At 42.2% G+C, this 72,089-nt stretch overlaps 1 protein-coding gene across 1 annotated transcript; it reads left to right on the plus strand.

Moving 5' to 3' along the window:
- Positions 1-25,174: 25,174 nt before the first annotated feature.
- On the plus strand, positions 25,175-57,678 carry LOC148033490 (uncharacterized). Its single transcript, XM_087682317.1, has 7 exons — positions 25,175-25,443; positions 25,518-25,554; positions 25,729-25,870; positions 25,970-26,152; positions 26,267-26,368; positions 57,011-57,166; positions 57,281-57,678. The coding sequence occupies exons 1-7, from the start codon at positions 25,251-25,253 to the stop codon at positions 57,440-57,442; spliced, it is 975 nt and encodes a 324-aa protein (XP_087538443.1). The 5' UTR covers positions 25,175-25,250; the 3' UTR covers positions 57,443-57,678.
- The last annotated feature ends 14,411 nt before the right edge of the window (positions 57,679-72,089 follow it).

The following is a 72,089-nucleotide window of genomic DNA, read 5'->3' on the forward strand; positions in this document are numbered from 1 at the left end:
AGTTTCTCTGATAGCGAATGATCTTGTTGATGTCCCTACAGAGACCTTAGACGCCTAAAATATCGAGGTGTTGGAAGTGTTGGATGGAATGACCATGGTTCCATTTGGGTTGACCAATGGACCACAAAGTATGCAGAATCTACATAAGCAATGGATCAAAGGCATAAAAATTAAGGTCACCAGTGGCTCCTGTCGCCCTGACCATTCATTTTGGAGAAAAGATGATGATGATGCCCCTTGTCAACAGAAGCCAAAACCATCAAAGCCACAAATTCTAGAAGATTGAAGGTCCGTGCTATGTGATATTCCTGGACACATCCTCTGAAGATGAATCCCTAAGTCCAGAAGAAATCGCCACTCACATAGAAGTAAACAAAGCTCTGATACCCTTCTAGCAATCTAAACATACAAATGAGTCATCTGTTCAGAAGGAGGACACTGGTTCTAGTGGAATACCAAACGAGAATACTACTCCCTTGAAAGAGTCAGACCTCTATCTAGAAGCAATCTGTGGGACATTTATCCGCGAAGTGGAAGGTGAAAGACAAGTAACGTTCTTGGATACTGACGGTACTGAACGCCACCTGAAAGTGGGTCTCAATCTTCCAAAAGAAGAACTAGTGGTCCTGCGAGATCTACTAAATGAGAACTTAGACGTGTTTGCTTGGTCATACAAAGACCTAAAAGGGATTGATCCCATAGTATGCCAACATCACATTGACCTAGAGCCTGATGCCAAACCTATAAGGCAAAGAGAAAGGCGTATGAATCCTAATTATTCAGCTCTGGTGAAGGCCGAATTATTGAAGCTTCTTGAAGCTGAGTTCATTTATCCCATGGCTAATAGTGAATTGGTTTCGCCCATTGTGATAGTACCTAAGAAGAACGGAAAACTTTGAATATGTGTGGACTTTCGAAAGCTGCACTCGAAGACGAAGAAGGATCATTTCCCTATCCCTTTTATAGACCAACTGTTGGACACAGTGGCAGGCCATGAGTTGTATTCCCTCTTGGATGGATTCAGTGGATATAACAAAGTCCAAATCGCAGAAGATGACCAATCCAAAACAACCTTCACCACAGAATAGGGGACCTATGCTTACAGAGTTATATCGTTTGGGCTCTGTAATGCTCCTGCTACCTTCCAACGAGTAATGATGGCTGCTTTCCAAAATCATCTACATGATTTCATTGAGGTGTATCTTGATGACTTCTGTGTCTATAGCTTAATCCGTGGGCACTGGGGACACCTAGAGCAATGTTTTGACAGATGCCGAGAGTATGGGATTTCTCTCAACCCCGAGAAATGTGTCTTTGGTGTTTCATCAGGAGTTCTTCTGGGCCATATTGTCTCTGCACAAGGGATTGTAATAGACCCGGCGAAGATTGAGAAGATTGCCGCCTTGGCAACAGCAACAAACCTTAAGCAATTGAGAGGATTTCTTGGCCATGTGGGCTACTACATAAGATTTATTGCACATTTTGCAACCAAGGCAGCCCCTCTGCACAAGCTCCTAAGGAAAGATGTGGATTTCATTTGGACTATGACTGTGAAGAAGCACCTATCTTACAGCCTCCTGATTGGATGAAGGAGTTTCATATGCACACAGATGTATTAGTTCAAGGGCTAGGTGTTGTCCTATGTCAAAAAGGTCCCTCTAAATTAGATCAACCAATATACTATGCAAGTCGAAAGGTCACTGAAAGGGAGTGGGACTACACAGAGACAGAGCTTGAGTACTTGGCAATGGTGTTTGCGCTGGAGAAGTTTCAACACTATCTACTATCAATGCATTTCAAGTTCTATGTGGATCATGAAGCCCTGTCCTTCCTGATGAACAAAGCAAATATCAAAGGACAATTGATGAGATAGTTGCTCCTATTCTGGGAGTTTGATTTTAAAGTGGTCACTAAGCTTGGCCGTTCCCATGTCCTAGCCGATCATCTATCACAAATCCCTCAAACTACAGAAGAGGAACAGGATGATCTAGACCTTCCTGATGCTTCCTTGTTTCTAGTCGAAACAACTACTCCCTGGTATGCAGACATAGCCAACCTCCTGGCAACTCAACAGTATCCTCCTGGCATCTCAAGCCATGAGAAGAAGAAGCTTCTGTTAGAATCAGCCCCCTACACCTTGCTAGGCAGTGCACTGTACAAGAGAGGCAAAGATGAGATATTGCGAAGATGTGTTGCAGGAGATGAAATCCGCATAGTATTGAAAGCATGCCATGACGAACCATGTGGTGGACACTTCGCAGGAGAAGCAAAAGCCAAGAAGGCTCTATTAGCAGGATACTGGTGGCCGACCCTCCACAAGGATGCACATGACTACTGTAAAAGATGTGATGCTTATCAGTGAATGGGAAAACCCAACAAAACAAGTGCCATGCCACTGCAACCTATTCTTCCCCTAAAGCCGTTCGAGAAGTGGGGGATTGATTTTGTGGGTCCCATTGATCCACCCACCAGACAGAAGCAAACAAATACATCTTAGTATGTACGGATTATGTCACAAAGTGGTGTGAAGCTAAAGCTCTGAAGCGGAATGATGGTAACAATGTAGCTCTATTCATATACGAAAATATTATCACCCGTTTTGGCAGTCCCCTCGAGCTTGTAAGTGAAAGAGGTACTCATTTCCTTAACAAAATCATGGAGGAGCTGACAGAGCTGTATAAGATCCGCCATCGCAAGTTCACTCCTTACTATCCTAGAACCAACGGCCAAGTTGAAGTCACCAATCGCATCCTCTGCTTGACCCTAACAAGAACAATTGCCGCACATCGTCGCAACTGAGATGATCAACTTACAGATGCTCTCTAGGCATACAGAATCTCCCATAAGGCAACTACAAGATAAACCCCTTTCCAGTTGGTGTATGGTACAGAAGCCGTCTTTCCTATTGAATTGGAATTGCCCTCTTTGCGAGTGGTAGTTAAAGAACGCTTGGAAGGTGATGAGTCATTGCAACGCCGCCTCCTACACTTGGAATGTTGGATGAGATTCGGCGGATGGCCCTACAATGTATGGAAACCACTCAAGCGCAATGCAAGGCCTATCATGACAGTTTCATCAAGCACAAGGAGTTCAAAGAAGGTGATCTTGTCCTGGCCTATGATTCGAGATTTGGCAAGTTTCCTGGCAAGCTTCAACAATGGTGGATGGTCCCGTACCAGGTACTTGTTGTCAATCCTAATGGCTCTCTTTAGGTGTAGGCCGTTGATGCCTCTGATTATCCTTTTCTGATCAATGGCTATCATCTGAAGAAGCACTTCCCTCCCTGGGGATCGTGGCAATCACAATGGACCTACCCTCTACCTTTTAGGTATTGCACTTCCATTCTCTTCGTGCTTCTGATAGCCCTTATGGTTCTCCTCATGAGGCGGTCTCGTTCTGCTAGCCCCTCATAGATACCTCTCAACCCTACTTTGTTCTCTTCTCGTCTGATCCAACAACAGTGGTGAGGTTGGTCATGACACATGATATTTCTACCATTCTCTTTATTAACGGAAAAAAACAAAAAAAAAAACAAACAAAACTGTTATGGGAGAAAATGAAGAAATTCCCTGTCATAACAAGCCTTGTTCCAAGAAAAGGTGGAAACACCCTTGGGCAGGAAGTTGACTGTGGAAAAGGTGGTAACACCCCACAGTTCAGGATAGCTGACTCACTAGCAGCACCTTTTCAGCAAGTAATTTGAAGCCACCTCCTTTGGTACACTGTCTCTGTAATATAAGTCCGTCAGCCCTTCTTAACAGACGACCTTTCTTACAAACCATTGAAGTACCAAATTTGTTGGCTGCCTCCCTAGATATGCCTCGTCTTCAATATCCTGATGACAACAACAGTCAACATGATCTTCATCACCAACCCCTTGAGTGATGTGATCTTTCATCCTAATAGGATGGGGACGTGAGTATGGGTTGCTGTCTGTATCTATTAGAGAGTTAGACAGAGGGTGGGGTGAGTGACTAGTCTTTCCCTTCAAATCAAATGAGAAGCGAGATGTGTGAATGGAGTGTTGCACGCACGGGATGGGTCTCTCAATGCACAATGCACGATCTATTCCTGTGCAATGCACCATAAGGCTCCCTAGCCTTCCTTCTTGCACTGAATGTCGGCACAGGATGGGATGCATTGTTGCACCATCAAATGCACATAAGGCATACAACCTCTGCACAAAGTGATAGTGAGCATTACATCAATGGGTTTCAAGAATGGGCTACCCTCTGTATCTTTCAACAGAGCGTGAGACAGAAGGTGGGCTGAGTGTGATGGATGTTTCTTCAATCAATTATTGAGAGGTGAGGATTGAGGGACGTTACGACCGTTGGAGTCAAGTACGTTTCTGTTTCCCTATGTACCCAGGGGATGGGTCTCTGCCATTATCACAAGACACACCACTCTGTTCTAGGCACTGCACTACCAGGCTCCCTAGCCTTCCTACTTGCACCTATTCCAGATGGGTTGGATGCACTAATGCACCATCAACTGTACACCCTGGCATACTCCCTCTACCCCACCCCCTTGTCGATTCCTAAACCGGGCATGAGATCTCGGTTTCCATCAATATTACCTCGAGTGATGTAAGTTATGGGGTGAGTGACTGTTCTCTCATCTCATTTGATTGTTGCCAGTGAGCTGAGTGACTATCATTCGTCAATGACACCTACCCCGACGGGCTTCATCAACCAGCTACCTCCTTGGGTGCTGCTGCATGGTCCCTGCCATGTTGGCTGAATGCTAGAGCGAGCTGTGGTACTACCTCCTGCAGTCGACTCCAACCCTTCTGTAGTAGTGACGATTCCTTCGACCATACGCAAAACGGGCCAAGTCTTTCTAACCCTATTCTTATGATTGCAAGTGTACATTATATTTTAAGTGTGGGGACTCCAAAGTCCAGTCGACTGATGAGTCCTAGATTATATTGCTGCATTTAACCCTGTCCGTTAAGATTTTAAGTGTGGGGACGCGTCCATGCGTGTCTATGATGCATGCCCCCTACATATGCCTCACTTTAATCATGTATATATGCCATGATCTGATTTTACCCTGATAGGAACCCTTCCCCACCCACCCGTCCCTGTTCAACCCACCCTTGGGGCCGTTTCTTCTCTTTTTTCCTTTATCCCTTATTGTGATGATTTTCCATGAGAACGCATCCTACGTTCACCGAAACCCACATCCCACCTTAAGACCCTGTTCATCCCTTTGACCTGACTATTTTTCCTTTTTCCCAACCCCTATTCCGGTAGATGGTTTTTGAGTTATTAAAATTTTAAGCATTTTTCGTAAATTGGACAGTTTTTCATGAGAATGCACCTTTATTGCTTCCGAACAACAATCAGATGTAACAGCCCTGTCCTCCATCTTTCCCCTGACATTTTTCCTTTTTTCTCCCTGTCCTTCCGATGCATGGTTCATCTGATATTAATTTTTACGCGTTTTCGGGCCATTTTCGTGCATATTTTAAACATTTTTCCATGTGAACATGCCCTATTTTCATTGAAATTCTAGTTTCATTTGACTGCTATGTCCCACTAGCCTTTTCCCACATTTTTACTTTTTTTCTCCATCCTATTTCGACTGTTGGATTTTCTGTTATTAATTTTTCAATATATTATCGATTCTATTTTTTGTATTTTTTGCATGTGAACCCCTTCTAAGTTCACTGAAAGTGAGTTTTGACATGATAGCCTTGTGCCTCCCCTTTGCGCAGATGTTTTCTCTTTTCACTGCCCTTCATTTTGCTGCTCGCTTCTTTCTGTATTCATCTTTGAGCCCATTTTTTGGTTCGTTTTTTGGGTTTTCTTGCATGTGAACGCGTCCTCTCTTAGTCGAAACCATGTTTTGACATGATCGGTTTGTCGGACATGTTATTTGACATAGTTTTCCTTCTTTCTATTCCACGTTCTGGCGTGCTAATTTTCCAATATTAATCCCCATATGTATTTTTGGCATCGTTTTTCGTGTTTTTCCTAGGGGAACGTCCTGATTCGATCCCCGCCACCCCATTGTACTTTTTCTTAGGCCCAGTTTTCCTTTTTATCGCATTGCGTTCCAACGAACGGTTTACGAGTTATTAATTTTTCTTTGTTTTGCCATGTCCCCGTGCACTTTGCATTGCGCGTGAACGCACATGTTTTTGAATGTATGCGCCTCGACATGCCTCGTTCTCTTCGCGCCCTTTCGTCCCCACATCTTAGCCCTTGTTGTTTCCCATCCCTGCAATTTTTTTTTAAACCCCGCCCCACACATGCATGTGGGATGGGATCAGCTCCCCATTCTTTCATTTTTTTAAATATTTTTTAATTTTAAAAAAAAACAACAAACATTTAAAAATGAAAAAAAAAAACACCACTACAACACAACCCCCCACCTAGACAAACCAAAAAAAAAAACACACAAAAAGAAAAGCACATAAGAAAAAAGACAAAACTTTAAATAACATAAATAAATTAAAAACATTAAAAACAAAAGAGAAAAAACAAAACAAACCCCCCCCCCTGACGGTTTCCCTTCCCTCCCTTCTTCCCTCTCTTCTTCTTTCTCTCTCCCCTTGTCTTTCTCTCTCCCCGTTTTCGTCCCCTCCATTCTTCTTCTTCTCCCTCCTCCCTCCTCCCTCCTCCTTCCTCCCTCTCCCCCTCCTCCATTCTTCTTCTTCTCCCTCCTCGTTCCCCCCACTTTTCCTCCCTTCTCCTCCATTCCCCCCACTTTTCCTCCCTTCTCCTCCATTCTTCCTCTCCTCCTTCCCCCCGCTTTTCCTCCGTCCCTCTCCCCCTCCTCCCTTCTCCTTCTCTCTTCCTCCTCCTCCTCCTCTTCCCTCCCCTTTTCTTCCTCCCCTTCTCCTCCCTGCTGCTGCCCACCACCGCCGCCTCTGCCCCCCTCTCTGCACCTTTTCCTCCCCTCCTCCATTCTTCTTCTTCTCCCTCCTCCCTCCTCCTTCCTCCCTCTCCCCCTTCTCCATTCTTCTTCTTCTCCTTCCTCCTTCCCCCCACTTTTCCTCCCTTCTCCTCCATTCTTCCTCTCCTCCTTCCCCCCGCTTTTCCTCCTTCCTCCCTCTCCCCCTCCTCCCTTCTCCTTCTCTCTTCCTCCTCCTCCTCCACCCTGCCCACCTACCCTTTGCCCCCCTGCCACCCCAACCCCCCCCCCCCCCAATTTCACTCCCCCTCCCCCTAAATTTAACCCCCCACTCCAAATTTAACCCCCTTCCCCCTAAATTTGACCCCCTCCCCACATATACGCCTCCCCTTCTCTCCATTTACCTCACCCCCCCCCATCTAAGCCCCTTGTCTCACCCCCCTATCTCCGCCCTTTACCCCTTCCATCTTGTTCGCCCCCCTTCACACGCTACAATCGATCTTTTAGTGTCGATGGATATTCGCGTGCATTCACACACGAGGACGCGCGTCTGCCTTGTTCGTGCGGTAGGGTCTTGCAACCATTCGTACGCAATCACAATCATCAGCAAACCGTTCATATCTTGAAATCTCTAAAAACACATACAAAATTCAAATATTCATTAAAATTCAATTAAAATTCAAAAAATTTACCAAAAAATTCTTGAAAAATATCCAATATTTTTGTAAATAATTAAAATATTTTTAAACTAGAAATCTCAAAAAAAAATACAAAAATTTTGAAAAATTGAAAATTCTTTTCAAAAATATTAAAAAATTGGCCAAAATTCATTAAAATTTGATTTAAAAATATCAACATAATTTTTTTTAAAAAAATCAAAAAATTCCATAAACTCCCTTGTACATTTTGAGAATATTTGACCAATTGAAAATACTTCCCTAAGTGGCCAAAGTATTATTTGAAGACAAAACCCTATTTTTTATGCCCAAATTCATGCAAAATTCATTTTAAATCTCAAAAAATGAGCTGAACAATGTGAATTAAATCTGATTATCTTTTTGACACCTGATGCTCATGATTGGTTTGCTGAAATTTCATGTTCACATCCTTTTTTTTTAAAACACAAAAACCTATTTTTTTTAAAAAGTAAAAAAATCATAACCATAAATCCCAAATAGTTCAGCATCCCAACATATCCATCTTTTTGTTTTGGTCATACGTATCATTTATTTTATTATTTTTTGTGAATGTGTCAGTTGTTTGTTTCATTTTTCTGTACGACATGACGACTAGTTTTAGTCGACCTTTCGTCCGTTGTGTGGAGTATTTGTGGATTGTGCATTTCCTTCTTTTTTTTTAGGACATGGTATCAGACTTTGCCAACAGCCCCACCCATTGCCAAGTTTTTTCTCTTTTTTCCTCTCTCATGTTGCACCGTAACACACATGTAATTGTAATAAAATCACCCGACTATTGCACCCACCAAATAAACAGAATGTACTTCATTAATTTTTAATTTAAAAGGAACCCGACCGTTAATTGTAAAAGGAACCCCGCCATTGCACGAGCACATGGCACAATCACCCACATAATTTTCTTTAAAAAAATCCACAGTGCACGCGCACACGCGCTATAGACACAATTTAATTGTAATTAAAATGAACCCCCGTCGTCACGCATACATGCGCTTTGCGCCACAAATCACGTAAGTTGTAACAATGAATTGCATTTTAGAGACCCCCAGTCAATCAAGTGAGTCTAAGTAGGGGTTGGGGTTACGGAATCGACTCACTATGCATTAATTGTTAATTAATAACGAACTGCAATCTAATTTGTATATGGTTAAAATGAATTTGATAGTGTTCACCCATCCACGTTCACTGCACCATAGGTTTACGCAATGTGTTTACAGGGATTGGGATTTGTTAAGTCAGAGATGTCGGCCTTATTCATATGTCTTTATTCTATTGGTCCAAGTCTTGGATTCTATTTAAGTCTGGTTATTGCTTGGGGTATGGTGTGTTTGAGTTTTTTTAATTGATTACTTGATTACGCGAGGTCTTGGGTGCCTGCTTGTTGCATAGCATGAAGCTTTCAGTTGCACAAGTGCGTAGGTCATGTCAAAATTTTTCCATAGGATGTGGATTGTTTGGGGAAGTTTGGTCTAGTCTCGTTTGGTCGTCTGTCCTTTGTTTTGATATTCTTCTTTGTGCTGATTTGTCCGGGTTTTGCTGAAAAATTTTCGTTTTTTCATTGGTTGTGTGTGTGGATTTTTTGACGTAGTCTGAATGGCATCTACCTCTATTCCTCCTATTGTAATCCAGCATGTGCCGTTGCCGGTGCATGACTATGCTCTTCTCGTGGAGGCGGATTGCATTCGTTGTGCTGGTCTTCATCCTTTTGTGGCTTTGAAGTTTCCACTAGTGGTGGACAACACGATTTGCTACTCCTTCCTGGCATCCTACAAGAACCAGTCTGGCTTGGTTTATAACCGACGGTTTTGCTTATCCACAGCCAATATCAGTGATGCGTTGTGTTTACCCCTTTCAGTGTCTTTCATCCCTAGTGGAAATCAATTATCACCAAACTGAGGAGATCCTTTCTCTCCTACAGAAAGAAACCTCTACTCGTTTGGTCTCTAGCAAAGTTATCACCAATTCTGGGGTTTCTGTAGCTCACATCTCCTCCCCGGTATGGAAACAACTTTGCCAGTTTCTACAAGACAGGTTCATGTCAGGGAAGCCTGCTTCCAAATGTCTCTCCAAGGAGATGTTCACTGCTTCTGTTAAGATCCTGGAGGGAGCCAAGTTCAATTGGGCAGTATTCATGCTCGCGAAGATGGATCATCATTTTCAGAGAGTTCAGAAAGGTCAGGGCAGTAATGTCTCCTACGGCGTTTTTCTTCAGAAGATTATCTCCCTTGCACCTCCTCCTGGTGGTGTGCCAATTCCTGATCCTGCTCCTCTTCCGAAGCAGCCTCCACCTTTTGTTCCAACTCCTCCTCCATTATAGCCCAATTTTGATTCGGAGGATGAGCCCCTTGCCAGATTCTCTCACAGTAAAAGATTACGTATTAAAGGGCCCCTTAGTCCTGTTTCTATTTCAGTTTCTGATTCTCTTGTACAGGACTCCATTCCTCCTAATTCTGCCAGTTCCCTTCCTTCATTCTTGTCATGTCCTAATCTATTTACAGCACAAAAAGATGGGCAATTGGATAAACTGATCCCTGCTTCCTTACAAACAATGTTAGCTGGACCTTTGTTTCCTCAGCTAGTTTCTGGTGTCCAGGCTACATTGGAGACTTGAATGACGACTTGTCTTCAGTCCATTTACACATGGGTGTATACTTCCTTGCAAGACAAAGTGGAATCCCTGACTAGTCCATTGAGTAAGGCTTTGGAGGATCTAGCATCTGAGAAAGTTGCCCTCATGGATATTCACAAACAAATGACTAAAGCTACTACTCTGATGGATTCCCAGAAGGCCACCATTCAGAAGTTAGAAGCTCAAGTAGTTACCCTAGAAGCAGAGAATGCATCTTTGACTAAAGAGAAGAATTCTGCCCTTGAGGAGATGATTGACTTAGCCAGTGGGCTAGGTACTTGTGAGGGTCAGCTACAATCTTCTCAGGAAACTATTGAGTCACACAAGAAGATGATTGCAGAGCTTAATTAGAAGATTGTTACTCTTTCTATTCCTCCACCTCCTGTGGTTTCTTCTGTAGTATCTTCCAACAAGGAGCTTGACCAATTACAACAAAAGGCGAAGTTGTGTAATGGTTTTTAAGCTAAGGTCAAATGCCTTTAACAACGTATGAACTATGTGCAGGATGATTTTACTAGTTATGCTGAGCTGGTGTCACCTCCACTGTCTTTTTGGATCAAGTATAATCAACATCGTTTTGCCTTGTATATCTCTTTGAGCAATGTGGATTTAGAAGCTCTAGAGGATGGGTGGCAGAATTTGTGGTCTGCAGATTTGCTGAAGTCTGTGTTTGACAAATTTATTGATGAGCTGATTTCGCATGAAGTACAATTGCTGTCTTTCATGTATCTTACGAGGCATTTGCAGATTCCTAATGAGGAGGATTTGAATGTTTATATGGAGGATGTGATTTTACAAGCAGTGATGTATGTGCACTCAGTTGAGCTCCTGCTAGCAGATAGTTTGAAGCATTATTATGAGTAGATGTCTTGGTGTAGAGGACATGCTTGGCATCTACCTTTGGAGGATGTTGCTTTGGAGCCTCATCGTCTCAGGGGTGTATTCCACAAATCTGATATCCAGCCTTTGCAAACTCGACTGTTGCGTCATATTGCTGATCATCCATTATTCACTGATTCTTTTTTCCAAGCTTTTGCTTATCGTTGTTCTTTTTATCCATTAGATCCCACTGATCTTTGTCTTATTCTGTTATGTCCTATCGTTTTCTTTTGTGTATTTCCTTCCTCACTTCCAACCCTGACACTATTCCTTTGTTGTCTTTTACTCCTTCTAATTCCCCTCACATTCTTATTTTTACTTTTTGTCCTTTCATTGCTAATCCGACATTATCGCCTACCCCTTCTGAACCTCCTCCTATAGTTCCTTCTATTCCTTCTGTTTTCTCAGCAGATTCCCTTCATAAGTTTTTACTAAATTTTTAATCTCTTCCAATCTTCCTTATCTCTTCATTTCTCTTCTTTTTATGATCTATCCTATCCTCCTTTACAATGCTCTCCTCTTTCCATTCCCCTCTCCTTTCAATTACATTACCCTTCCTCCTGAATCAGTGCTGGATACACCAGGGTATGATAGTGACATACTTCGTCGACGACAATGGACACTGCATGATTCTGTGACATGACCGATGTTTAACTGGCCTTTCATTATAGGGTCCTGGGATACCTCTGCAACATGTTCGAACTCTTACCTTCATTTTGATCAGGTGCATGCTCATTCTGAGGATACCTTTGTATGTCTTGCGGCTCATTTTTGCTAGAAGATGTTGGACTACAAGCTAGCAGAAGATGCTGCCGATCCAAAGAAAACTCTTATATCCTTTATGATTTTGTGATTGCTAATAATTTTTTTTTTTAAATGGAGATAATATCCAAACGGGTGTTTTTCTTTCGTTGTAGTATTATCAGATATACAGGTCATAAGTTGGAGTCGTGGTGGAGTGATTGTTGAAGATACTAAAGAAGCTTAAATTGAGCTCTTTACTGAACTTACATTCTTCTTTTCCTTAGGTCGCGAGGATGCTTGCTTTCTAAGTGTGGGGATATGTTGAGAGTGGAAAAAGACTGAATTTTTAATTGATTTTTGTTGTTTTTGAGGTCTAAATGGTTGATTTTTTATGGATCTAGAGTGATAAATGGTTATTAATGGAAGTGTTTGAGAGTGTTTTGGATGATATTGATTATGTTTTGGAAGTTCATGATGATTCTTAGTAGAAATATGAGGCTCTATGATGTTCTGAAAGGTTCTATTGAGGTTATGATACCTTCTGCATAGCTTCTGCTTTGTTCTGATTTTTTTTTTGTATGAAGCATGGATTGATGATTGATGAAGGTTGAAATCTTTTGAAAGCTTATTGAATAGTTTTTGATAGTTTGGAATGGTTTTAGTATGAGTTATGAGGATCTATTGTTCTCTGATGACCTTCTATAACCCTCTGTAAACCTTCTGTAGAGCCTCTGTCTCTGTTATGTCTTTGCTCTGTTCCTGTTTTGTTCTGTAGGTCTTTTGTAAGTGTTCTGTAGAATGTATATGTGACTTTGGAAAAGTTTTCTAACTTTTGGAAAGGATGAATCTAAGTTCAAAAGAGCTAAAACAAATGGAAAAAGCAGTTGTTGAAGACTGAAGAGCAGACTGAAGTGATAGAGACAGAAGTGAGCTATGAAGAGACATTGTAGTGGCTCTCATGCCTCTTCGACATAGACAAACCTCTTGGGAGGTGCATCCACGATCTATGAAGGATTATTTTTGAGTCATTATTGAGTATTGTGGTGAGGATATGATGTATTATTGAGAGTGTACGAGTGTGTGAGATATCATATGCGAGAGATAGCCAATTCTATGAAAACTATGTATTTGTATATAAGAGATTGAGAGAGAAAACTATAAAGACATTGAAGATGAATACTATGTGATTGATTTCCGTTCAAAAATGGTGTATTCTTTTATATTCCTTGTTCTATTGATGGATTTTATGAAGATGTTGAAGATTATGGTTGATTCTATCAAATCCGTGGAAGATATTTACTATGATGCTGCGTGTAGATTTGTTGTTTTCCTTGTTTTGGTCATCAAAAGAATGAAATAAAAGCTTGTTGATGTTACAATATAGATTTTATTGCAATAGAAACCCCTTTTCCTTGGTGTCTCTCTTGGGGCTCCAAGCTTATGGGCTTATCTTTGATAATATTATCACAATGTTAGTGATTCAATTTATATATATATATATATATATAAACAATAGTAGTTCTCTATCCTTAGCTTTTTTACATCACTATATTGAGCTTGTCTGATTATATTTTATAATATTATCACAATGTTAGTGACTAAATTACACATACACAAGCGATATCACACTCACACATACATTCACATCGCCCCTCTCTCAATTATTTGCATATATGTGACAATTACACCATAATGTATTAGTATTTCAATTGTGCACACGAGCAAAACCAAATATACTTGCACTTACACATCTCTCTCTCTCTCTCACATATGTTGGGGGACCGACCATCAACATGTCACTTCCCTCAAAAACACCTCTCTCTCTCTCTCTCTCTCTCTCTCTCTCTCTCTCTCTCTCTCTCTCTCTCGTATATGTTGGGGACCCATGATATGCATGTCCCTTTCCTCCTCCTTTTGAATAACAATCTCTCTCTCTCTCTCTCTCTCTCTCTCTCTCTCTCTCTCTCTCTCTAACAATGCATTAGTAGTTCTCTCTCCTTAACTTATTTACATCATTGGATTAAGCTTATGTGCTTATCTTTGATAATATTATCATAATGTTAGTGGTTCAATTATGCATACATAAGCGATATCACACTATATATGCATTTGCATCCCCCCTCTCTTCCTCCTTTTAATATATTTTATAATTACATCCCGATGTGTTAGTACTTCAATTATACACACACGAGCAAACTACAGACACATCCATTTATACTTGCACATTCCTCACTCTCTTTATCTTGCTTTCTCTCTTCCTCATTTGATTAGGCTTACATATGGATTGAAGTTATGCATCCATTTACAGTAGACCCTTGCAAGCAATTGCTTCACAATCTCCATAAAATATAGCTCCATATTGCTTCATTACCTATAACTATTAATCCTTCTAAGAATTATTCATTTTACACTTCAAACTTCAACAATAAAATATTTTAATATATTGATATATTTCACATTATACGACACGAACTTACTAAAAAAATTATGCTAAATCCACAAATGCATTTGCAAGTTAGTGAACTACTATATGCAAAGCAAATGAACATATTTATTGCAAACATTAAATATGAATCTAGCTCCATTTTTGGAGGGTGAAACGGGTGTTCTCAAACAAACTGTTAGACTACCCCGTTAAAACCTGCTAGCTCAGTCAAACAAGGAAGCATGTATTCCAAGAGGATAGTATGCATGGGAATTTCCTCGATAAAAAAGGGAAGCATGTGTTTGAAGAGGATGGTATCCATGGGATTTTTTCAAATGTAGATGGATATATAAAGGAGTGAGGTGAATTACATTCCATCTTCTTAATGCTATCATCTACAAACATTATCATTATAGGGCTAAAGTGTGGCTAATCAATATTATTGAAACATTTTAGAAACTGTGGCTTCGCCTTGATTCCTTCTTGAAAAATGAGTTACGAGAATAAATATACTAGTGGTATCACTTTCCTACAATCATCCATAGTCTTTTTAGAAGAAGACATAAAAGGGTGACATATTCTAAGGAATACATGTGGAATTACTTACTAAGAATCTAGATCCTTATGTCTCTTGCACCTTCTTTTCTTCGAGTATTTTTTGTATAATGCCCTCTCATTGCAGGGAAATTCACTTTAGGTAGTCAAGGAAGATAAGACATATTCGGTACACCTCCTCATTCCACTATTCCTCAATCTATTGATCCTTATACATGAGCTACTCCTCCTTCAAATCCACCTAATCTCTGCATTCCTCTAAGTTTGCAATGCCCCCTTCTTCAATTGCCCATACATGAATCTACCATTCATAGTTCTATTACATATAGAGAACACATCAACAAGATGCCATTGTAAATATGCTTCAATAGAAGGATACCAAGTTATGCATGTAGAGAAGTCTCCATGCTTCTAACTTGCATGACTTTCGAGACTTGATATCATTATTTGATTTGAAATTCTCTTTATCTCCTATGTGAACTAGAAGAACAAATCTTTATCCACTTGAATGTTATAGTTGTTTCCTCGTTAAAAATGAGAGAGAGAATATATATATATATATATATATATATATATATATATATATATATATATATATATATATATATATATATATATATATGAAAATAAAATTTTGATGAGAGAAAATAGAAAATATGAAAGTTTTAAAATAATGTTTGATGAGAAAGGAGATAAAAAATAATTATTAGCTAAGAACATCATGTTATGTGTGTATTTAACATATATTTTAATGTGAAACATAGTTATATGTCTCTCTCTCCTCTCTCTCTTCTCCATTGAGTCCTATTACCCTTCCAATTGAAATTCCTCACATTCAAAGTATCTAGAATATATTTTTGATTTTGAAGACTAAGCAAACCATTGATGAATTACTTAGTCAAGGTGGATTAGAGTTTTTATGAGCAATAATCTTTAAAGCTATGTCCTTAGTTCTTTAATATAAACTAGACAAACCTACCTTGATTGCTCTCTCTATATGTATGTGTGTGTATGCATGCATGTGCATGTGTCTCTCATTAGGAACTTATTTTTATATCTCTCTCTTATTCAAAAACTATTGTCACTAAAAATCTATCTTTTCCCCTCTCTCATTCATACATACATGCATACATACATACATACATACATATACACACACACACACACACACACACTCTCTCTCTCTCTCTCTCTCTCTCTCTCTCTCTCTCTCTCTCTCTCTCTCTCTCTCTCTCTCTCTCTCTCTCTCTCTCTTTTATAATACAAATTAATTTTTGCAAGCAATTCAGATCTAGATTTGTATTATATTGACCTCTGGCAAGTGTACTATTTTTCCACAATTTGAGAGAAAATGATAATAAAAGATTATCATAAATTTGATCACAGCTAGCCAAACGAGGTATATTTGTATTTTCTTAACAAAATAAAATGCATTTTCTCTAAGAATTAGCATAGTCTTTGCTTTTTTTGTCACACTATGGGCATTGGGAAAGTTCTTCTACTTTTAAATATGAGATGTAAGTTCTCTTTGGTAATCATAGGTTGGTGTATAAACATGTTCACATTTGCATCCATTCCAAATACTCACTAAACATTTTTCTTTATACATATTACAAATTATATATGTGTGTGTGTGTGTGTGTGTGTGTGTGTGTATTCTAATACCTTTCATAATACAATATAATACAGATTCTATCAATCTAGAGTACTAGTATGAATTGTTTTTGAGCTACAAAAGAGAGAGACAGAGAGAGGGAGGGGAGAGAGAAAGAGAGAGAACGAGAGGTTGGTATTGGTGATAGTAAGATACGTGGCATAATGAGAGAGAGAGAGAGAGAGAGAGAGAGAGAGAGAGAGAGAGAGAGAGAGAGAGAGAGAGAAGGAATGGGAAGAGAGACAGACAGATAGACAAAGAGAATGAGCTACTTATATGTAGAGAGACAGAGAGAGTGTGTGTGTGGTGGTGAAGATAGAGATGATGGTGGAGCTAGTGGTGTTGGTGGAAGTGGAGGTGAGTACATCTAAGGGTGGAATAAGTGAACTATGTGGAATAAGGATAGAGGGGCTGCCAAAAAAAGCTCGCTCAACTTGCCCTTTCCCCTTATAGTATACTGGTCATCTCTCCTACTCACAACATCATTTCATTGAGCTAATCAAACTTTCTTTGATTAAGGTTAAACTTAATTATTGCTTCACCAATCTCCATGAACTTTGCCTTGTCAAGTTGCCAAAGGTCATTTGACCTTTAGAGGCCTTTCTTATCTATAGAAGTACACTTCTTGAGATTCTTCTTGACCAATTTATCCTTGAAAGTGAAGGGACAAAGCCATATGTCTTGGTTGAGGGAGGTATCTCCAACTCTCTCAATTTCTCTTGGCCACTTAAGAGTCTCTATAGTAGATTTCTAGCTCTTTAGCAATGAGTTAGCTATCAGTAAGCATTGGTTTTTAAAGTTCGTGTAAGCTACAAACACCTTCTCCTATCACAAATCTACCCACTTTGTTTTTGCTAGGATGTCTTCTTTCATCCAATGAGTGATTACATGGGTCCATGATGGTAGGTCCATTTCTAGTCAAAGGGCCAATTTAAAAGCCATCCAAGGTGCTTCATTGCTCAAAGCTTTAGCTCTTAGACCTCCATTAACCCTAGAGTCACATAATAAGCTCCATGATGTTGCATGCCATCTACAGGAGCTTGCGTACCCCCACATGAAGTCACGTGCCTTCCTCTCTAGGAAGTCCCAATAGGCTTTAGGAAAGGAGCTAGCCATTGCCACATAGGCAACTGTTGGGTTAACAACTGCATCAAGGAGAACAATTCTACCACAAAGACCAATAGGAAGGTTTTGATAGATAGCAATCTTGGCCTTCACCTTAACGAGCATTCACCCAAACTTTTGCCTCTTGATGAGAGCAATCCCGATAAGATACTCAAGTATCAAACAATGTCTCAACCTAATGATCTTGAAGCCATAGCTTTTCATCCATTGATCCACCTCTAAGAGAGAGGGAGGAAGCATCTCTATTTTTTGAGTGCTTATTGTTGCAAACCTTGAAACATGGATTGAGCAAAGCATAAACATTTTGTTAAGTTGCGTACAAAACTGCAAACCATTGGGCAAAGGCAGGCCCTTTAAGACACCATGTTTCAATTTATAATCTATCATCATGATTAGTGGTGAGTGATGATTGCGAAGAGTAGGGGAGCAATGCCAAATCTTGTGATGTAGGAATTAAATTTGGATATCAAGTGCATTGACAATAATTTTGTAGGTCACATTAAACATAGTTAAGGGTCTCCATTGCATGATGGCTAGTCAATCATTCGACTTAGGGATTAGTCTGATCAAACCATGGAGGATAGTAGGGGTGAGGAAAAACTAGACTTGTGAAAGGGCAAATGTCTTTTTTGAAGGCCTCCCAAATATGTTAGTAAATTTCAATGGAAATACCATTTAGGCAAGGAGATTTTCCAACTTTCATCTTTCTCACCACATAGTCATGTTCATCAATAGTGAAGGGCCTTGAAATCAAATTGGCTGCCTCTAGGGTTATCTTCCCAATGCATAGGCTATGGAGTTGCCCAACTAAGTCAGCAAACCTAATCATAGTTAAGGGCTTGCTAACCAATAATTGCTGACATGCGCATGTTGAATGCCCTTTGAGAAATCTTGGTGGATCACTCCACGCGCACCTAAAATGGCAATGATGGTCTCTTTCTTCCTTTTAACCTATAGGGCCTAGAAGAAACTAGCATGGTTGGCCTCGCCTTCCACTTGAAATTTGACTTTTGGTTATATTTTAAGGCCATGAATTCAATGCCTTTCTTTTCGAATGTACTTTTCAATATCTTGTAAGAAGCACAACACCAAGTGGAACCATCCATGTGATTCCTCCTAATGTGACACCTAGCTCTACCATATTGCTTGGAGAAGGAGGTTGCAAATACAATGCAATTTGTGTCATCTATCTATAACATTTATCGCCATGTTGAAGTTGGTGAAGATAAACATTGGTCCTATAGAAATCAATTCCTCCAATGCCCTCCATTTGGATGCCCTATCATACGAGGCATTAGGTGCATGTATGAACTCGAGGTCCAATTCTCCCTGCTTTATGTGGATGGTATAGATTCGGGAATTGCCTTCATCATGTTTCCCTCTAAGTTGGGCTTCCATTTTTCCTTGGTAAGAATAAGTGTACCTCCTTTGCCTTGTCTACATGCTACAATGTAGCATAAATACCCTAGTACCAGATCACAAGGATAATCCCCTTCATCTAGCTTAATCTCTTATAAAGACATGTTGTTGAGTTTCCTATGCTTGAGGAGCACCATGCATGCAACTTTGTTGGCAAAGGAGCAAACCTCCCCAATATTCTAGGGGATTAAATTAACTTTAGTTGTGTTATTCATAAAAGAAATTGGTGCGTAGATTGGTCGCAGTATGCTCACGTAGTGAATCCCGGAAGGTCCCCAAGAACAATGAACTCTACCTTTTTGCACAAAAAACAATGTAAAAAGCATGAACGACAAGAGCAAGAGACCAATTGGGTTCAATCTCCCCCCATGCCTTGTGTGAGCGCTTCACAAAGCATGTATTTTATGTATATTTCCATCTTCATGCTCAATAATAGCCCAATTTACAAAAATATGACAAGCTTTTAGCTTTTGAGTTTGCTTTTACAAAAATAGGAAATAAAGCTAATGGACGGTGCCCATAGAGTCTGGCACGCCCAACATAATGTCCCAAATAGAAATAACATATCCGTGCGCATAGGCGCATACAAAATAATAATAAATAATCGATGCCTCAATAGACATAACAAAATATAGGCGTGGCGCCTATCAAAATATAATCCATAGGTCGAATACTCGCTAGACTCCAATGCTTTCCTCCGCCACTGCTGCTATCTCTACACATCAACTGAAGCATTCACAATCGTTAGTAAAATAATACAATTAAACCGACAAAAGTGAATACCTAGCAGTCTTCAGCTACATAAATAAATCAACTGGTTAGAAATAAATCCTAACCTTAATTTATTACGAGTGCGCACTCTAAACTCATAAACGTTTATTAATTTAATATGCATTTTGCGGAATCACCCGCTATGGAATCACCCATGTACACACTAAATTAATGAAACACCCGATCGTTCCAGGAGCTCCGCCTTCGCACGAGATGGGTAGAGATTGGAAGCTCGTGATCTCAGCTCCGCTCTGATACCACTGCTGTGCAGATCGGTCGCAGTATGCTCATGTAGTGAATCCCGGAAGGTCCCCAAGAACAATGAACTCTACCTTTTTGCACAAAAAACAATGTAAAAAGCATGAACGACAAGAGCAAGAGACCAATTGGGTTCAATCTCCCCCCATGCCTTGTGTGAGCGCTTCACAAAGCATGTATTTTATGTATATTTCCATCTTCATGCTCAATAATAGCCCAATTTACAAAAATATGACAAGCTTTTAGCTTTTGAGTTTGCTTTTACAAAAATAGGAAATAAAGCTAATGGACGGTGCCCATAGAGTCTGGCAAGCCCAACATAATGTCCCAAATAGAAATAACATATCCGTGCGCATAGGCGCATACAAAATAATAATAAATAATCGATGCCTCAATAGACATAACAAAATATAGGCGTGGCGCCTATCAAAATATAATCCATAGGTCGAATACTCGCTAGACTCCAATGCTTTCCTCCGCCACTGCTGCTATCTCTACACATCAACTGAAGCATTCACAATCGTTAGTAAAATAATACAATTAAACCGACAAAAGTGAATACCTAGCAGTCTTCAGCTACATAAATAAATCAACTGGTTAGAAATAAATCCTAACCTTAATTTATTACGAGTGCGCACTCTAAACTCATAAACGTTTATTAATTTAATATGCATTTTGCGGAATCACCCGCTATGGAATCACCCATGTACACACTAAATTAATGAAACGCCCGAAAAGGACATGCGTCCCCATCAACTTCTCGCACAAAGAATCCACTTTGTGTATGAGCCCCGGTCATCTAAGTTTACGGAATCCACCGTAAAACCTCACGGAATCCACCGTGGCACGGAGTCCACCGTGGAATATGCCTCCTGGCATCAGAAATATACACCCTCCTCAAAGTCCCCATCCCCATCCCCATCTAGTACTGCGTAAACATTTCAATCCACGAGTGGGAGCTTGGCCATCTGTTTGAGTGATAGCTTCTTCTCATCCTTTAGCCCTCCATGCCTACTCCTAATACTAGGCATCATATTCTCCTTACCTTTGCCTCCATGATAAGTAGTCCTATTCTGAATTTTGGTTTTGATCCTTGCCAACACTATTGCTTTTGTGTTGCAAGTTTTTCAATCTTTGTTTGGCTTTGGGGGAAAGGGGGGGGGGGGGGGTGCCTTCTTCCTATCGAGTTCTTGTTTTTGCAAAGCCATCTCAAAAGGCTTCTCAACCTCTCCTTGAGTTGGTGTGACATCCATCTTCTCCACCTTTGTAACTTTCTAAGGGTAGTCCTTAGTGAAATGCCTTGTCTCATGGTAGTAGCGAGGTGAGATCAAGGAAGCAAGCAAGCTTAACATCAATGGTATCGTCAAGCCCATGTGGACCATAAACTTCCACATACTCAAGAGTGCTCAAACGATGATCCCAAAGAATGTATGCATATTTCTTAGCCCGCAAGATACCACAAGGAGGAGAAGGAATATGCAAGACTTGCCCAAGCGATTCAATTAGTGTTGAGTCTCACTGTCCATCTATTTTAGGAGTTTGGGGAAGGAGATCTAGATAGAACACTTGTATGCCAGGGTGTTGAATGGAGAAAAGCAAGGAGACCAATGTAAGACTATGCGGTGCCCGGCCCATCGGCTATCCATGCATGCTTTTAGCGGTCTATCAAGAAACGAATATAAGCATTGCTACCTGGCACTCCCAGAGAATGTTCCAAGTTTTGTCGCCCAGGGTTTCTTGAATCCGCCTCACAACGGAACGTTCACGGCCAAACCCACTAGGATCGACCTGAAATTTGGGCTCCTAGTGGCCAAGGTCTCTTAACAGCATTCTAACGTCGGATCTTGGACATCCTACTTTACGCAGAGATACCCAAGCCGAAGCAGACCCATGCCGCACTTGGTTCAAAGAGAATGGGAAACGAGAGGGATGCACTTCTCAACCTCTCTGCTTGTAGGGCATAGTTCCATTCCGATCCACTAAAACGACATGAATCAGGGTTCTAATCTAACAATTCCTAAGGGTTGTTGGATATCCGTAAAACCTTGTGAGAAGCCTCCTAGTTCTCTGGGACCACCCTGCCGTAGGACGGACCTGTCGGGGGTTTCGCCCACCCACTTCACTTAATAGCTTTAGTTTTCCAATTAGGTCCTACCACATTTATGTGTGACATTTAAAGTCAGCTTCATTAATTAAGCCTTTTAGGGAATAGGGTTCGTTCCATGACTTATAGCACATACATGAAAACATAGCAAGTAATGTATTGACAAACAAGTTCAAAAAAGTTCCTTAACTTATCTTCAAGTTAATCTTTGTCTCCCGCCTATACAAGAGAAATTATGTATTGCTTCTGTCCAACAAAAGTATCCCTTCTGCCCTGCAGAAGTAACTGGTCTAAATTTCATGGCACCATAAATTCAATCCTTTATCTAGAATAGGATCTCCCAACATGCCCAAATGTTGGGGGCCACGGAGGTCTTCAACTCCATTCTAGACCTCACAAGGGGTGTCCAGAGCTCCAACTGGCCCACAAGCTGTCTACGAGCGAAACATCATTCTTGTGGTTGGCCTTTTCACCACTCGACCTTCAGCCCATGAATCGAGCAGTGCCCTCTCGGGATAATTCCGCGGTGCAATCATGGAGGTGATCCACCCATGCAATATATCATTTCTTAATTAAATCCTTTAAAAATCCAGCACAACAAGGCATTCAGCCCTAATATCATTTTCTAAGAAAGCATTCCTTTATACCCATGGCAACTTGTCATCACAAATCCTAGCCATGCATTTAGCATAAATTACAAGCACTTGGAACAATCATCCAAAAGCATTTAGGACGTTGTTAGATCAACCAACAAAAACCAATTGTATTCTTGCCAAACAATGCAAGAATAGTCGTGATAACATTTCCATCGCATATTTGCTCTTCCCCTTGGGATCAAAGAGCGATTCTATGTAAAATTTACTTAACTCTTGTATACACAAATTTTAATGTCATGATTATGCCATTCATAACCCTTGACCAAATCCTCCTTGTAATTGCTCTATCAACGAATAAGCCATATGCAACTAGGTGCAATTAACTTTCCTTAGTACATACACTTTGCAAGCTCGATCTTTTGAATATGTGAGATAAAATTTATCCCTTTCGATGACCTATACTCGTGCATCATAGTATGGGGACTAACGTATCTCATACGAGAATCAAAACAAGCATCTATCAAATTGGAAATACATTACGTACGATCGGTACCGCAATTGGATTGGTGGTGATGCCTTCATCTGAAGCTTTGTTGTTGGTTATGGGATTGCCATCCGCACGTAACATTCTTCACTTGGGAGCCATCGTCCGCAAGTAGACTCAAGAGATTAAGAAGGCGAAATAGATTTGAGATGGGAGCATGTAAGAGAAGATGGGTAAGTCGAGGATCGAGATAGAGGGAATTGTGCAGACTTTCGAGGTAACTACTCTCTCTCTCTCTCTCTCTCTCTTTCAAGCTCTCTCTCACAATCTCTTGGAGGGGTATCCTTCTCTCTACCTCTCTCTCGTAACCTCTCGGGGTCTCCTTATGTACTCTGTCTCTCTGTCTCTCTCTGTCTCTCTCTGTCTCTCTCTCTCAAGCTCTCTCTCACAATCTCTTGGAGGGCTATCCTTTTCTCTACCTCTCTTTCACAGTCTCTCGGGGTCTCCTTATGTCCTCTTGTGCTTCCCCATGCCTCATATTTATAGTAAATTAGAGGAGAAGGCTTGTGGCTGAGAAGTGGAGTTGTTTGTGGAGGGGGATCTTGGAAAGATCAATGATCTGATGCTTAGATCATAAATTTGATGGTTCCATTGGCTCCTAAAGGGGGGTAAAACTTCAAGACACTTGATTAGAAAGCTCTCAGTTCACTCCTTTTTCTTTTCTCTGTTCAAAGTGCTGTCTACTGCGACTAGATTGCGATCGCGGTGCGTGCAATTTTACCAATCACTTTTCTTTATTTTTCTTTTTATAAAATCTCCAAAACTAACTAAAACATCACTTGTTTTTTCTTTTAAATGACATCCAGTTTTAGAAATCTCTATATCTTTTTTTAAAATAATATCTAAAATATATTATTTTTGTTCAAAATCTAATATTTTTGGACCATCCAAACTATACACATTAATACTAGTGATTAATATAGCTCATAAGTCTAGTTCACGTTGTAACTTCTGTGAAGGGTGGCTATGGTCCTTATCAATCCGAGAAAAATATCGGATTTACGACTCTCGATTTTTTAAATAAAATATTTTTCATTAAATAAAAATTATTAGTTATTAATGTTAGTTAGTTTTTACCTTAGTTAGTCTTTAGTTAGTAATCTTACTAACTTATTATTTGACTAAATAACTTTCAAACTAACCAACAAACTTTTATTGCGTGGAAATATTATAAAGACATAGACAAAATTACCTTTGTAGTCGATCACTAAGCCCGTGATCCAATTATATAAAATTAACTTTGTAGTTGACCATTGACCCCATGGTCCAATATTGTTCTTTCTTCGAGGCCACCGATGCAAAGAAAAAGCCTTTTCCAACGAATTGGCATTGTTGTAGTGATGCCCTTGTCGAATATGTCAAAAGAAACTAGCAACCGAACTCATCCTCTAATGAGGTACGTCCCATGAAGAAGAAGAAGAAGAAGCTAGATGTGTTGAAGCCTACATAGTGTTGCTTGAGTCTTTTGCAGGGAGAAGGCAACAAAGGCACGTAAAAATTTATTTGGGCCTTGAATCAAACTCTTCCTCCTCTCTCGAAAGGCCTTGAGCTTGCCACACTTCCTTCTTGGTGTCTTCCATGTTGACACCGTCATTCTTGGCAACAATGAGATAGTCCAACTCCATGGACTCACCATTTCACCAAACCTTTGCCATGTTTGCGAGTGCTTCACCATCTTAGATTGAACGTTTGGAGTCGGAGCCTTGAATGGGCAGAGGCTAGCGACTTGGCTACTCCTCTTAGGTTGTGGCAATAAATGACCTGATAGCAATAAAGGACCTTAACATCCTATCGTATCAAGTGCCCTAGCTAAGTGCGGCCCATGATCGTGTACTATTGTTGTTGTTTTGCTCTTATGTGAAGTTTCTTCTATCAACCTCCAACAATAACCATAGAGATAGAAGTCGATAGGCCTATAGATTAGACGTTTTGCATTTAGCAAAAGACTTTACCCAAGTGAAGGCCAATGGTCAGAGAGAGAGTGCGCCATGGACGCTGCATGGGCTCGGTCGTTCGCATGCCATCGAGCTTCTACCAGCGCCCCCCTCTCACCCTCCCCCGGCTCATCCCGTGCTACTAATTCGTCTCCTCTAGCAGGTTCCTCTGCCACCCCTGCTACAGCTGCTGTGAATCGATTCGCCGGTGGCAGGCCGCAAAACCAGCTTGTACTGATGCGGCATGGCAAGTCACTTTTTATTTTAAATTTTGCGATCTGTGAAGGCTTCTCGATCTGAGCATTTGGTGTTTTTCCGCAGGAGAGAGCATGTGGAACGACCTCAAATTATTCACAGGGTATGCAATGTTCTATCTTTGTTCTTCTAGATAGGCCGTTCTTCTAAACATGCCTGCCATCGAAAGAAATTAATGTTTACACTCATGATTTGCACGTTCCTTCTCCATGATTTGATCATAAATTTTTGAAGTTGCATGCTCTTGTGTAGCCTGATAATAAGGTGCCTGCATCAGGGATGTGGACATACCGCTCACAGAAAAGGGAATTTCAGAGGCCCTGGCCGCAGGGAGAGCTGTGAGCGATATCGATTTTGATATTATATTCACTAGTAGATTAGTCAGAGCCAAGCAAACGGCTCTCATAGCCATGACTCAGGTTTGAACCTGAAGGCTTTACAAACTGGAGTGTCCATTGCCATTGTTATAGTTTGGCAAGTCTTCTGTGGCTTTTGTTCTGATTTTTCTCTGGAAACAGAACAGGTATAAGCGGGTTCCTGTTTTGGTAAGGGGAGGGTTCCACGGTACAGGCAAGACTGGAGATGCAAATCGGTTGAGACTGAGAGATGCTGCAGCTAAGGCTCTAGAGCATGCTTCATGCCTGATGGTTCCGGTTTATGCTGACCCAGCTCTGAATGAAAGATGTTATGGGGATCTCCAGGTGCTTCATGTCATATTGCCTTCCTAGACTAAACACAAGCTTGTATGAACCCGAAAGTCAATTATTGCAAAATGATTTTATCTTTGCTAATTGTTTGAATTGTAGGATGTGTAGGGTTTAAGCAAAGAGGCAGCCATAAAGGAATTTGGAGAGGATGTTGTCAAGCTATGGCGAAGAAGTTACAATACCCGACCGCCATTAGGAGAGAGCTTGCAGGTAGATCTCATAGCTTTATGTTGATTGATTGATTGATTGAGAGAGAGAGAGAGAGAGAGAGAGAGAGAGAAGAGTGCAAGCCCAGTGGGGCAGAGAGAGAGAGAGAGAGAGAGAGAGAGAGAGAGAGAGAGAGAGAGAGAGAGAGAGAGAGAGAGAAAGAGAAGAGTGCAAGCCCAGTGGGGCACAGAGAGAGAGAGAGAGAGAGAGAGAGAAGAGTGCAAGCCCAGTGGGGCACAGAGAGAGAGAGAGAGAGAGAGAGAGAGAGAGAAGAGTGCAAGCCCAGTGGGGCACAGAGAGAGAGAGAGAGAGAGAGAGAGAGAGAGAGGAGTGCAAGCCCAGTGGGGCAGAGAGAGAGAGAGAGAGAGAGAGAGAGAGAGAGAGGAGATGTCGAGAGCGAGCAGCGTGACCGTGACGATGGCAACCCTGCATGCCCCTCCCTGTGTGGCGACTTGATCCCAGCCTCGCGCCCCTGCCTTCGTGTGCAGCATCACGTCTGTGCAGCTCTGCGCGGCCCCTGTGCGCAGGCCTCAGGCGGAACAAGTGACAGAGGCAGAGCGAGAGAGAGACAGGGATTCGAGCTCCTCGCGGTCCTGTTTGCCATCGCCATCGCCATCGCCAGCCTGACGCCTGACGCCCGTTCAACGTCTGCCTGCCCCAGCCGCCTGTCAGAGGCCTGTTCTGTCTGCCGCCTGCCTGCCCCTGTCGCGTGTCCTCTCGCCCGCCCCTGACGATTGCCTGCCCTGTCCTGCCCGTCGACAGCCTGCTCTGTCGCCTGTCCTCTCGCCCGCCCCTGACGATTGCTGCCCTGTCGCCTGTCAGACGCCCTAGTCTGACCACCGCCATCGCCTGCCAGATCTGTCCGCCCTTGCCTGTCGGACGCCACCCTCGCCTGTCGGACACTGCCCTCGCCAGTCAGCCGCCGTGGTCGTTGCCCCCGCGAGAGGCCGTATCCCCTGTTTGTGCCGAAGCCTGCGCCTCTGGGCTCTGCGACCTGCACACGGAGGCAGTGCAGCCTTGTCTTTCCACAGACACCGAGAGAGTGCGAGCGCGCGCGAGAGAGAGAGAGAGAGAGAGAGAGAGAGAGAGAGAGAGAGAGAGAGAGAGAGAGAGAGAGAGAGAGAGAGAGAGAGAGAGAGAGAGAGAGAGAGAGAGAGAGAGAGAGAGAGAGAGCAGTATGGCTGGCCTGGATATGGATTTTCTCGACCGGACGGTGGCAGCCCTTGGCCCTGATTCTGATACAGAGGAGCCGGAGGATATGGTGCCTTGCACGGAGGAGATGCCTCCGGGCTCTGAACTGCCGCCTGCGGGCAAACGCTCCAAGCATACTCCTGATGAGCCAATGGGTCCTCAGGAACGTTCCTATGCGCAGGTTGCCTCTGATCCTGTGGATTTGCAGGAGATAGACTGGGAGCATTTGCTGGACTTTGCCAATACTCTGCTTGGCGATTATGTCCAGCACAACAATGAAACTTTTTCTGATGCGGGAACTGATGATGTGCTGGAAGCCACGGTGGACCCGAAATCAGTCTTGCGGTCCTTCTCAGTGTTTTATGACCGTGTAGTCATACTTTTCTTCACTGGCAGAATCCCCGTGCTCTCACATATTCGCCAGTGGATGCATCATTTATTGCAAGGGGAGTGTGTTGAGGAGATCTTCCTTGGACCTCGCGGCTTTTATGAGGTGCTGTTGAAATCAGAAACACATCGTGCTGAGCTCCTGTCCAAGCTGCCATTATTCTTTGATCGCCGCTTGGTCCATGTTGTACCATGGCGCCCGATGGCCGATTTCCAGCGTCTGCTTCAACGAGAATGCCCGGTATGGGTAGAAGTGGAAAATTGTCTGGCAGTTTATTGGCCATTGTTGAAGGATGCGATGGCTGTTGTGGGCACAGTGCTGGTGCCCCCAAGCCTCAGGGCTATGAATCGCAACCGTTTATGCATGTTATGGGACACAGCCAGGAAAAGGCCTGCGTGGCTTCGCCTCAATTGTTCTGGCATGCATCCCTTGCATTTTCGCTTGAAATGGGGCAATTTTGCAGGCCACTGCTTTTCATGTGGTAAATTGGGGCATTTCATGGCTGAATGCCCTGAAAGGCAACCGTCTTCCGAGGATGCGCAGGTTGTGCTGCCTAAGGATGACATGGTGCTTGATGCCCCGACGCAAGAGGCCCTTCAGCTGCCACATGTCGTGGATAAAGGCAAACAACAGGTCCTGGGTTTGGACTCTCGTAGCACTGATTGGATTGAGGCCCGTCCAAAAAAAGGTAAAAAGTTGGATGTAGGCTTGGCGGATCCTGGGCCTACTACTTCACTGGATTCCGTGCGCACGTATATGCGCAGAAAAGAAATGTTCACTTCACAGCCGGCTGCACGTACTATAGCCCCGTCTGCCCCCCATACTCAGTCTACAAGGAGAGCCTATACAGACGGCCCCAAGGGCCCACCTGCTAAGCTGGCGTTTGATACAAAAGGTAATGTGATTACACCCTGGGATCGGCGTTATCCCCGCCCTGCTCCCAAGGCAGTGGATTTTCCTTCTACCTCTAAAGTAGGTCGCCAGAATTCGTATGCAGTATTGGCTGATTTTCTGGATGAGGGTGTCCTAGATGCTCTCGCGGAAAAGGTGAAATCGAGGCAACAACCGCCTCGTTCCTGACTTCCTTTTTTTGAAGATATATGAAGATAGCCACGTGGAATGTGCGAGGCATTTGCTCTTGCCATAAGCAACATGCCATGTGGACTGTCTTGCATGAGAACCAGTGGGATGTCTTGTGTGCAGTTGAGCACAAAAGTCACGCTGAAGCAGGCAAAATTGTGGATTGTCATGGATTCCGTCTGTTTTATGGAGGGACACAAGCTACGCACTATTCGGGCGTGCTGATGATTGTCCATGAAAAATACCAGCCTGTTCTTATCAAAAATGATGTACAGGGCCGCTTTCTGGTAATCGAAGTCTTATTTGAAGGAGAAATTTTATGGTTGCTGGGCCTCTATGCTCCAAACGATCCTGCGGGTGTGGAATTCCTTTGCTTTGCGCGTGCTTAAGCAAGATCTTTGGTCGTGGCTTCACCCTTCTTTTTCAGGCTTTACTTTTCATTCCGCACAATATGTCACTACTTGGTCGCGCTTGGACCGAATGTATATCATGCAAGGGGATGATTTTCTTCCCGAAATGCTGGAAATGAAGGTCTTGCAGCAATATGCGTTGTTGGACCATTTCCCCCTCCAGTTTGAGATGCGGGCACACTCTATTGCACCTTTTACGCAGTTGCTGGATAGGCTCCCTTTACGTTTCAACTCCTCTTATTTGACGCATCCAATTTTTCAGGGCTATATGCAGCAATTGATTGAGAGATTCTTATTGGACTTCGCCTCTGACGGCCTGGCAGCATTTGCGCGGCTGCTTTCTAATGTGCAGCGGGTTGCTCGGCAGTATGGGATTCATCATGCCTCTCTTTGTCGGCGACGTCGACATGCAGCAGAGGACTTACTGGCTTTGGTCCGTTCCTTGCTCGTGGCTTCCCCAGATGATGATTTTCTGCTGTCACTGGAAAGGCGTTTGGCCCATCTTATTCAAGTATTTCAGTTGAAATCTTATCAGCAGGCCAAGCTGCATAACTTGACTGACACATTGCACGATAGTGCTTGCCAGTCTCATAAGTTCTTTCGCGCCTTGCATGCTTCTCCGGCTCGCGAAAATATGACTAGGCTCCAGGATTTGGAAGGTCGCATGGTCACTGATCCGCAGACCATTGTCACCATGTGCAGAAATTATTTTATGGAACTTCTTGGTTCTTCTCCCTCGCCTTCTAGCCAGGTTACGCATGCCCGCTCGGCCTTCTATCATCTGGTCCGTCAGCAGGTTCCACTTGATATGCAAGCCACCTTGGAGGCGGATATTTGTGAGGAGGAGGTTATGGATGTTTTGTTGCACCTGCCTAAGGATAAAAGTCCTGGTTGGGATGGTCTCACTAATGAATTCTTTGAGCACTCGGCCACGCAGTTGGTGAAGCCATTGGCGGTCATGTGTCAGCAGGTTTGGGAAACAGGGGTCATGCCTTCCTCATGGAAAGAAGGCCTTATCAAATTGATTCCCAAGGTCCCTTCGCCGTCAAAGCTGCAACATTGGAGACCAATTTCTTTGATGGGCTCGATGTATAAAATCTTCTCCAAGGTGCTGGCGAATCGGTTTCACAAGCACCTTCCAGCTATTGTGCATCCTCTCCAATATGGTTTCATCAAGGGCCGCAACATTCTCCATAATATCTTGAATGTGCAAATGGCTATTGACTATGCGCGGCATTCCAGTCAGGAAGTGGTCTTGATTCAACTGGACTTGGAAAAGGCCTTTGACTATGTGGACTGGTCTTTCATTGCAGATCTCATGTTTGCTATGGGCTTTGGCACCCGGATGTCCCGATTGATCTACACCATTAGTGCTGCGGCTTCTTCAAGAGTTATGCTCAATGGTGGGGTTACAGAGCCATTTGTCCTTGCGCGCTCGGTCAGACAGGGTTGCCCTTTGATTCCTCTCTTCTTTGCCCTGGCGACTCACCCGGTCCTTTCAATGTTATCCTCAATGGCGGCTTCGGCTCAGCTGGCTGGATTGTCTCTTTCTTTGGGGCAGCACTTCATTAGCCAATCTTTGGCTGATGACACCTTTATGATTTTGCGGGCAGACATGGACAACATTCGAAAGGCATTAGATGTTTGGACGCTCTTTGGTCAGGCCTCTGGTCTTCGCATCAATGCCTTTAAGTCGCCCATTCTCAGTTGCACGGAGCCTGATTTACAGTCATTAGGCTGGCAGGGTCAGGTGGTTTTCCGTGGATCCATTGTCAGGCATCTTGGATACCCGTTGGGTGTGGATGTACGGCCAAAGGACCTACTGGAGTGGATTTCACAAAAACTGGCGACGAAGTTTATGTATTGGAAGTCGCAAGCGTGGCCATTCCATGTGCGCCTCAAAGTGGCTCAGACCATTATGCTACCAATGCTAACGTATTTCCTGCCATTGCTGCCATGGATGCCTACTACTTTGAAGGCTCTTACTCATCCCATTCGTTTCATGCTATGGAAGAAGGACTCCCTGCAGGCAGGCATTTCATGGATTTCATGGTCGCATACATGTACCCCTAAACGCATGGGTGGTGCCGCTATTTTGGATGCAGAAACTCATATGGTGGCTCTTCGTTGGTCTCTTTTTCGTGCCATGTGTGTGGATCATCACCTGTGGACCATCATAGCCCGTTATTTTCTTGAGGACCGCGGGCTACGCCATGGTAACACACTGCTTCGGGCCTCCTGGTGGCATGTCCTTAATTCTGACTCTCGATTTTCCAGTCCCTCTTCCTTTTTGTTACTGCACTTGGTCGGCTCTTGGAAAGTGGTGCTCCAAAAGGCCCGTTGGCATCCAGTAGGGGACTGCGTGCAGTCTAACTCCTTTCAGCTGGAATTGTTGGCAGTATCCAGATTACTTTCATGGGAAGACAAACATCAGCTCAGACCGAGATTTAACCGCATGGCCCGTTTAGGTCTGACTTCGATTGCGGATGCTACCCTTGCCACTCGCAATGTCCTCGCATCGTTTCGGACTGCTAGGAGACTTTTTAGGATCCCGTGCGGATACCGTGGTTTATGGGAAAAGCTTGTATTGGAGCTTCAGGGTCGGCAACCCTTTCCTGCCCTGGCTGTGGATCGTCCTTGGCAGGACTGGGACCTTGCAGGCAAGTTGAGTCTGGAAAAGGCCTCTACCAATCAGGTGCATCATCTTCTCATTCGAGATCACCACTGGCTGGGTGTGAAAGCTAATACTGTTTGGGGACTGCGGAAATCGCGGACATGGTGGCAGGCAACGCTAATGGAGGGCTGGCGGAATAAGGCACCTTTCAAATGCAAGGTCTTCCTTTGGCGGGTAATGTTTGGTGGTCTTCCTCTTGCCTTGGCCCTTTCCAAGCGTCGAATCTCGAATGGCAATTGTTTCTTCTGTACCACTACCGTGGAATCGGCCCGACATCGTTTTCTTTCTTGCCCGCTCACCAAGAATATCTGGTTACTCTTGTCGCAAATCTGGCAAGCGGTGGTGGGGTCCTCACTAACTCCTTTCGATTGGGTTTTTGTGTGCCCAAAGTACCCCACACCGCCACAGTTACATATGAAGATCTTATTTCACTTTTTCCGATACTGGGGATGCTGGCACATTTGGACCACGCGCAATGCTTTTCTTTTTGATTCGGCCTCTAATGTACCGAGACATATTGCCAGGCTTAAAGGGCTCTTGCATTGGCAGCTAGATCTCATTCGACACTCTGACTTGCTCCCTCGGGAGGATTTGGATCCATGGCATATGGCAATTGCCTCTGGGTCGTTGCCATGATTGGTGTAACCTTTGTAGTGCATTAGTACGGGGATTTCCCACACGTTGGGCTAGGGCCCTCGTGTCTCTTGTAATCATGTCGTCATGTAATCTTGTACCTTTTTCGTAATTAATACAATTACCTTTTACGAAAAGAGAGAGAGAGAGAGAGAGAGAGAGAGAGAGAGAGAGAGAGAGAGAGAAGGGTGCCAAGTTAGAGCAATGGCTAATAACATTGATTATAAGTTAAGCTGCAATCCTTGTTTTCTCTAAAGCTGTATCATACCCTAGAGAAGTAGCATCCGGGTGATATTAGTGAATAACTCAACATTTCGAATAGTTCTTATAAATATAGGCACACAATATTCAAGAGTAAGACACAGCTATACAAAATTTTTGTACAACTAGTTGATTAAACTCGGTTAAAAACCTTGGAGTTTTGAAGGTTTTGTAGGCATGTCATCAATATTGGGATATGTATGGTACAACGATGATTGGCCATAAGTGGGTTGGATTGTTGCACTTTGCAATAGGAAACTAGGAAGGAAGGATCCTAGGGTCCCTCCTTGTTTTCATAGCTAGCTTTTCAACTCTTGGGTAATGCTCACAAAAAGAATTTTGACAACTAATACAAAAACCTTGAATCTGCAAATATTCAGGTTCTAAGGCTTTGAATGGCATTTCACAAACATATAACTAAAGTGGACTTGTCTTTGTCAATTTTAAAACCTCTCTCCAAATCTAAAGGGTTTTTTTTTTTGGGGTAATTTTTGTAATTGCTTAATGGTAAACCTTGGTTTGTTGGGAACATTGGGTGGCATATGGTATTTGTCCATGCTGATCCAATCGAGAGAATTGCCACTATATGAGATGAGTACGTATGTGAGTGGTCCATTCATTGCCATACCATAGAATGACTTGTAATGCCACTAAAATCGTGGTATGCACTAATGAAAAATTGTTGTGCATTAATACCTCTTTTACTCTCCTTAAAGTAGCTCCAAAAAGCAATTAAAAGATGATTATAGAAAATTGAAGGCTTTATCTATGGAAAAATGCTCAAAAATCCTCTATAAATAGAGCAAATTGTGGGCATCTTGTATATCCTTGATCATTCTCTCCCAACTTAGCCCACTCCATGTGCTGGCCACACCTTTTGGAGGTCAATGCCAGTTGGTTTGGAGGCTTGCCCAGCCGGCTATAACCTTCGCACAGCCTTTGCTTGTTGTTTTCATCCATTTTTGAGGTTGTACTTGTTATGGGAGCACTAGAGTGTGCTCGAAAGACTAGACTAGATACAAGATTTGTTACAAGAATTTTGATTGCAAGATAATCCCACGTAGGGGCACAAGATACAATGATAACTTAACAAGATATGGAAAATCCGACAACCCGGGATTGTAGGTGTAGACAACAAGACTTGATAGGATATGAAGGATCCCAAGGCCTATGACCGTAGGTATGGATACAAGATATTAGAATTACAAGATCTCGTACTATGAGATTACAAGGTGACAAGACAACAGGAGTCTAATGGAAGATAAGACAAGACTAGATACCGTGACTGGACAAGAACTAGAACTGGAACTCGAAGTTACATACTTGGAGGTCTTGACTCCTTGAGCTCCCAAGATTGGCATTGGTAAGATTGAGGAGCTCTATTGCGAGTCCCTTCTTTTATAGGTATTGGAGGGCAGCTAAAGATCTTTTAGAATGTTCCATGATGACATCATCAATGATGCAGACGATGACATGGCATATCTTTTAGAAGGTTCTATGATGACATGGCAAGGGCGGGTTCGCATGGTTGGCTCGAGGATGTCCCGTTCAAGGTGCGTTCCATGGGGTGTGGATTCGTATGGCATGAGCAGGAATTAATGTGTACACTTGATCATGGCATGTCCGTGACATCACTTCCTTTAGTGACAAGTTTCATGAGGAGGAGCGACTTGGTGGTTTGGTCCAACTTTTGTTAAATTTCTCTTGTGAAATTCTTTAACTTTGAGAGGTGCTCTTTGGAGATATTTTGTAGGTTTCTAAGTGTGATCATTGATGCCATATTCTTTCCAGTAAACAAGATATTCCAATCGACCTTGGGAGATTCTCAAGTCTAAGATATGCTCGATCTCAAATTTTTCACGATCTTCAATCCGGACAGTTGGTGAGGGATTAGATCTCTCTCCCCTTAGTGGTGAGCTATGGTATGGCTTGAGCAAGGAAACATGGAAGACTGGGTGGATCTTCATGGTGTTGGGGAGTTGGAGTTGATAAGCAACTGGGTTGATCTGGGCTATGATAGTGATGGGCCCAAATCTCTGGTGGTCTAGCTTGGTGGAGAGCCTTGTTGTCTGGAGGTTATGCCTGAATAACCATACTTTATCATCCACTTTGTATGTTGGATGTTGGAGATGATGCTGGTACGCATAGTGCTTGTATTGATTTTGAGCCTTTCGGATTTGTTGCTTGAGTTCTTGGTGTATATCTGCTAGGTGTTTATCTTGGGCGGCAGGATTCTTCACTTGATTGGAGAAATGTACATTCATCCTTGGATGTTGGCCTTAGTTTGCAAAGAAAGGAGTTAGCCTGGTAGATGCATAGATACTATTATTATAAGCAAACTCTACAAAGGGCAAGAGCTCAGACCAATCATTTTGATGGTAGTTGATCGTGCAATGGAGATATTGTTCCAAGACTTGATTTACCCGTTTTGTTTGACCATCAATTTGTGGATGATTGGTTGCGGATAACTTAACTTGGACTTCAAGGAGGTTGTAAAGGCTCTTCCAAAAAGTAGATATGAATTGGGACCCCGATCGCTGATGATGTCGTTTGGGAGTCTACGTAATTTGAAAATGTATTTTAGGAAGAGTCTAGCAACAATTGCACTTGTGATGGTAGGGATAAAATATGCCATTTTTGTGAACCTATCTATCACAACAAAAATAGAGTCATATTTGTTTGATTTGGAAAGATCTGTTATGAAATCCATGGACAGAGAAGATCAAGGTTGCGTTGGAATGGGCAAGGGTTGCAGGAGGCCATGTGGTTTGTGACGAGGTACCTTGGCCTTGTTGCAGGTATCACGTGATTTTACATATTCCTTAACTTCTTTCCATATTTGGGGCCACAAAAAATCTCTTGAAATAAGCTCTAAGGTCTGATCAACTCCAAAGTGTCTTGATGCTGTGGGTGTCATGGCGTTGTTGAGTACCTGGAGTCTCGGTTTCCTGGAGGGATGTAAAGTAGATCCTTATAATATAACAATCCATTAACTCATAAACTTCATTTTCTTTTCCTAGTTGATTTTTTTCTCTTAACATTGTTGGCCAAATCATCATGCAGCAGGGCTTCATGGATTAATTGGATGAAGGTAGAGGCGTCTTGGTGACAAGTGGAGATGATTGCTAGCTGGAGGTGCTCTGGCTTGAGTAGTATTGCTTGTTGTTGATCAAAAGCTTCTTCTCCCTTTTTAGATGCCAAGTAGGATCTTATTGATAAAGCATTTGATTGACATTGTTGGCATCCTAGGCGATAGGTGATGACAAAGTCAAACCTAGATAAGAAGTTACTCCAACGGGATTGTCTTCGATTGAGGATGTGGGTTGTCATAAAGTATTCTAGATTTTTGTGATCTGTATAGACAATAACTTTATGGGGTGCACCCTCTAGATGATGATACTTGAGTTGATATATGATATATCATGTAGATCGGTTTCTGCTGTGTGCATAAAGGCTTTGGCTCCTAGATATACCGACTTTCCTTGATTTTCATAATGTGTGATCTTTTGCTTAATGCAATCAATATCTGGGTTGTGTTTCTTTAGCCAAGGCATCCCAAGGATGATTGGATTTGTGGGACTGGATATGACATTAAAGCATACGAGATTTGTGATCGCCAAGAGTCACCATGAGTGTTCCGGTTTCCTTGGTAATATCTCCAGATGCTAGAGGTCTTCCATCCACAACTTCAGTTGTTACAAGATTGGTTTTTTGGAGTACTGGAATTTGGTATCTATTCACAAAGCCATCGTCAATGAAACATGTGAAGGCCTTGGAGTCGACCACGGCTTTGAGGGAAAGGATCTCTCTCGGCAAGATTATTTGGACTGTGACAAGGAAAGTTTCCATGCGTGTGGCTGGAATCAAGAGGTTCTTTCTTATATCAAGGTCCAGTTGTACGGTCTCATTTACAACCGGACATCCTCGTTTTCTTACTCGAGGATGGTTGCAGCAACACTTGGGGTTCTTGCCCTCTTATTTGGGTAATTTAGGGTGATGTGTCCAGGGTTCCCACAATGTAGGCATAGATGATTCTCTCTTCATCTTTGCTTTTCTTGGGGGCTCAAGGGTTGGAATTTGGTGTTATCTATTTGCATCGATTCAAACTTGGTTTCTTCTCTGGTTGGGTCTCTGATTGGGGCTAGGTTCCATTGGCGAGTCCTTAATTCTTCTCGCTTTTCTTGCTTCCTCTCGAACAATCTATTATCACACTAGATGGCTTGCATGATATAATCGTTGGGTGTTTTTGCCTCAGGCATAGTGAGCATGAGGTCCTTGATGTCATCTCGAAGACCCCATTTGAATTGGCTAATAAAATACTCCTTGTGCCAAGTGAGGTCATAGATTAATTGCCTAAATTCAGATGCATAAGTAGAGGCAGGGCTGTTACCTTATTGTAGCTTCTGAAGTTTTGTTTTTGCTACTCGACCAGTGTTTGCATCTCCAAATATGAAAGTGAGCTTGCAAAGAAATGCCTCATAGTTATGAAGTACTGGCATATTCTTTTTTAAGATTGGAGCGAACCATGATAAAGCTTGACTAAAAAGCAAAGTCCCGATGAATCACACCTTGAAAGTAACATTTCGATACCTATTCGGTTGCATGTGGATATAGAGCTTTACTTGTTGCGAGAATCCCCTAAACTTCGAACGGTCACCATTAAACTTCTTTGGCATGCTGATCTTGGATTCTCTTGTTGGGGGTTGATAAACACATGGAATTGTTTGATCACTTTCTTTGTTGTTGTGGAAGTCTTGGATTTGGTCTTGCATCTCCTGAGTGTAGGTCCTAGATACATAGGGTGTTCTATTTAAAGTTACGCTTGTCGCTTATTCAAGTCTTGAATTTGTTGTTGGAGGTTTTGAAGGGAGGCTGCAATTCTTTCAAGGGTCGCCTCCATGATGCTTAGTAGGACTAGAAAGTAGTCTTGCCAATCTATTCTGGGAGCACTAGACTATACTCAAGAGACTAGACTAGATGCAAGATTTATAACAAGAATTCTAATTACAAGATAATCCCACGTAGGGGCACAAGGTACAATGATAACTTAACAAGATACTGAAAATCCCACAACCGGGGACTGTAGGTATATGATCCCACGATCTGGGACCATAGGTATGGATACAAGCTATTAGAATTACATGATCTCCCTCGATGGGATGAAGAAGATACAAGACAGTACTAGACAAGATCTTGTACTATGAGATTACAGGGTGACAAGACAACAGGAGTCTAATGGAAGACAAGACAAGACTAGATACCATGACTAGACAAGAGCTAGAATTGGAACTCGAAGTTACTTGGAGGTCTTGACTCCTTGAGCTCCCAAGACTTGCATTGGCAAAATTGAGGAGCTCTATAGCGAGCCCCTCATTTTATAGATGTTGGAGAGCAGCTAAAGATCTTCTAGAAGGTTCCATGATGACATCATGGATGATGCAGGTGATGACATGGCATATCTTCTAGAAGGCTCTATGATGACATGGCAACGACGGGTTTGCATGGTTGGCTCGAAGGATGTCCTTTTAAGGATGCGTTCTCATGGGGTATCGATTCATATGGCATGAGCAGGAATTAATCCATACACTTGATCATGGCATGTCCGTGACAGTACTTGCTGTTTCCGTCACCAGCCAGCCTTTATCTTGCTGTTTTCTGCAGTTGCTAGCCCTGTCGTACTTGTGTTTTCATCATCTTGAGGTTGTACAGCTGCTATCCACACCAAATGGCCTGCTGCTCCTTCATTTCTTCATTAACATACTTGGATTTTGAGCTGTTGTTCATAGGCAGCCTGCTGTCATCACCATCTTCTTGGACCTTGCGGTTTGGGAGCTGCCTGCACAGCTAGGATACTTGTGTTTTGCTGCCCGGAGTCATCAAAGACATCTTGCTGCTTAGAGGGCTGTGTTGTGCTCCCTCCATTGCTGCTACGACATCATCTACACTTGGTGGACTACTAATGCTGCATTTCGACATCAATCTCAAGTACGACATACACTTGGAGACGTTCTCAGCATCTTCGACACCACTCTTAGCTCACCTCATCCCTGGTCCTCAAGACATGGGGGTTCAGGGCACTAATTGTATCGTATTCATTCATTCTCATCTAAGCATTCTAGAGACTTTGTTCTAATGTTCTCAATATGTTTTTTTCCCTAGCATCTCTTTACATGGTATTAGAGCTAGGTGCTTATTATTGATATGTGAGCCTTGATAAGAAAGCTTGGCATTCAAGAGCACATGAGAACGCAAGAAGAGATGTTGCTACTAAGCTGCGAAAGTTAAATCAACTTTAATCCCCTTTTTCAGCTCACTAAAATATTCCCAAAACTCAAATATTCAAAGTCCCAAAAGTGTTTGGGTGCCCCCATTCAGTGTATCCAAAGTGTCCAAGTGCCACCCTAGGTGGTTGGCTCATGTGTCTATAAATAGGGATGTGTCTAGCCACTTTGCATGTATCACAACCATCATTCTATAGAAGTTGCAACCTCACCCTTGCTGTCCAGCTACTTCCGGCTGCTCCACCTGTTGCCAAGCCAGGTGTTATCATCTAGACAATTGTGTTCTATTGTCTACCAGCTTTCCTTACTGTCGCCCAATTGCCACCATATCACCCAGATACTGCTCTGCTACCACAACTTGTTTCGGAAATTGACAATTTGTTTCCACGTGATTTTGTGGCTTTTCCAGCATCAGAACAATTGCTTTTGTTTTTGTAGTGATCACCCTAGCTGATGTCATCTTTTGGGAAGTTGATTGCCTGTGTTTTCACCTGTTTGTGTTGCTACTTGCCTCCTAGATCACTTGGACAGCCACATTTTCTCCTCTAGAGGTTGCATTTGTTGCTGCTCAGTTCTTTGGGACCCTTGCAACTCCATTTTCTCTTTTTGTGGCTATAGTAACATCCTTTGATGTATGAGCTTTGGTGGTGTGCTGCTTTTGAATCATCTAGCATTGGAGCTTGAGATGAAGGGTTACACAAGTGAACCTCACTATCTTTTGATATCACTATTTGATACTCCTAAACATTCCTCAAAGCTCCCTCTTCTAATTCTATCAGTTCAGGCTCTTAACGAATTTTTAATCCATCTTAAGCAATGAGCCCGTGGTCTTTGAGTTTTGAATTTAATAGTCTAGTCCAATCAAGTTTGCATGTTTCTTTCACAAATTCCCTCTTTCATCAGTTGATGTGCAGACTAACATAAGTTACTACAAAAATTTTGAGGCACAAAACAATGTGAACAACAATAGGGAAGGTTGTTAGAGATCATAGCCTGATTAGGGGATCAGAGGCAGCAGGGCAGGTGGCAGTCTGCACAGTCGGACTGTGCAGTCGGACTGCCACGTGGCAGTCCGACTGCCTGCAGCCCAGTCGGCTGCATTTAATGCAGCCGACCTGTCCTGGTTGCGCCCTATTTCTGGCGCCCTCTTTTTGCCCCGGTTGTCGGCTATTTATACCCGACGTTCCCAGCAGTCTACACACACTTCTCTGACGCAGATTACAGACCGGTGACGCGCAGATTCTGTCTCTGTTCACAGATTTCAGACAGCAGACAGTGCAGACTGCAGCAGACTTCGAGGTGGACAGCAGGTTGCATCTTCGAGGTGGAGACACACAGTCCAGCGCACTGCGCCCATGTATATCTTTGTATTCAGCATTCTTTATACAGCAGATCTTCATCGTCCACTGTCTCTTTCTCTCCCTTCTCTCTCTCTCAGTCCTACGCTTCCGCACCGCTGCACTCTGACATGGTATCAGAGCAGTGTTTGAGGGTTGATTGAGCGCAGAATCAACTTGAAGAGGAGTTTCCATTGCGACACAAATTTGCGTTTTTTGGGTTTAAGGGCAGACAGGAGGGCTGCACCTTGGAACAAGGCTGAAACGAGTGTGGGCGCACAGGAAAGGAGTACAGGTGGTGGATTTGCTGCTGTTTGACGCGGAGGAAGTTTGAGTTTTCAGCCTACAAGTGCAGGTTTTACTTTTTTATCGCCTCCTGCGGGTGAAGAAGCTTCAGGACGCGGAAGAGCCTTAGCAGGCTGAGTTTTCCCAGTCAGAGGGGGCTGCTTTTGCGTTTGTGAAGGCATTGCAGGTGAAGATGTCTACAGAGATGGACTTGGAGTTCCAGGCGATTATGGACCGGGAGGTGCCTGTCTTACCGGCTCTTCCTATAGATCAGAAGCTCGACGGCGACAACTACCGCATTTGGCGCGTCATGATGTTGGCCATCCTTGAGTCCTATGATTTGGCGGAGTTGGTACAGGAGGAGTTTGACCGGCCCTCGGTAAGAGATGAGTCCAAACTCTCTTCCGATGCTCGTGCGGAGTTGGCCAAGGCCCAGTCTCATCGGAACAAACTGAATGCCAGGATTCGATCCTTTCTCTTTCTATCATGCACTACAGCCGTGATCGCTCACATCGAGCACTTGACGGTGGCTCGGGAGATATGGCTGGAGCTTGATCAAATGTACAATCAGATGACCCTGATGAAGAGGGTTTCTTTGGAGGTACAGATGCGGACCTTGTCCGTAAATAAGTCTTCTTCGCTACGGGAACACATTAACAAGCTAAGGCAGCTATAGATGCAGGTTCAGAATGCGGGGAAGCCGATTTCCTCCAAAGACATGGCGATCACACTATTGTCCCAGTTACCGCCACGATTCGGTACATTTTACTCTGCCCTTATTGCTTCGGGGCGAGAGTCTACTCTTCGGTGGGAAGAGTTGGTTCCTATGGTCTTGGACCAAGAGGAACAGTTAAAGGGACAGAATGCTTCCAAGTCGGAGGTGCCGACAGGTCAAGCCTCTCAGAAGAAGGGGAAGGACCAAAAGAAGAAGAAGGGGGATAACAAGTCCAAGAAGGACAAGGAGAAGGACAAGGACAAGTCTCCACATGTCATATTTGTGGAAAGACTGGCCATTGGAAGAAGGATTGCCTTGACAAAGACACGAAGGACACCAAGAAGAAGGACACCAAGGATTCTGGAGCGGTGGCTGCACCCTCATCAGCTGCATTTCTTCATCTAGCTGTCATTGAGGACGCTTCGCCGAATGCTTCTGATGCTGCGATGATGGCTCCCCAAGCTCGAGAGTGGATTGTTGATAGTGGTGCCTCACGGCACATGACTCCTTCATCAGATGGTGTTGCCCTGCTGCGACCCTCGCGTGGGTAGATTCTCATTGGAGACAGCTCTTCAGTTTCTGTTGCAGGTCGGGGTAAGATGCAGCTTATTCCGGATGGACGAGGTGGTACCCATACCTCAGAGGTTTTGCATGTACCAGGGTTAGGATACCATCTCCTTTCAGTTCATAAGATTTGCTCCCTTGGTCTTTTGGTGGAGTTTGACAGTTCTACGGTGCGAGTCCTTGATCGTGGATCGAGGAAGGTTCTCTCATCTGGATATAAGGAGAACGGCATTTACAAACTGAAGTCTTCCACTGCCCTCTCTACTCTTCTTCTTACCTCACAGTCACAGTTTGAATTATGGCATGCTCGGTTTGGTCACCTGAACTATGACTATCTTCGGAGGGCGTCACGTGGACAGCTTGTTCGAGGGTTGCTGGATATAGTGGTGAGCCAGCAGCCATGTGTCTCCTGCATACGGGGGAAGCAGCATCGGGATGCCATTCCCCACACAGCTTCGCGGCGGTCTACTTCACCGATGGAGCTAGTATCTACGGATCTATGTGGCCCTATGAGAACTGAAGTCTTCCACTGCCCTCTCTACTCTTCTTCTTACCTCACAGTCACAGTTTGAATTATGGCATGCTCGGTTTGGTCACCTGAACTATGACTATCTTCGGAGGGCGTCACGTGGACAGCTTGTTCGAGGGTTGCTGGATATAGTGGTGAGCCAGCAGCCATGTGTCTCCTGCATACGGGGGAAGCAGCATCGGGATGCCATTCCCCACACAGCTTCGCGGCGGTCTACTTCACCGATGGAGCTAGTATCTACGGATCTATGTGGCCCTATGAGGAATGAGTCCCTGCGTGGGAGCTCGTACTTCATGCTGATCGTGGATGACTATAGCAGGATGACATGGGTCTACTTTTTGGCACTAAAGTCAGAAGCTTTCTCGCACTTCAAGGATTGGCTTCTCTTTGAGGAGAACCGATTAGGCCGGAAGTTGAAGACCTTGCGATCCGACAAGGGAGGTGAATTTGTTTCTAATGAGTTTACTCGGTTTTGTGCAGATAGAGGAATTTCCTAGGAGTTTGCCAATACCAATACTCCTCAAGAAAATGGTATTCTAGAACGGAAGAACCGCAGTGTGATCGAGATGGCGCGCACCATGATGGAGCACCGACAGACCCCTCAGGTTCTGTGGGCCGAGGCTGTGGCTACTGCAGTCCATATCCTTAATCGATCCCCTACTTCGGCCGTGGAAGGGATGACTCCATTTGAGGCTTATTTTGGGACGAAGCCAGATGTTTCTTACTTTCGGGTCTTTGGCTGTGATGCCTATGTTCACATTCCCAAGGCTCACTGTGATAAATTTGAAGTGGCTTCCCGAAAACAGGTATTTGTTGGCTACAGCTCCCAGTCCCAAGGTTACCGACTGTATGATCCCGTCAAGCGGGATGTATATACTAGCCGTGATGTGCGGTTTGTGGAGGTTCCGGCTACTTCAACGGGTGAGGAGCATCCCGTTCTTGGAGATCCAGGGGAGAGTTGGGCTCCTTCTACAGTTCCACTGGAGCCCGTGCCTTTTGATTATGATTCTGTTTCTGACACAGAGTCTACAGTTCCATCGGACCCCTCTGAGGAGTTACCACCGGTGGATATTCCAGAGTCTTCTGCTGATGGAGAACGACGAGGGGAGGTTCGGCCTCCTCCTCGTTGGGCCCGTGACACACTCCGTGATTCAGGGATCGAGGGGGTTCCTGAGGAGTGGGGACCGCAGGATGGTCGGCGGCGGTCACGGAGGCACCAGGCACATTCTATGGAGCTTGTTTGCTCCAACTATTGTTTGATGACTCGTGTTATGCAGGATCGAGAGCCCACCTCCGTGAAGGAGGCTTTATAGTCCGCCCCATGGAAGAAAGCTATGGAGGCTGAGTTGGAGGCTTTTGAGCGGAATGGCACTTGGTCACTCGTGCCCCGCCCCCCGAAGAAGAAGGTGATTGGAGTCAAGTGGGCCTTCAAGACCAAATATCTCAGTGATGGTACTTTGGATAAGCACAAGGCTCGCCTTGTTGCTAAAGGTTTTGCACAGCGCCCAGGGATTGACTGTCATGACACTTTTGCCCCCACAGCTCGTATGGCGACCATTAGAGTTGTTCTTGCTTTGGCTGGCCATAGGAGATGGCCTGTTTATCAGTTGGATGTGAAGTCGGCCTTCCTGAATGGTGATTTGAAGGAGGAGATCTATGTTGAGCAGCCTCCTGGCTTTGGTTCTTCAGATGGGAAAGTCTACAGGTTGAAAAAGGCCTTGTATGGCCTCAAGTAGGCTCCGCGTGCATGGAACGAGAAGATTGATTCGTTCCTCCAGTCTCAGTTGGGATATCGGCGGTCCAAGGCCGATCCGCAGCTGTATGTTGACACTTCCGAGGATGGTTGTGTGCTGTTTGTATTATATGTTGATGATTTGATTGTCACAGGTGATGATGCACAGCAGGTCCAGGAGACGAAGTCAGCTTTACATCGGACGTTCGAGATGACGGATTTGGGTCTACTCCATTTCTTTTTAGGCCATGAGATTTATCAGTCTCAGAGGGGGATTTTTATCTCTCAACAGAGATATGTACAGGAGCTCTTGGTGTCTTTTGAGATGGAGGATTGTCGGGCCCTCTCTACTCCTATGGATCCGAATTGGAAGGCCACTTCCCATTCAGCTTCTCCTTTGGCGGATGCGTCCCGCTATCGACAGTTGATTGGGTCCTTGATTTGGCTTCTTGAGATCCAGTACCACTTCATCCGAGAAAAGCTTCTGGATGAGACCATCACTATGGAGTATTGCAAGACGGAGGACAATCTTGCGGATTTGTTTACGAAGGCACTTCCTCAGGCTCTACTTCAGAGACATTCCAGATCCCTCAGGCTTCTGCCCTGCCCAAGCTCTGAGAGGGGGTGTTAGAGATCATAGCCTGATCAGGGGATCAGGGACAGCAGGGCAGGTGGCAGTCTGCACAGTCGGACTGTGCAGTCGGACTGCCACGTGGCAGTCCGACTGCCTGCAGCCCAGTCGGCTGCATTTAATGCAGCCGACCTGTCCTGGTTGCGCCCTATTTCTGGCGCCCTCTTTTTGCCCCGGTTGTCGGCTATTTATACCCGACGTTCCCAGCAGTCTACACACACTTCTCTGACGCAGATTACAGACCGGTGACGCGCAGATTCTGTCTCTGTTCACAGATTTCAGACAGCAGACAGTGCAGACTGCAGCAGACTTCGAGGTGGACAGCAGGTTGCATCTTCGAGGTGGAGACACGCAGTCCAGCGCACTGCGCCCGTGTATATCTTTGTATTCAGCATTCTTTATACAGCAGATCTTCATCGTCCACTGTCTCTTTCTCTCCCTTCTCTCTCTGCGTTCTCTCTCTCTCAGTCCTACGCTTCCGCACCGCTGCACTCTGACAAGGTACTTGTCATAGACCAAATATTTCTCTTGATTCACAAGTACTACTTCCAATGATTCTTGTTGAATGATGCCTCTCATTTTGTACCCACATGGTAGGAAGCAAAGTTACCTCAAAAATTTTGAGGCACAAAACAATTTGAACATCTAATACTCCTAAATATTCTTCAAAGCCCCCTCTTCTGAGTCTATCAGTTCAGGCTCTAAGGGATTCTTAATCCATCTTCAGCAATGAGCCCATGGCCTTTGAGTTTTGAATTTAAGAGTCTAGTCCAATCAAGTTTGCATGTTTCTTTCACAAATTCTCTCTTTCATCAGCTGATGCGTAGACTAACATAAGTTACCACAAAAATTTTGAGGCGCAAAACAATGTGAACAACAATAGGGAAGGTACTTGTCATAGACCAAATATTTCTTTGGATTCACAAGGTACTACTTCCAATGATTCTTGTTGAATGAAGTCTCTCATTTTGTACCCACATGGCAGGAAGCAAAGTTACCACAAAAAATTAGAGGCACAAAACAATGCGAACAAGGATAGGGAAGGTACTTGTCATAGACCAAATATTTCTCTTAATTCGCAAGGTACTACTTCCAATGATTCTTGTTGAATGATGCTCCTCATTTTGCACCCACATGGCAGAAATGCTTGTGCACAGACATAGACTAAGTTTTCTATCCCTCCTTTCCATCTTGTTATCTTGGGATACCCTATTGAGACCATCGGCCACACACACAGAGGGACAACGGTTTTGTTACACGGCTTTGTCCCCGACTCTAACTCTATTGGCCATTTAGTTCCCTTGGGCATGACTGGGAGCCATGTTTTTGGTCTCATTAGGTGGACCCTAGCCCTTGTGGATGTTACTTATGGTTCACTATTGGGTGTTCCAACTTTAGGATTTCCACATTGTGCAAGACCCTAGTTACTGTGCTAAGTGGATTTGGGAGTTTTGTGATGGGGATGATGAAGCTAAATCATCTTAGCCTTCCATCTACCTCTGCTCTAGTTGTTGCTTATGAGTCTATGTTCTTTCACATTCATGAGATGGAGCCGCCTTCTTCTTTGACTGTTTCACATAGAAATAGGGAACGGCCGTTCCGGCCTATAGGAACGGCCTAACGCGTTCCAAACCCTCCAAGGAGGTGAAACGGCCAAGGAACGTTCCTTGCCGTTCCCTGTTTGGAACGGCCTTTCCAGGCCTGTTGACTGAAAATTGACGTTTTTTCCCCTTTTTTTTTTGCTTGGGTCACAGTTCTTCTACCACATATTCACCCATCTCCATTGCCTAATGTGCACACACTAATCTCTCTCTCTCTCTCTCTCTCTCTCTCTCGGGTTGAAGATTCAAAGTGTCAAGACAACCCACAAACTAATTAGGAGTCCATGCAAAGTTCAAATTTGATGCATTATCAACTCTTGCAAATCAGAATCTAATTTCAGCCAATCCTCAATTCCAAGGTATTCATCCATTTATATTGTCTAATTTCAAGGGAAATTGGGATAATTGGGGCAATTCAAGGCAATTTGGAGCTATGGGGGTAATCGAGTCAATTTTGGAACATTTGGGTCAATTTCATGCATTGATGGGTATTGGGGCAATTAGAAGGACATTCTTTGGGGCAATTTGGGTCATGCAGGGCATATTTGGGGCACTTAAGACATGTGCCGTTCCCCCCGTTCCCGTTCCCCGACCTTGGACGTTCCCCTCGTTCCAGGGGGTCCCGTTCCCGTTCCCGTTCCCGTTCCCGTTCCCGTTCCCCATTCCAGGTAACTATGCTGTTTCATCTTTAAAGAGGCCTTGGTATTAGCAGATTAGTCAATCCATATTTGAGTCTGGTTGTGTTTCAATGGGTTATGCATTTCTATTCTAGAGTGGATCAGTGGGCACTCGTTATTTTATGGGTGACTGCAGGTTGTAGAACCAAAATGCAGGGGGAGCAGCTAAACATAGGCAAAAAAGCAGTTGCTTGGTAGTTGGAAACTGCCACCAAGCAGTCTAGAGGGTCACCTAGGCCCACCCGGATGTAGGGAGCAGAAAAGGCAAGTTGTTGCAGCAATCAAAGTATGATGAGACCTGAAAATAGTAGTTAAACATAGCAGGCAGCACCAAAACCAAGAGGCACAGGCTTGATACCATGTCAAGAAAGTGTGGAGCAATGGAAGCAAAGAGACATTGCTGATATAGATTGCAATGAACTCAAAGAATAGAAAAGAGGACAACAAAAACGCAAGAACTCAAATAGAGTAGACTCTAGAAATGGAAATCCAAGGCTCAAGAACAGTACAATGGCAATGGCATGGACAATGAGTCACCGGCAGTATGGACCAATCTCTCTCTTTCCAACTAGAAGTGGTTGTGTTGTAGGATGTGTATTTCAGTGAGTGATTGAGGAGGGAGATTGCCTATAAATACATAGAAATAATGCCAAGAAAATGATCAGTCGGTTAGCCTAAAAAGAGGTGCCAAAATCAGGTTGGTCAGCACAGAAATTCTTTGGCATAAAAATTGAAATGCACATAAATACAAACTTTGTCATCTATGAGATCTACTCTCCTAGCACTAGGAGCCCCAAAGGATGAGAGAGAACAGAATCTGAAGGTATTGTAAGACTTGGAAAGACACTTGTAGTAGCAAAGAGGGCAAGCCCCCCCTTGAGGGTAGAGAATATTGAGTCCAATGGAAGATGAAATCCCATATGTTTGTGTCAGAGTGCAGCGGTGCGGAAGCGTAGGACTGAGAGAGAGAGAACGCAGAGAGAAAAGGGAGAGAAAGAGACAGTGTACAATGAAGATCTGCTGTATAAAGAATGCTGAATACAAAGATATACACGGGCGCAGTGCGCTGGACTGCGTGTCTCCACCTCGACGATGCGACCTGCTGTCCACCTCGAAGTCTGCTGCAGTCTGCACTGTCTGCTGTTTGAAATCTGTGAACAGAGACAGAAATCTGCACGGCACCGGTCTGTAATCTGCGACAGAGAATAGTGGCCAGACTGCTGAAAACGTCAGCAATAAATAGGCGAAAAATCACCTAGAACGGGGCGCCAAAATAGGGCGCAGCTTGGAATAAAATGGCTGCAGGCAGTTGGACTGCCACGTGGCAGTCCGACTGCTGCAGGTCCGACTGCAGCAGTCAAAACATAGATCAACCCTCGTGTTGAGAAGCCAAATCAAGGACCCTATCAATTGTCGATAGCGGGACGCATCCGCCAAAGGAGAAGCTGAATGGGAAGTGGCCTTCCAGTTCGGATCCATAGGAGTAGAGAGGGCCCGACAATCTTTCATCTCAAAAGTCACCAAGAGCTCCTGTACATATCTCTGTTGGGAGAGAAAAATCCCCCTCTGAGACTGATAAATCTCATGTCCTAAAAAGAAATGGAGTAGCCCCAAATCCGTCATCTCGAACGTCCGATGTAAAGCTGACTTTGTCTCCTGGACCTGCTGTGCATCATCACCTGTGACAATCAAATCATCAACATATAATACAAACAGCACACAACCATCCTCGGAAGTGTGAACATACAGCTGCGGATCGGCCTTGGACCACCGCCGATATCCCAACTGAGTCTGGAGGAACGAATCAATCTTCTCGTTCCAAGCTCGCGGGGCCTGCTTGAGACCATACAGGGCCTTCTTCAACTTGTAGACTTTCCCATCTGAAGAACTAAAGCTAGGAGGCTGCTCAACGTAGATCTCCTCCTTCAAATCACCATTCAGGAAGGCCGACTTCACATCCAGCTGATAAACAGGCCATCTCCTATGGCCAGCCAAAGCAAGAACAGCTCTAATGGTTGCCATACGAGCTGTAGGGGCAAAGGTGTCATGACAGTCAATCCCTGGGCGCTGGGCAAAACCCTTAGCAACAAGGCGAGCCTTGTGCTTATCCAAAGTACCATCACTGAGATATTTGGTCTTGAAGACCCACTTGACTCCAATCACCTTCTTCTTCGGGGGGCGTGGCACAAGTGACCAAGTGCCATTCCTCTCAATAGCCTCCAACTCAGCTTCCATAGCTTTCTTCCATGGGGCGGACTGTAAAGCCTCCTTCACGGAGGTGGGCTCTCGATCCTGCATAACTCGAGACATCAAACAATAATTGGAGCAAACAAGCTCCGAAGAATGCGCCTGGTGCCTCCGTGACCGCCGCGGACCATCCTGCGGTCCCCACTCCTCAGGAACCCCCTCGATCCCTGAATCACGGAGTGTGTCACGGGCCCAGCGAGGAGGAGGCCGAACCTCCCCTCGTCGTTCTCCATCAGTAGAAGACTCTGGAATGTCCACCGGTGGTAACTCCTCAGAAGGATCCGGTGGAACAGTAGACTCTGTGTCAGAAACAGAATCATAATCAAACGGCACAGGCTCCAGTGGGACTGTAGAAGGAGCCAAACTCTCCCCTGGATCTCCAAGAACGGGATGCTCCTCACCCGTTGAAGAAGCCGGAACCTCCACAAACCGCACATCACGGCTAGTATATACATCCCGCTTGACGGGATCATACAGTCGGTAGCCTTGGGACTGGGAGCTGTAGCCAACAAATACCTGTTTTCGGAAAGCCGCTTCAAATTTGTCACGGTGAGCCTTGGGAATGTGAACATAGGCATCACACCCAAAGACCCGAAAGTAAGAAACATCTGGCTTCGTCCCAAAATAAGCCTCAAATGGAGTCATCCCTTCCACGGCCGAAGTAGGGGATCGATTAAGGATGTGGACTGCAGTAGCCACAGCCTCGGCCCACAGAACCTGAGGGGTCTGTCGGTGCTCCATCATGGTGCGCGCCATCTCGATCACACTGCGGTTCTTCCGTTCTAGAATACCATTTTCTTGAGGAGTATTGGTATTGGCAAACTCCTGGTGAATTCCTCTATCTGCACAAAACCGAGCAAATTCATTAGACACAAATTCACCTCCCTTGTCGGATCGCAAGGTCTTCAACTTCCGGCCTGATCGGTTCTCCTCAAAGAGAAGCCAATCCTTGAAGTGCGAGAAAGCTTCTGACTTTAGTGTCAAAAAGTAGGCCCATGTCATCCTGCTGTAGTCATCCACGATCAGCATGAAGTACGAGCTCCCACGCAGGGACTCATTCCTCATAGGGCCACATAGATCCGTAGATACTAGCTCCATCGGTGAAGTAGACCGCCGCGAAGCTGTGTGGGGAATGGCATCCCGATGCTGCTTCCCCCGTATGCAGGAGACACATGGTTGCTGGCTCACCACTATATCCGGCAACCCTCGAACAAGCTGTCCACGTGACGCCTTCCGAAGATAGTCATAGTTCAGGTGACCAAACCGAGCATGCCATAACTCAGACTGTGACTGTGAGGTAAGAAGAAGAGAAGAGAGGGCAGTGGAAGACTTCAGTTTGTAAATGCCGTTCTCCTCATATCCAGATGATAGAACCTTCCTCGATTCACGATCAAGGACTCGCACAGTAGAACTGTCAAATTCCACCAAAAGACCAAGGGAGCAAATCTTATGAACTGAAAGGAGATGGTACCCCAATCCTGGTACATGCAAAACCTCTGAGGTATGGGTGCCACCTCGTCCATCCGGAATAAGCTGCATCTTACCCCGACCTGTAATAGAAACTGGAGAGCTGTCTCCAATGAGAACCTGCCCACGCGAAGGTCGCAGCTGGGCAACACCATCTGATGAAGGAGTCATGTGCCGTGAGGCACCACTATCAATAATCCACTCTCGAGATTGGGGAGCCGCCATCGCAGCATCAGAAGCATTCGGTGAAGCGTCCTCAATGACAACTAAATGTAGAAATGCAGCTGATGAGGGTGCAGCCACCACTCCAGAATCCTTGGTTTCTTTCTTCTTGGTGTCCTTCGAGTCTTTGTCAGGGCAATCCTTCTTCCAATGGCCAGTCTTTCCACAAATATGGCATGTGGAGTCTTTGTCCTTGTCCTTCTCCTTGTCCTTCTTGGACTTGTTATCCCCTTTCTTCTTCTTTTTGTCCTTCCCCTTCTTCTGAGAGGCTTGACCTGTCAACGCCTCCGTCTTGGAAGCATTCTGTCCCTTTAGCTGTTCCTCTTGGTCCAAGACCATAGGAACCAACTCTTCCCACCGAAGAGTAGACTCTCGCCCCGAAGCAATAAGGGCAGAGTAAAATGTACCGAATTGTGGCGGCAACTGGGACAAGAGTGTAATCGCCATGTCTTCGGAGGAAATTGGCTTCCCCGCATTCTGAACCTGCATCTGTAGCTGCCTTAGCTTGTTAATGTGTTCCCTTAGCGAAGAAGACTTATTGACGGACAAGGTCTGCATCTGTACCTCCAAAGAAACCCTCTTCATCAGGGTCATCCGATTGTACATTTGATCAAGCTCCAGCCATATCTCACGAGCCACCGTCAAGTGCTCGATGTGAGCGATCACGGCTGTAGTGCATGATAGAAAGAGAAAGGATCGAATCCTGGCATTCAGTTTGTCCCAATGAGACTGGGCCCTGGCCAACTCCGCACGAGCATCGGAAGAGAGTTTGGACTCATCTCTTACCGAAGGCCGGTCAATATCTTCCTGTACCAACTCCGCCAAATCATAGGACTCCAGAATGGCCAACATCATAACGCGCCAAATGCGGTAGTTGTCGCCGTCGAGCTTCTGATCTGTAGGAGGAGCCGGTAGGACAGGCACCTTCCGGTCCATAATCGCCTGGAACTTCAAGTCCATCTCTGTAGACATCTTCACCTGCAATGCCTTCTCAAACGCAAAAGCAGCCCCCTCTGACTGGGTAAACTCAGCCTGCTAAGGCTCTTCCGCGTCCCGAAGCTTCTTCACCCGCCGGAGGCGATGAAAAAGCAAAACCTGCACTTTTAGGTTGAAAACTCAAACTTTCTCCGCATCAAACAGCAGTAAACAGCAGCAAATCCACCACCTGTACTCCTTTCTTGTGCGCCCACACTCGTTTCAGCCTTGTTCCAAGGCGCAGCCCTCCTGTCTGCCCTTAAACGCAAAAAACGCAAATTTGTGTCGCGATGGAAACTCCTCTTCAGGTTGATTCTGCGCTCAGTCAGCCCTCAAACACTGCTCTGATACCATGTCAGAGTGCAGCGGTGCGGAAGCGTAGGACTGAGAGAGAGAGAACGCAGAGAGAAAAGGGAGAGAAAGAGACAGTGTACAATGAAGATCTGCTGTATAAAGAATGCTGAATACAAAGATATACACGGGCGCAGTGCGCTGGACTGCGTGTCTCCACCTCGACGATGCGACCTGCTGTCCACCTCGAAGTCTACTGCAGTCTGCACTGTCTGCTGTTTGAAATCTGTGAACAGAGACAGAAATCTGCACGGCACCGGTCTGTAATCTGCGACAGAGAATAGTGGTCAGACTGCTGAAAACGTCAGCAATAAATAGGCGAAAAATCACCTAGAACGGGGCGCCAAAATAGGGCGCAGCCTGGAATAAAATGGCTGCAGGTAGTCGGACTGCCACGTGGCAGTCCGACTGCTGCAGGTCCGACTGCAGCAGTCCGACTGGACTGCACCTGCCTGGCTGTGATCCTCTCTAACATGTTTGATGGACGTCTAGACTTGACTCCAAGGGTGCTGGCACAAAGGGCCAAGGGTGGGGCACTATAAGTATGGGTGTGCACTATAAGTATGGGTGTTGTGCCAAAGGGTGGGTCAAGAATCTGTAGCTAACTAAACTGACTAACCATCTGTGAGACTTGTAGTGCATTGGGTGAATGAATCAAGAGTCCATGGCTTTGAATGCCCAAGCCAAGGGTATTTCTTTCAACACCTCCTCAGGGTGTGTGCCCTTCCCATAGTGTGGGCATTTATACTTCCCCTCTAAATCTATGTTAAAGCTCGAAGACGATTTTGAGTGCTTAACTTGCTTCTTGTTCTTGTTCTTGGCCTTCTTGTTGTCCCTCTTGTTTCCCCCTCTCGTGCTGCAATAAAAGCTTTAGTAGAGTTGGATCCAATGGCTCAAATCTCCTCGAGCCACTCTTTCTACTCCAAAACAAGGAGGGCTAACCTCTCCCACAAAATGGTGTCTCGAACTCTAGAGGTAAGTAAGCTAGTGTAGAACACATCAAACTTTGGAGATGGGAGATGAGTGATTCTCCAAACTTCGGAGATGGTAGATGAGCGATTCTCCAAACTTCCAAGATGGGAGATGAGCAATGAGAATCAGTGCCATGCCCTCTTAAGAAATCATCTTGCCAAGGGACATGCAAGCTTATCCTATAGTTCCTCCATCTTGTGTGGTCCTTCAAAGGAGAGTCATCAAGAGAAAGCATTGGAAGCTTCTTCTTTGTTGTAATATAGCGAGCAAAGGTCTTTTGCTGATAGAGAGAAGATAGCTTTGTCCAAACCTTTGTTGCAATTTGAAGTCTATGCACATGCATAAGGACATAGTCCTACAAACTCCTGAAAATAGAAGATCGGGCTATAGAGTTGAGTTGGGGATTCTCCATTGGACGAGGTGTTGGGATAGTAACAAATACCCATAGGTCGAATGTATCCAATACATACTTTCACTTTGTAGGACCAAAGGGTGTAGTTGGTGCTTGCAAATCACAAAAATGGAGAGTATGTAGTATGTACACAGACACTACCTAGGGAGTTGATGGAGAATTATAAAGACACATGAAGGTAAAGTACTGTAGGTGGAGATTGCTTGAAATACGAAGTGAGTAGGGTGGTTTACTCAATGAGAGGCATAAATAGATGCTACACAATGCAAATTAGAGTGCTCATGCAACAAGGTGCCACTTGGATAGTGTTCCTAATGGGAAAGTTGTTCACTTGCCCCCGTGTCCTTTTACAAAGATGGTGTGAAGATCATGCAATGCAAAGGGGGAGGATACTATAGTAAAGGGATGTCAATGTCAAGGACAAGAAAGCAAATGCTAAAATTTGTATGTACCAAACGAAAGGTAGAAATTCCCTCTCAATTGTGGATTGTTGGTTTTAAAGGAGCAGCTTGAATGTCAATCTTTGTGTGGTGTCAAAAACTATGTAAAGAAGAATGAAGAAGCACCCTACTTGGAAGAGTTAGGCAAAAGCAACCTTGTTGCGGTAGTGAAAAGAGATGCTTGAAGATCTACCTCGGCAGATGAAGCCTCCATGCTGATAGAAGAACAAGGCTCAAAGGGAGATGAAACCACAAAGGGAATGGCTAATATTTGTGTTTTGAGCTCAACAAGGACCGGTTAAACTTGCTATGTTAGTCCTTAATTGAAATACTAAACCTAGCTTGTAAGTATCAGAAAAGATCGAAATCTACATACTAGTGCTTGATATAGAGATACTTTGGTGCAGTAAAGAAAAACAAAGCAAAGCTAATGTAAGGGTAAGATGCAATAGAAAATGAAAAATGAACAAGTAATAGAGTAAATGGATATGTGCGGCAGAAGATAAATGAAAATCCTAAAGATAAGTATTCTAAGGGACAAGTAACTTATTGGACCTACTCAGTTGCTTAATGAGCTAGAACTAGAAGTAGTATGAGACTAGCCTAAGGATGTACCACCCTAGTGTATCTTAAGGGACCTAGAGGTGCTAGCCTAAGGGTGTGGCTGTGAGCTCACACATCTATTAGTAGGTTTGTACCAAGGAAAATTATGGTGAGGTGAAGAAATGAATCGCATCATGGCTGCATCAAGAGCCCACATAAGAGTGGCTGGATGAGCTTGTGGTGTGAGCAGTTTGTGGCTCCTGAGCAGCTGAGGGTCTGGCATAGCCTCTAGACCAACTACTAGGTCCCAAAGACCTTGAGACTCTAGCATATGTTGCATGAAGTTCAACCTCAACACAATCCTGAGGCAAGCCATGCAACTTGAGACAGCCTGAATGAAGGCATGGGCCATCTCTTAGTGTAACTTGCCCACCACTATCATAATGCCATCATTTTGGAAGTGCCTACTCTTGGAACAAGCTCACCACAAAGTCTTAAGAGAGAGGGTCACTCAAGGTAGCTTTGATTGTGAGAGCTTCTATGGCAGAAGGTGAGTTGTGTAGGCCTCATGCTGGCATGCGTTTTCTGCATTTAGGCATTGTTACTAGATGAAGCTGAAGAAGTGAAGGATGTAGCATACCTAAACTCTCTCAAACAAAGAGACCATGCAACTGGGGAAACACTAGTATGGGGGGAAATTGGACCGAATTGCCAGGTGTTTCAGGTGCTGTGACTGAGTGCCATGTGGCAGCACAATGGATAACGAATAGCAGACTGCCCGATCTAACATTTGGGAGCCAGGTGCAACCTGGTCCATGGGCTGCTGCCTTGGTTAGTTGCAGCTTGACCAGCCTTTAGGCTTGCTGTTTATAAGATTGCTTCCCCCATTTTTTGACACTGTTATTTAGCCTTCCATATTTCAGGGTAACTGTGAAACACTTCTCACTAGCTGTGAAACATTAAATGCTACAAACATTTTACTGAGACGTGAAATGCCTTGGGTGAAATGGCTGACTGAAATGAGAAATGCCCTGTGTTAAACAAGGTTGAATGAGATGTGAAACACGCTGGGTGAATTGTCGACATTAAAGGATGTTTCACCTGGCGTTTCACTTGGCACTCTGCCCATCAGCAAATCATTTCAAGGTGAAACACAACGCTTCAGGGGTGAAATGTTTTGGGGGGTGAAAACACAGTGACCTCTGTTTGAATGACTCTACCCATCTCCTGCAATCATTGATCTGTTTTTGACTTGTTTGACAAGTTAACTGAACTCTGAAAATTCTGGCCATTTTCTTCACATAGTATGATACCCTCAAATAATATCCCTTGAATAGTGTGATGATGATTTTGTGTTGATGGCACTATTATAGTTGTTGCAAAAAGCCAGGAGGATGAAGTTCCCAGTCAAGGAAGTGTGGGCTTAGGCTTGGAGCGGCATCATGATGAGTATTCCACTGATATTCATACTTCAATTCAAACTGCACAAACTTAAGAGGAGGTATCTGGTCAAGAAAATCACACTGGCGTTGGCACTGTGATAAAGTGTGGTGCATGGCATAATGGAATAGTACACGTACAATAAAGACAAACTGAGGCTAACATTGTCACCTTAACACAACGTAATGGATTTATTGCACACAAAGACAATCCAATTGGGCCTAACATTATCACCTTAACCCAAAGTTATATTAACATATGTCTAAATCTCATGTAGAGATGTAATATTGCAATCATAGGTTCCTTGACAATGGATGGAGTAAAATCCAGGTGACTATTGAGGTTTCAAGAACAATAACATGTAAAAAGTGATTTTTGCTCTTTTTGAATGAACACAGTAGTGTGGATTCATTTATACTGCAATTTCAGATTTTGTAACTTGTGTGAGACAATTTCAAGTTTTCTATTTGATAGGCAGGGAAGCCTTGGGTGCTGATGTAGGTACAAAAATATAGAGTCTTAATGCACAATATTTTCGGCTTTTTCATGCATAGATGCCAGTTAACACTTTCATGTTATGTTTGCAGGACACTGCAGAGAGAACAGTCAAATTTTTCAAATCTACTATTGTCCCCAGACTGGATGAAGGTCGTAATGTGCTTGTGGTTGCGCATGGGAACGTACTTCGATGCATCATTGCTTATCTAGCAAATCTCTCAGAAGCAGAAATGCTCCAACTTCAGGTTCAGTCATTTTCTTATTTGTGTACAATAAAACAGCTGAAAGGGTCATGAAAATTGAGCATTGTTTTCAAGAAAAAAGGCTTGCACTGAAAGTGATAGCTCACTATTTTGCAGATAATGACTGGATTGCCTTATGCTTATGCATTTGATGGCGACTTTTTTGCTGAATGTTGTATAATGCCGCCAGTTGATCCATCAACCAATGCTCCCAGGCAAGGAATGCCTCTTGGGATATCTTCAGTGTTTAAAAGAGGTGAAATAGATTCTCTTATTTGATCATGTGCCTGGCTGATATCCGTTTATACTCATCTCTGGGATTCCGTATGTGAATTTAGCTCTCAATTTCATAAGGAAAGTCATTCTCTCCTGTGTTGTTAAAGAAGCAGTAACACTTGAACCTTTGTAACTCATGCTGCTTAAGATAGACGTTCAGAAAGTAATGACAAGGACACATTGGCTGCCAAAGAGGGGTTTATATACTAATGAAGCAAACATTTCACTCACCTGTTTTTAATCGCATGTGTTGGGTCATCCCCCCTTTTATTTGATTTGTTTAACACATTTCGAAGTTCATCAAGCATACTGTGTGAGCACCATAGTGATTGGTTATTGTAAAGGTAAAAACTAGTAATGCAATTTGGTCCTTTTTGTCGTCCACCATGTGACTATCTTTGGTATTGCAATAATGGCATTTACCCTTTAGCTTCTTGTTTCCTCCTCACCTTAGTTTTGGGGTGTGTTGAGAATGCTCCACACCTTGCTTCCATTGCCGCAAGTCTTTGGCATGATCTCCTTTCCAATATGAAGCTAAACTCCAATTTTGGTTTTATCCTCTAGAGGTGTATTTGGGAGGATAGAATGTGGACACACCTCACCAACTTGTTTCTTCTGTCAGTCTTACTATGGTTAGCATGTGATTGTTGAGGGCAATGGTTGTAGCAATGATTTTTAGCATGTGATATTGGAGGGCAATGGTTCTAGCTCATGGGAGCTCTTGTTGTGAACGCCTTTGAATTGGAGCCTAGACTAGTTCTAGAACTCATTGTGGTGCCTTGAGTTGGTACTCCTTTTACTCGAGTAAATGTGTTTGTATATGTCATAAGAGTCCCAACTTCCTATAACTTTTCTTGAGTTGCTGCCCTTTGTGTTTGATACCATTGTTAAATGTTTGTTCATGCACACCATCTCTAAGCCATGTGATTTGTTGTACAAATGTTTAGGGCCTATCATGGTGACCTTGTAACAATAGGGCACCTTTAAGCACGGAATCTAACCATCAATCTTATGGTATAAGTGAGACACTTACATAATTCAGTTAAATCAATGTATCAAATGCACACATTCGACCCAAAACATGTGATTGGTTTGTAGCCATTAACTAGGTGACGGTTTTGGTGGTTTGGTTTAGGTGCTATGGATCATTTTGTCAGTGTAAGCTGGTGTGATGTGATAGGCATTATGGAATTTCTTAGAAGCCCCCATAATAGGAGGAATGAAAGAGTTGAAAAGGGAGTAATAATTGAGTAGGATGAGAAGTGTTACATTAAGACACACATAAAAAAAATTGCCTTTCTTGGGGTTTTATTTTTGGTGTAGAATGTGTGGAGGAGATGTCCAAGAGTGGGTAAGGCATGCTCTTATTGGTTTCTTGGTGTGCACTTACCAATTTATTGTGGTTGGAAATGTCATCTCTTGCCAGTCATTATATTGACACCCGCAAAGAGTGTGCCACTTAAATTGTTTAACCATATTCTTTTGAGCATCCTATGTATATTGTATATGCATATAGATATTAGCATGTTGACATATGTATGCCTTAGCTATCTTGTATCTTCACACTTTTGAGAATGATCCTTTTCTTGTGGCATATCACAAGGTTTATCCTAGCTATGATATTGAATATTTTTATGTTAACATTATTGTTGTTAGCATTTACATATAATTGTTGGCATGTTGACATGTGCATGCTTTGGCCATTGTATACCTTTACACTATTGAGAGCGATAACATTATTTGGTTTTTGGTTATGAGTTAATTGTTACTTTTTGAAGCAACAAAGGTGATTTTTGAGGTGTTAAGAAATGACATTTGCGATGATCAACTACTATGATTTTGCTTAAGGATGTTTTTTGAGAAAATCCCTAACTTTATGTTTATTATAAATAAAACCCACTCTTTTCTTATTCAACTTGAAAATATTCCCATTTGATGATTATGCTTTTGTATATAAGAAAGGTCTTTAAAAAGAAAACTTAAAAATCCATTTATTTAAATTCAAGTGATAGACTTCCATATTAAGAGTAAGCTGGGGGTAGATGTTTTATTATATGTAAACCCTTACTATCATGTGCATTCAAGGTCTAATTTAAAAACACATTATCTTAATATTTATTATGTATAAAGTGCACCCTTTTTTTATTCAGCTTGTAAAATCCCCCTTAAATGATACCCTTTGATATATAAAAAAGATCCAAAAAAGAAATGCAAAAACCCATTCAATTAAATCCACGCGATAAGATGTACATATTAATAAGTGAGTCCCCTCAAGCTTGAATGGTAGTCTATGAATCACTACATACATGCATGTATGTATATACTCCACATATATACATACATCCCTATGTATATGGAAGGATCTCTTAGGAAACTTTTATAGGGTGAGAGACCTAATACTCTATAAAAGATTCACATGTGTCACTACTTTGTGTATGTATGCGTGTGTAGCCTCATTTGTGGCAATACATTATAAAAATCTTCAAAGAGAGTTTCATAGAGAGACATAATACAATATATAGAGACTTGTTTATGTCAATTGGGTGCATAATTGTCACATAGAATGTTTGCAGTTCAACCAAGCTTAAATTTTGCACCATTGGCTACAAGTTCACATTTTGGTTAGACTTAAATTTTGCACCAATTGTGAGGTATAAGCCTTCCAAAAGTACTCATTTTAGGTTAGACTTAAATTTTGCACTGTTTGTGAGATATAAGCCTTCCAAAAGTACTCATTTTACTATTTTTTGTTGTCCTTGGAATTAAATGTAGGATTGTTTGCAATTTAGCATTTGGTTGGGAGTGATTGATGCTTCTAATGAAGATAGAATATAGGTGATGAAATATTTATTTGATATAATCCCCATCCATTTGAAATGTCTCTATGAAGAAGAACATGTTTCCATGTGTGCAGAATTACCTTTATAGGTAGTACCTTGAACTACCTTTACAAGCAATTTTCTAGTACATCGTAAATAGTGCCTAGGTAGTTTCTTTGTGTCCAAAATAGTCTTTTTAGATAGTTTTCTAGGAGGGAAAATAGTACCAAAGTACATTTTAATGTAATTTACCAGTACCTTGTAAATGATATCCTAGATGGATAGTTTTTCAATATCCCCCTTAAGTACAACAATGTATTTGCTTGATACCAAGTTGCTTCTTCAGAATTTTGAGTTAATCAAAGTTGAGGGGTTTGGTAAATATTTTTGTAACTTGCGAATGAGTGAAGCAATATATCAAATCAACTTCTCTATCAGGTGTAACTTCAATGTATTTGGCCCTAGCATGCAAGATTGGATTGTTGGTAAGGTAAATACTGGAGAGGTTATCACAAAACACTTAACTTATTCAATGTTGATTCCTCTACCTTCTTCATGCATTCATATTAACCATATGATTTCACATGTAACATTGGTTGCACCCCTACATTCAACTTCCATATAGAAGACAATGCAATAACGTGTTGCTTCTTATTGGACCAATTGATAAGTCCACTTCCAAGTGAGCAGTAATAGCCTGATGTAGACCTTCTATCTTTTATGTTTCCAATCCAATCATCATCGGTATAAGCAAATAGTCTCCATGAGCAAGTAAGCTCTGTAGGCCAATCCATAAGCTATAGTATCTTTCATGTATTTGAGAATTTTCTTGCCTACCAACCAATGAGAATACCTCAATTCTTGCATGAATTGACTTAAAATACTTGTAGAGAATGAGAGATCTAGTATTGTGATTGTAAGATAGATTAGGAAATCAACCAATTGCCTATATATATTGGCATTAAAGGGATTTGTAACATCAACTTTGACAAGATTCAAATTAGCTTCCATGGTAGTTTGGGTTTGTTTGCAATACTCCATGTTGAGCCTCTTTAAGATATCTTGAACATACTTTTGTTGAGAGAGAGTTGTTTTATTTTCATCCATGATCACTTCAAGACCTAATCAGTAATGAAGTTCTTCAAGATCCTTAATATCATACTCAGCCTTTAAGAGACATTTCATGCTTTTAACGAGGTCTAGATTACTCTATGTGAGAAGTAGATCATATACATAAAAAACAAGGAGTACAGTATCATTACCATTATGCTTGACATAGAGAGATGGATTTGCAAAACTATTATTGAATCCATGGAAGTGAGGAACATATTTATCTTGTGATACCAAGATCTTGGAGCACGTTTCAAGCTATATAGAGAGTTCTTTAGTTTGCATACTTATATCTAGATAACTTTGATCAATATAGCTAGGGGGCGAGGTGGCTGCATATATGCTTCTTCATGTAGATCTCCATTGAGGAAAGCATTTTAAACATCCATTTGATGAAGGGGGCATCCATAATGGGTTGTTATGGTAGTAACTAATATGATTGTGGTTATGTTTGCGATTGGGGTGAAAGTTTTATCATAGTCTTCACCATACTAATCTCACAGAGGTTATGTTTGCAAATGGGGCAAACGTTTTATCATAGTCTTCACCATACTTTTGGGAAAATCATGTAGTGCACATAACTTGGCCATATACTTGTGATTAGATCCATTTCCCTTTAGCTTCACTCTATAAACCCATTTGCATCCTATCGATTTCTTCCCCTTAGGAAGATATTCTAGTTGCCAAGTACCATTCTTTATGAGAGTAGTATGCTCTTCATCCTTTGCTAAAATCCATTCTTGGTATGTCTATGCCTCTTCATATGTCTAATGTTCAATGATAGGTTAAATAATAGCCATAAAAGATGTTGGGAAGCAAAGTTGGAAGAATAAGTGAGTCTTAGAGGTGCAAACTTCAACTATTTGGATGTGAGAGGTGCTACCAAGGTCCCTTCTTGTTTATGAGTTGAATTTATACTCGTTGAGATACCATTGGTTGTAGGTTGATTTTAGACTACTTGAAGGCTGCTTATTGACTATCTTTGGTCTAGTTGTAGGTTGGTTTTTGAATCATTTGAGGGGAAAGAAGAAGTAGAAGCATGTGAGCTAATTTGGAATTTTTAGCCTTATTACCTTCAGTTGTACCTTCATTTGCATGATAGCTTGTTGGGGCTTCTTTGAACACTGTCACAATCATCAAACACGAGATCTTGTACCTACATAAAACTTCTTATAATCTAACATTCTCCTCTTTTGATCTAGAATGTGCATATAAGCAATGCAATGAAATACTTTCAAGTGTGATATATTAGGTTTTATACCTGAATATGTTTCTTCTAGAGTGAAGCATTTGACAGATTGAGCAGATGATTGTTGAATTGTTTTGAATGTGGTGAATTGATTTTAACTATTCTTCACGATATGTCATGCGATTTGTTGCTCTAGAATTTATGTACCAATCTTCCACCTCATTTTGTATATGTGCCATGCAAGAGGTAACAAGAAACATTTATTGAGAAGTAGAGCCTTGAGTTTGGGGTTGAACTGAGTTTGTTGTAGCATAATTTAAGCTTTGCCTAGCTAGTCCATTTGTAATTTGAGATATTACATTTTCTTCTTGCATTCTCTTTCCTAGTGGCCTAGAATGCTACAGTTATCTCAGCTTTATGCTCCTACTTCAAAGATTGTTTAGCACATGGTATTAATTACATGCAGATTGTTGTTGATGCAAAAACATGTGTACTTGTTTCAAAAGGAGTCAATCACATATCTTCAAGATGTTTTGATATTAACAAAGTAAAAGTGGCACTTGTGGATGGATCTTATGAGTTCTTGGACTTATTAAGACTAGACAAGGTCAATATAGAGTCATATAATTCAAATGAAATTGAAATAGTGGTGAATACGGCTAGTAAAGTTAAGATCTATGAATCGAGTGTGAGAATCTACTAGTCTCCAAACTAGTAGAGGATTTTTAAAAATTTTGGAATTAATATATCCCCCACTAATCCTTTCTTTTTTTTGCAAGCAATTGATTATCTCCTTTGTAAAAGAAAGATTTTTATGGTGGGGATTTTGAGTAGATTAGTATGGACTCAACATCCACTGTTATGTCTAGTCAAAGTTAGCTAGATGAAGTGTATCTCCCAAATTTTCATATAAAGGAGAGATTGCCATTCTTGATGGCCAGTTTCAAGGCCCAAAAAAATGAATTTAGATCACTTACTAATGTCTCAGCTTGCATATGTTTCCAATACACATATGTTCCCACTAATATTCTTACTTCTTGCAAAGAAGTACTAAAAAATTCATGTGCAAAGTGAAACATGAAGGTATCCATACTTATTGGTATGAACATATAATCTTTTTGGATTATTGAATTTAACTAAGAGGTATTCATCAACTTCCCTGATATAATTTCCAACATTTATTCAACAAATATCACAAAATACTACGAAAATCCCACATAATTGAGGGAATGAACTCATCACTCTTATTGCCTCTCTTTACCTCTCCTTATCTCCCTCTGTTTATCTTGAAAAACAAGAAACTTAAAAAATCTCTTTATCTCTCTTTATCTTAGAAAATAAAAAACTTAAAAAACAAAGAAATGAAAAGCAATGCCTTTATCTCCCTCTCTTTATCTCTATTTATCTTAGAACATAAGAAACTTAAAAAACAAAGAAATGGAAAGCAATGTCTGGCTCACTCTCTTTATCTCTCTCTCCTCTCTTTGTCTCTACTTTTCTCTCTTTCCCCTCTCTCATTCTCTCATTGTTTCCCTATTTCTCTCTCCCTCCCTCCCTCCCTCTCCCTCTCTTTTTATTTTTTCCTCCATCTCTCTTTTTCTCTCTCTTCCATCTCTCTATATTCCCTCCGCCCCCCCTCTTCTCTTTCCCTCCACGTCTTTATTTGTCTCTCCCTCACTCTCTCTTCCAACAAAGTAATCAATTGACTCAATGGGCACACAAAGCTATTAATTCACAAAATACCCTAATACTCTATTCCAAGAACAAGGTAGACACAACAATGCTCTATATCCAAACTTTAATACAATGAGTAAGAATGGGTTTGAGAAAGTAGCTCACCTATGTAAGCTAGTCGTAGAAGCATTGGCAATGGACACTTGTTATAAAGCTAGATGTGCAAGAATTAAAAGCCATGTTGAGCTAATAAAGTGTGTACCTTGAGACCACAACATGACAAATGGCGACACCAAGGTACCACCCTCCTTGTCTTGGTCTCAAATGGTATAAGATGAAAGGGGTGGTTCACACTAGTTGAAGACAAGGAAGGAATAGCGGTGGTTCACATTAGTTGAAAACAAGGAAGAAAAAAGGGTGTAGATTGTAGGTACACACTCATGCTCCACATAGATTAAAAAAAAGAGGCAAGGCATGCTTTTTCCACTTTGCAAATCACTTAAGCTATCATTCAAACATTTGGATTCTTTCACACCATTTAACATGTATAGCCACAATATTTATTCCATTTAGACATTGATTTACACATGTTGATTGATGATTGGCTAAGTTATACTTGAGTATTGTTCCATCCTTTTGTAAGATCGAACTTTACAAATTTTAATTTACGATTTCTTAGGTTATGCTCTAGTATTGTTTCCCCCCATTTTGAAGCACTCAAACTTTTGGATTTTTAAACACCCTACATTTATCTTCATAGGACAAAAAAAAGCCTCATCTCAATAAAAATTCACACACACACACACACACACACACACACACACACACACACACACACACACACACACACACACACACACACACACACACACACACACACACACACACACACACACACAAATGGATGCACACATATGTTTATCTAATATACGCTTGTTCTAGCAGTTGTTTGAGTTGCTCTTTTACTTCAATGGCCTCGGGAATAGACATTTTGTAAGGCCTTTTTGCGATTGGAGGAACAAGTTTGATCTCATCGACTTCTCTTTTCGGAGGTAACTTAGTTAGCTCTTTAGGAAATACGTCGTCATATTCTTTTAACCAGGATGGTTCTTTTTCTGTCTAACCATCTTGGTTTACCTTGTTAATCTTGATCAGGTAAACATGTAATCCTTTCTTCAGGCCTTTCACAATTCGAGAAGCTTTTGCTAATTGAACCTTAGGTTTCCCTATTTCACCTTGTGTAGTTGCTATTTTACTGTTCAAATCCTGAAATGTGACTTGAACTTTTTCGCAATGGATATGACTCATTGGGAATTAGCCAATCCATTCCCAGTAAACATTCATAAGCTCCTAAGTTCATTACTCTGAACCTCATACTTGAAAGGTTTCCTCCTAGGTTAAACTCTACCTTGGCAGTTTGCTGTGTAGAAAGTACTTCCTTTCCATTTGCTAATTCCACAAGCAGTTTTGATGCCTTTACTGTATCTATTCCTAACTTCTTAGCACACTTGGGTGAAATAAATGAGTGTGTACTTCCACAGTCAATCAAAATGTCAAATGGTTTACCTCGGTGACTAGCTGGTGTCTATATTATCGAATGTTGACGATTTGGACCCTTCTTGTGGAATACATCATGAACAATCACTTTTTTGATTTCTTCTTTCATAGTAGGGTCTTTCTCCTTATTAATCTCTTTAAGGGTAATATTTGATGTTCTTCCTCTTGCCATAGCTATTTGACCGTGGCCTTGGGTAGCTCTGCCTTGGCCTGGACATTGGCCTTGGCAATGGTTTCCACCAAGCTTTGGACAATCTCTCCTGAAATGTCCTGGCTCATTATAGTGAAAGCGCCTAAAACCATCTTTGTTTCCCTGGTTAGGAACAAAATTTCCAACTGCATTGGATTTTGCCTTTTTCTTCTGACCTTGGTGAAATTGACCTTGGGTTCTTTTTGCTTGACCTTTGAATCCTTCTTTTTTTTGGTTATTATAGCTTCAAAACTTATTATTTTTAGGCTTTGATTGTACTTCTCGCACAATAGGAGTAGCTCGAATCAAAGCATCTTGGAGGTCTATTGGGCGCATTGATTCCAAACGAGTTTGTTGAGAAGTATCCATGGAGGGTGTATATTTAAGAAGTGAAACAAACTTGGAGTAATATGACTCCAGGGTCAGTTCCATTTGCTTCAAATTAAGGAACTCATTCATCTTCTGGGTGCGATAAGCTGGAGGTAAATATCTTCCTCTAACAACTTCTTTCAGCAAATCCCAAGTAATGGTATTTTCAAGGACACCTTGATCTCGGTACCACTGCTTCCACTAGAGTCGAGCTTTGCTAATTAATTTTAGCTTAGTTATCATGGCTTGGTTGGTTGGGATAGTTTTAACAACAATAAAATAATCTTCCATGGATTCGATCCAAATTTCTACATTAGCTTCCACATTCTCGCCTATCTTGTTAAATTCTAGAGGTTTGACTTGCTTTAAAAGATTCCTTTTCTCTTGGGCTTCGTTGGGAATTATTGTGGGTGCGAGATTCTGGGAAAATTTCAACAATTTCCAAGTTAAACTTTATGAAATTTATATAGCATTAATTTTAGAGTTTGATACTCAAATTATATCTTACTTAATTTATTGAAACAATTTCAAAGAAAACTCTTTTTCCATTGCTAAAGTTAAACTAAAATTTCAGAGATTCCAAGGGAAAGTAAGGTTCCATTATTTCTTTGATTGATAAAGTATCAATCAATCTTTATTACAATGAATGTATAAGGTAATCAAATGGGAAGAAATACATTATTCAGATAGCTCACAGGTTCATCTTATTTTTTAATAAAAGAATTCCCTACTACAATCTAAGCATGACACTCTGATACATACTTTATGAAGTAATTTGGCTTCCGAGAGTAGATATCTAGGAATCTATATTTTTGAGGGAGTTCAAGAAATCCGTCCTTTTCGTAGTTGTGGCAATTAGAGCGACCTACGACTTTTATTCTGTTGGCTGGAAGGATCTTTGTAACTTTCTCATAGATATATAGGTTTAGTTTGATCTTCTTGCCCCTAGTATACAAGGTTGAGTTTACATTGGCTTCACAAAATAGATAGATCTTGACAATTTTAAGATCTTCCATCCATTTTACCCTTTTGAGATTATTTTGAAGATAAGCTAGATGGCTTACATCGATATAGCAGTATCCTCCTCTGTTAATTATCCACCATCTTTCACGATATTGAGGTGAGGGGTTGTACAACTAATCTAATATCCGCATCGTTTGATTCCTCCAGGCAAGATTGGATGAATGCATAGCTGACATAAACATTACTCGAAAGACCAAGAATCGTTTCCAAGATTCGTTACTCTGCCATAATTAAAAAACATACATTAACAAAGAGAAGAAAACATGTCCTAGGCTGTATTTACCATCCAAGATTAAAAAAAAAAAGCTTAAATTGTATTCTATACTAATGTACACTCTGATACCAACTGTGAGGTGTCCGGCAGACTTAATCCAAGGCGTTCCTTTTTGTAGTCCATCAGTGGGTTTTCCAAATAACGCCACTTGGCACTCCTTTGGAGTATCATGGGGTTTGTCAGTTAGGCCTTACTGAGTCTACATTGCAACGGAAGAGTTCCGACTGAACCCACTAACTTGAATTTCCGGGTTCTCAAATCACACGGGTCTCCTAATAACAAGCTAGTGCCAGTAATTTTGAATTTCCATTTCCTACAGGATTACTCGAACTGAAGTGGACTTGCCATTGCACTTGGTTCAAAGAGAATGGGAGCCGAAGGGGAGTGCGGTACATCGACCCTCTTGCCCATAAGGAAAAATCCCATTCCAGTCCCCTAAATCAATGTAAGTCAGTTCTACCCAGCGAGTAGTTGGTCAATTTATCGTCTTCTTATTTCCATAGTTGATTTAGAAAAGCTCCTAGCTAACTGAGACCACCTACCATTGGAGGAACCCGTCGGAGGTCACGTCCACCTGATTTCCTTTCATGACGGTATCATCTTTAGTTTTTTAATTACCTACAGCACATTTATTGAAACATATACAACCAGCTTTTAAAAATAGTCTGTTAAATCACAAGTTCCTTCGCATAATTTATCTCACAAACATGCATACAATTCAAATAAACATTGAATAAAAATAAATTCCTTTATAAATTGGAAGTTTATTACAATTTCCATCTTTGTGATCCTGCGGAAGATATACAGAATTCCATGAGGGTATTTTCCCCACCAAGATTCCTCCATTGTAACTAGTATTAGGGTTTCGGGATCCCATCTTGGGTCACGAAGGGGCTCGTTAGTATCTAGGAGTAATGCATAATTTACAGCCAGAGCTCCCTTGACGTCCACATATCCTACTGCTCGAGACTATTGGCCCTACGGACAAACCTTTCCGCTACGGAGTCGGTCTAAGCCTCTCGAAGCGATAACCATGACCCCCTTGGAGTAGGGTCTCGTAGCTAGCTTGGGGGTAGCCTAGCATGATCTTTCCTTTTATCCTATTTGTCAATGCTTTTAATCAGAGATCTAGATTCTAGCAAACACAAACAGTCTTTTCAAACATATATCAATGATGCAATGACAATCACACCATCGTGTAGCTCACAACTTCATATGGCCAAGGTAGATCTTAGCCTAAGGTAACCTTACTTTCTAACGAGGATTCTCCTCCCCATAAAGAAGTGTTGAGTATAAATATTTCAACTTTGTTAAGCAAGACATTAATTTCGTGTTTTAGGACTAACTTACCTAATATAAGCGAATTTCCTTTAGTTGGTACTTAGAAAAATATTGCGACAATAAATTAACGAGATGATTTACAAGACCTTTAAATAGACTTTCACTTTTTAAGCGTTAGTCAACTCTTAATCATTGTCACGTTTGATAATAAATATATCGAGTTGTTTTACTAATCTCGAGTGCGCATAAAGTCCTTTACTTATTTTGTGCAATATCCTCCTACAACTATTGCCATCATGATTCTATGAATTATAATCTCGATTAATCTAACTACAAATCATAGGTAGCAGTTAATGATTTATGCGTGTATTAATACACTCTCTAGATGAAAGCCGTCATTTTATGTAAGTATAAATATGGAGGCTAATATTTTATGTACTTAATTTTTATATGAATATTGTCCATGCAATTTAACAAGTAGTTATTGTACCATTTAATGACAAAGCTAACATTTTATGTAAAATTTTGATAAAAGTCTTATTATTTTATGTGGCAATATGAAAATAATAGCCTATTTTTAAGTCGTGAATAACCTAGTTTGGCATGACGACATTGGGAATTTTGTATTTGCTTGCACTCGCATTAGTCAACTCTTAACCATTGTCACGTTTGATAATAAATAGATCGAGTTATTTTACTAATCTCGAGTGCACATAAAGTCCTTTACTCATTTTGTGCAATATCCTCCTACAACTATTGCCATCATGATTCTATGAATTATACTCGAATTATAAACTCAATTAATCTAACTACAAATTATAGATAGCAGTTAAGGGTTTATGTGTGTATTAATACACTCTCTAGATGAAAGCTGTCATTTTATGTAAGTGTAAATATGGAAGCTAATATTTTATGTACTTAATTTTTATATGGATGATGTCCATGTAATTTAACAAGTAGTTTTTGTACCATTTAATGCAAAAGTTAAAATTTTATGTAAAATTTTGACAAAAATCTTACTATTTTATGTGGTGATATGAAAATAATAGCCTATTTTTAAGTCGTGAATAACTTGGTTTGGCATAACGACATTGGGAATTTCGTCTCCCTTCCCCTCTCTTTTTGCTCTCTTTGTGTAAAGATAGCTCCTCCACTCAGAGTGGGGAGCTTCTTTTTCTTTTATTATATTATATTATATTATTTTCTTGAAGAAAAAAGTAGGGAGTCGTGAGATTGGTCGATGCCTATTTTGGTGGTAAAGGAGATATTTATGGTAAAGAAGATGAATATGATAAAGGAGATGACGACTATGATGATGATGACGATGATGAGGATGATGATAATGAGGATGATGATGAGGTGGCCGGCTGTGAACAATTCGATTCCTTTTTTTGTCTTTAAAACATTAATTTTTTAACGTTAGTTAGTTATTAGTTTTAGTTAGTAAGGTTAGTTATTAGTTATATAACTTAGTAACTTAACCTTACTAACTTAACTAACTTTACTAACTAACATAATTATTATCTTACTAACTTATTACTAACTAATTGACTTTACTAACTTACGAACTAACTAACTAACTTTTAATTGCACGGAAATATTACACATAATGCTAGTCTTCCCATTTACTAGTGTTAAATGTTTTCTAGGACTTCTCCATATAAAGAACACAATCACAAATTGAAACACATCTTGCACCAATGTGCTCTTGTGTGCTACCTTTGTTAGAAGTATATTTAATTTCATATTGAAAGATCCACCTTGCTTAACACTAGGTAGATTGCACTTTGATTTTTCTTGAGTTGATGACTATATTATTATTTTCCACAACTCATAGTTCAACTCTAAACTTGTGGCTAAAATTGATCCCTAGACCTTTGCAATTGCCAAGATATAAGTGCTATCACTGTCATGGTTTGAATTGAATAGTTTTACCAATGTTTCAAATAGTGTGTACCTACTCACTAGAAGTATTTGGTATCTAAATCTAAGTAGCACCACACCAATTGAAAGCATTCAATCCACAAATATCCTCACTTGAAAGTGTCTCTCCAAAGTTGGTTCTTTCATGTAGGTTGTACCCTCTCCATAATTCCCCATGAGTAGTAGGCCATCTTCTTATCTAATCTGCTCCTCCTTCCATGCATAGTGATCACTCCTTCCCTTGTGCATGCCTTGTCTAGTTGTTCTTCTCCTTATGCCTATAAAAGACTCCCTTTCTTTTTCTTTTAGCACCATAGGCCTGTTCTTGTCCCTCTGCCATTGTTGCCATGTCCTCTACATGCTCTTTTCCTTGGTAAATCATTTAACACCATCACTTTAAAAAGATACACACTAGACATGCAATCAAATATCTATAAGTATTCATTAAGCACAACACAAATGTAATAGGCCTAGTTAATAAAAAAAAGAAAAATACTACTTCACATAGCACAAAATACACAAGGCCATATTTATATATATATTCCTAAGAAAAATAATTTTTGATGCACTCAATCTCATCCCTTATTGAAGATCAAAGGCCTATCCATTACCCCATTCAATGCTCTTTGGTAGAAAGAGACCCATGACTTGCCCTAAGCTCATTGGACAAGCACCTCCTGATCCTTGTATAATCTAGAAAGAAGCATGTTTATGCAGCTAGATATACTTAATGCTCAAGCATCCAATGTTGTAATGATGAGAGGTATTGGAGTTGTGCCTGCTTTTGTGCTCAATGCCTAATGTATAAATTCACATAAAGGTTACTTTATTATCTTAAGGTACTTTAACACTCAACCCTCACCTCCTAATAGATGGATAAAACTCCTCTCTATCCTCTACATTGACAACTGACTCATGATGGAGATATTGGTCAATAGAGACCCTAGCTTTCAACTAATATAGATGTTATAGAGCCCTCTAATCACTTTACCTCCTTTCCCTCTTGTTGATTGTGTTTATATTTTCTTTATCTTAATAGACATTGTGCTATTAGCTTCTTTTAAGTGTTAGAAAGCTATAAATTTTATTGAGAGAAAGGATAATGGTCCTTAGTTATTGAGAAAATATTGCCTAATAGTGCTCAATTTTATTTTTGACTTTTTAGCCTTTTTGAGAGCTTATTATTATTTTTCAAAGAACTATTAGTAAGCTGTATGGATTAGTCACATGAGATAATTTTT

The sequence above is a fragment of the Lygodium microphyllum genome, chromosome 7, assembly GCF_053477565.2.
Source record: "Lygodium microphyllum isolate KBCC chromosome 7, Lygodium_microphyllum_v1.1.10, whole genome shotgun sequence".
Classification (NCBI taxonomy): domain Eukaryota; kingdom Viridiplantae; phylum Streptophyta; class Polypodiopsida; order Schizaeales; family Lygodiaceae; genus Lygodium; species Lygodium microphyllum.

Excerpts from the sequence above, each read along its gene's own strand:
- LOC148033490 (XM_087682317.1), top strand. The coding sequence starts at position 25,251 with ATGGACGCTGCATGGGCTCGGTCGTTCGCATGCCATCGAGCTTCTACC. Across the intron at positions 25,555-25,728 it reads GACCTCAAATTATTCACAGG|GGATGTGGACATACCGCTCA; the intron begins GTATGCAATGTT and ends TGCCTGCATCAG. Across the intron at positions 26,153-26,266 it reads GATGTTATGGGGATCTCCAG|GGTTTAAGCAAAGAGGCAGC; the intron begins GTGCTTCATGTC and ends TAGGATGTGTAG.